The 56,810-nt window shown below is 52.2% G+C and overlaps 4 protein-coding genes across 11 annotated transcripts in view; 1 reads left to right on the forward strand and 3 right to left on the reverse strand.

Annotated features, from left to right (window-relative positions):
* The window catches only part of ACTN3 (actinin alpha 3), a 13,719-nt gene extending 9,440 nt beyond the window's left edge, over positions 1-4,279 (reverse strand). Inside the window, exons 1-2 of the mRNA XM_008146898.3 lie at positions 4,139-4,279; positions 136-250 (exon numbers count right to left, since the gene is read on the reverse strand). Coding sequence (XP_008145120.2) covers positions 136-250; positions 4,139-4,279 — 256 coding nt within the window. The remainder of the gene's footprint in view (positions 1-135; positions 251-4,138) is intronic.
* Positions 4,280-5,163: 884 nt separating this feature from the next.
* Positions 5,164-13,802, forward strand: ZDHHC24 (zinc finger DHHC-type containing 24). Of its 3 annotated transcripts, none has more exons than XM_054724599.1 (3): positions 5,164-5,487; positions 7,346-7,623; positions 13,513-13,802. In XM_054724599.1, exons 1-3 carry the CDS (start codon positions 5,207-5,209, stop codon positions 13,680-13,682), a joined length of 729 nt encoding a protein of 242 aa, XP_054580574.1. In that variant the 5' UTR covers positions 5,164-5,206; the 3' UTR covers positions 13,683-13,802. The 3 variants fall into 3 exon arrangements, with proteins under 3 accessions (XP_054580574.1, XP_054580573.1, XP_008145124.2); XM_054724598.1 differs by lacking the exon at positions 13,513-13,802 and adding an exon at positions 11,867-12,345; XM_008146902.3 differs by lacking the exon at positions 13,513-13,802 and adding an exon at positions 8,757-9,349.
* Positions 13,586-30,435, reverse strand: BBS1 (Bardet-Biedl syndrome 1). Its single transcript, XM_054724597.1, has 18 exons — positions 30,377-30,435; positions 30,024-30,100; positions 29,875-29,909; positions 26,603-26,875; positions 26,441-26,487; positions 26,270-26,308; positions 26,088-26,160; positions 24,370-24,501; positions 23,544-23,650; positions 21,908-22,028; positions 21,584-21,742; positions 20,498-20,567; positions 19,905-20,063; positions 17,124-17,257; positions 16,022-16,156; positions 15,566-15,652; positions 15,053-15,323; positions 13,586-13,608 (listed from the first exon to the last, which is right to left on the reverse strand). The coding sequence occupies exons 1-17, from the start codon at positions 30,421-30,423 to the stop codon at positions 15,237-15,239; spliced, it is 1,782 nt and encodes a 593-aa protein (XP_054580572.1). The 5' UTR covers positions 30,424-30,435; the 3' UTR covers positions 13,586-13,608; positions 15,053-15,236.
* A 653-nt stretch (positions 30,436-31,088) lies between these two features.
* Positions 31,089-53,707, reverse strand: DPP3 (dipeptidyl peptidase 3). Of its 6 annotated transcripts, none has more exons than XM_008146906.3 (18): positions 53,656-53,707; positions 52,249-52,526; positions 48,543-48,632; positions 47,910-48,047; positions 47,304-47,378; positions 46,694-46,787; positions 42,782-42,912; positions 42,546-42,676; positions 42,411-42,469; positions 40,794-40,988; positions 40,515-40,627; positions 40,133-40,225; positions 38,351-38,413; positions 38,128-38,252; positions 37,895-38,015; positions 36,663-36,842; positions 34,317-34,479; positions 31,089-31,648 (listed from the first exon to the last, which is right to left on the reverse strand). In XM_008146906.3, the coding sequence occupies exons 1-18, from the start codon at positions 53,705-53,707 to the stop codon at positions 31,476-31,478; spliced, it is 2,274 nt and encodes a 757-aa protein (XP_008145128.3). In that variant the 3' UTR covers positions 31,089-31,475. The 6 variants fall into 6 exon arrangements, with proteins under 6 accessions (XP_008145128.3, XP_008145127.3, XP_054581318.1 ...); XM_008146905.3 differs by having other exon boundaries at positions 52,249-52,523; positions 53,656-53,696; XM_054725343.1 differs by lacking the exon at positions 53,656-53,707 and adding an exon at positions 53,472-53,484 and having other exon boundaries at positions 52,249-52,523.
* Positions 53,708-56,810: the final 3,103 nt, after the last annotated feature.

Raw genomic sequence — 56,810 nt, forward strand, 5'->3', positions numbered from 1 at the left:
AGAGGAAGTTGGAGACCTTGTCCTCAAACTTTCCCCTCCATCGCCAATCCCCTGTAGTCTCTGCTGCCATTTTCCCACAGCTCTCGGGATTCCCCTAGGTCCTGGGGTCCCTGTGCACGGATTTGCACACCTCACCTGAAATGACCTCCAGGAGCAGCATGAGTTTGAGGCCATTGCGGAAATCCTCCTCGATGTTCTCGATCTGGGTGCCTGCCTTGCGCAGGTGTGAGTTGCACCAGGCAGTGAAAGTCTGGGGGCGGAGAACAGAGCTCAGACCCTAGTGCTGAGGACAGTGCTCAGGCTCCTTGATCGGGGTAGATCTCAGGGCCCAAGGCCCTGGATTCAAGTTCTGGCTCAGTCACTGATTTGCTGTGTATCTGGGCCAGTCCCTTTCCCTCTCTGAGCTTTCATTCTCCTGGCAGAGGAGAAATGGGGTCTGGGTCCCATGCAGATCTCAGTTTGGACTTTGAGCAGTCTCCAGCACTGGAGGGGCATTTAGAAAATCATAAAGCAGACACTCCAAAGTGTGGGGCCCTCGGAGGAACAAGGACCAATGCAGGATGATAAAGCTGTTTTAAAATCTGAAAAATTCTGGGTCAAAGCACATCTGGCTCTGAGGGTTTTGCCCGAGGGTCTGTGCACCTGTGTATTTTTATATGAGTCCCATCGACCTCTGCGGGCTGTTGTGAATTGGCCTCCAGATAGACTATGCGTGTGCAAGAGCTTTGCAGGCTGTGGAGGGTCAGCTGGGCACGCGGGCCCAGCTGATCTAGTTTGTGGAGGTGACTCTCCTCCCCTGGCCCCCAGAGTTAGGGCATCTGAAAAGCTGGTCTGGGATGGGAAGGCTGGCATATGGCTGTGTGTGTACTGGGGATGGGGTGACCTGGAGCCTGGTGCACAAGTTTCTACCAAACTACCAAGCTTTCAGGCCCGGGATGCTCCTGGATCCATCAGCTATAAAGTCCTTGGTCGAATCCATATTTGGGCTCCAGTCCTCGCTTGCCCTCTCGTAGGCTCAGTCTCCCCATTTGTACAGCTAAGGGATCAGACTCCATGTTGTCTCAGGTCCCTCTTCCCCGACCTGGCAGGATTCTAGAATTTAGAGCATTGCCCTCCCACACGGTCAGTTCTCCCGGAAGGTGGCCCTGGAAGTTATTTGGAATTCTTTCCCTCAGCCAGTTTCCCTTCCTCACAAACAGCTTTTCAGATGCCCTAGAAGTCGGACCTGGGAGATGATGCTTTAAGTTCTTGGGGCGCTGTCATTGCTAAGGGAAGGGGGTGAGCTTCCTGTCACTGGAGGTGTTTTGAGTGCTGAGCACTACTTGATGGGGCCCCAAGCACAGGAAGGGCAGTTGACTCTCTGTAGTGCCTTCCAACCCTGCAGTCTGGGATGCCCTGGAAATGGATGGGGCAGGGGGCAGGGGGCAGGCAGGTCTGGGTGGGGCCTCCATGGAAAAGGAGGTGGCATTCTTTCATTCGACAAAAACATGATTTTTAAAAAAATTGTTGTTGTTGTTAATCCTCCCCCGAGGATATTTTTCCGTTGATTTTTAGGGAAAGTCGAAGAGAGGGGGAAAGACAGAGAGAAACACACCGGTTGGTTGCCTCCTGCATGGAGCCCTGATCAGGGCCCCGGCTGGGGAGGAGCCTGGAACCAAGGTACATGTCCTTGACCGGAATCAAACCCGGGATCCTTTGGTCCGCAGGTCGATGCTCTATCCACTGAGCCAAACTGGCTAGGTCCAAACATGATTCTTAATGAGATGTGGTCCCTGCCCTAAAGGAATTCACAGTCAATCAAAGGGTCAGGCTGGTCTGAGAAGAGCCGGGAGAGACTGGTGTCAGGGATTCCAGAGGGGTTTTTTAATTCAGGTGGTGGGGGGGCCTCTTGGGGAAGGCTAATATTTGATGAGAGCTGTGATGGAGGAGCAGAAATCATTCAGGCAGCGAAGGGCAGGCAAGGGCATTCTGGGCAGGGGCAGCCACGTGGGCAAGTGCTTGGCAGGAAGAAACAGTTGCTAGGTTTGCGGGGCTACAGCTATCTGGGCACTGCCGGAGTGAAGCTGGGGGTGTTGGGCTATAAGTGGTGAGAGAGAGGCAGGCCGGAGGGGCAGCAGTGGCCAGGTCATGCACGATCTTGGGTGCTAAGCCAGGGAGTTTGAACTTGACCCTGAGAGCAACAGGGAGTCAGGGAAGCTTTCAGGCAGAGGAGGGGGCCCGGCAGAAAGGCGTTTTTTAAAAAACTCATTCTGGTTGCAGAGTGGAGACAGAAGACTTGGCAGAGCAGAAGGGAAAAGTGAGGAGATGGTGACCAGGACTAGAGTGAGAGAAAAAGGGTGTCCATTGAAGGGAAGGTGGCAGGACGAGGTGGATGAGATAGAAACATTTGTCCTTGCTGGAGTACAAGCTCCCTGAGCTTGTCCCCTGCCCAGTTCCTGGCACCCAAAACCGTGCCTGACATATGGTTGGACCTTCTCAAGAAATTATGCGTGGGTATTTTTGAATGAGGTTGAATGAAGAGGAGGACTCAGGCATCAGGTGGGAGGAGATGGGAGTGTTCCAAGATGCAGAAGAGTAGCAGGGATGAGGCAGGGCTAATGCTGAGCGCAGAGATGTTCGTTACATTGTAATAAACAATGCTGGATGAGAAAGAACGGACCAGAATGTCCAGCATCCCGAGAAGCTGATAAATTTACAGAGCATCTATACTCCTCAGCCACTGAATGAATGGATGAGGTGGGTGGCTGTAAGTTGGATTGAAAGGATATTCCTGATATTTTGTTAAGTGACAAAGGCAAGTTACAGAGAGGCATGTATCTTAAGAAGGGCCCATGGACCCGGATCAGGGAGAGGCCTGGGCGGGTGGGGGTGAGGATAAGAGTTGTTGCATAGCAGATGGCAGCTGGAGTCAGGGGCAGGAGTGACATCGCCGGGAGATTGCTGGACCAGAGGACCACAGCCCGGCTTGGAGACAGGTGCAAGAGGAGCCTGAGGGGAAGCTTGTCACCAGGGGAAACTTGTCAGCTGAGCCTCCTGGTCCCTGGAGTCACCTCCTGTCACCTAGCTCGGTAGAGGTGCTCTGATTCTAAATCCTGGGGTTCTCAGATCTTGCCGAGTTCACTGAGCACCCCTGTTCCTGCCCAGTCCTGGGGTCATACTGTCGGCAAATGTTGAGCAGGGTCCCATAACCTCGTGGTGTCCTCCCTACGCCTGGCCTGGCACTCTCTAAGGTTTTTTTCACTCCAGCCTGGATCACTTCTCTTCTGGGAACCCAGGTGTCCTGCCCCCTCCACTTGATAAAGTCTGGGAGTGAAAATAGCTCAGGGAGAGGGGGCCTGAGCACCCTACAAGGCTGGGCCAAAGCAGCAGCTGCCCATGTGCCCCTCTCTAGCTCCCACAAGCTGCTGCCTCAGCACGAAGTGTCCATCTGGCCGGAGAGTCAGGTTACTGCGTAAGGGGACCCAGGGCTCCCTCCTCCCCAGTCCTGTGGCCTTTTCAGCAGACTCAGGGCCGCTGGGGCAGGGAGGGGTATCTTGGGAAAGAGTAGGAATGCGGCAAGCAAGGGGCAAAGACCCTCAGGGTGGGGGAGGAGGGGTTCCTGTTTTCTGAAGCATATGATTTGGGTCCTACTTCTGCCTCTTTCTAGTCCTCAGTTTCCTCCTTTGACAATCAGAATAGGGTGACACCATGCTGGAGAGAACACAGAGGAGAGGGTGGGAAAGGATCTGGGGTGGCTGTCCCCACCCCAACATGCCCAAGTCTCTCTCTTTACTAGTTGCCTGGCTGCCAGGGTGGGGCCTGGGAATATCTAGCTAGAGAGGTGGGGTAGGTGTGGGAGAGATTCTTCTTCCAGAAACCCCCAAACTTGGATCTCCTGAGCTAAGGCCAACCCGTTCCCGCCAGGAGAAGTAGGGCAGTGGACCCAGGGAAATGAATCCTGGGGGGCACACCAGAAACTCTCCTTGTCATCCTCAACCCCTCCTGAGGGCTCCCAGCCCTCTCTTCCAGCCCTGGGGGACAGCAGAGGGCTGATGGGAAGAGCCTGAGCGAGGGAGTGGCACTCTGCAGGCTCTACAACCCAACACTGACCGGCTTCTCGGGCCTCAGTTTTGCCATCAGGAAATGGGCTAGTACTCACTTTCCGCTGCTGCTTCTCCCAGGCCGGGTCCAGCAGCAGGTCGCGGTCCCAGTCCTCCTCCTGTTCCATGTACTCTCCGCCGCCGCCCGCGAAGGGCCCCTCCCCGGCCCCCAGACCCTCGGGCTGCATAACCATCATCATCTCGCCGGAGCGCCTGGCTTCGCTCAGCTCGGCGCTCTCCAGGACACCGGGGCCGCGTTAAGTAGCGCCGGGCCCAGCCCCGGATCGGATTCGCGCTAAATATGGGGGTGGGGGGGAGGGGCCGAATGGGGCGAGGGCGCTCGGGTCGGGACCGGGCCAGAGGTTGCACTGGGCCTGGGGACTGCAGAATTTGGGGGCATTGGCTTGGATCCCGTGACAGAGATCCGGGGTTCAAGTTCCAGCGCTGCCGCTAGGGCGCTGTGTGAGCTTGGGAAAGCCATGGGAACCTGTTTCCTCGTGTACAACGGAGATGACAATAACAATAGTGGCTGCAGACCGCTCTGGAAGCTGCGCTTTGGGCCTCCTCCTGACCCTCTTCCTGCGCGGCGCTGGTGGGAAACCGGGAGCCCTATCCCCATTTCACAGTCAGGAACACCAAGGCGCAGAGATGTTTTGAATGTTTTCTGGGGTGGCTAAGGGAGATACTCGAGCATGGGGAGCGGCTCCAGGCCAGCTGGATGGGCCGATGCAGGGCTATTAATATCGGGGAGGCTGGGGGGTCATGGGGAATGTGCTGAGCCGGGAAACCCCGACGCCACCAAGGGTGCAACTCAATCCTGCAGGCACACTGGAGAGCCAGACCAGCGAGCCGGGCTTCAGCGGGCGGGGCGGGGCCTCCGCGGGGGGCGGTGCTAAACGTCGCTGCCCCGCCCCAGTTCTAGCGCCAACAGGATTCCAAGCATCGTCTTGGCTCATTGGCCGTCCAATCACATCTTCGCATCCGCGGGCTACTCCACGTGACCCTAACCTCACAGCAACGCCCCTCAGAGCTTCCATTGGTCGGGGTAGACGTCCGTCTGACACTATCCCCGCCCCAATGCGGAAGCGGCGGGGTCCTCGGGATCCAACAGCGGGTGGGTCCAGGCCATGGGGCAGCCCTGGGCGGTGGGGAGCGCGGACGGGCCGCCCACGCGGCTGCCCCTCGTGCTCACCGCGCTGTGGGCGACGGCGGTGGGCCTGGAGCTGGCCTACGTGCTTGTGCTGGGTCCTGGGCCGCCCCCGCTGGGACCCCTGGCCCGGGCCTTCCAGCTGGCGCTGGCCGCCTTCCAGCTGCTTAACCTCCTGGGCAACGTGGGGCTCTTCCTGTGTTCGGACCCCAGCATCCGGGGCGTGATGCTGGCCGGCCACGGTCTAGGCCAGGGCTGGGCGTGAGTGGGGCACGGGATTCGGCGGTGTAGCGGGAGCCTTGGGCAAGGGGAGGGGCCTTGGGACCTGAAGGTGTTAGAACCAGATTCGATGGGATCCGCTTGTTAGAACCAGAGAACTCATTTAGAACCCGGATGGGAGAGCTAGGAGTGCTAGGAGTATTACTTATTCACTTACAAATTTTACTGAGTACCCACTATGTGCAAGGTAGACTATAGGCATAACAAATAAATGATATAGAATGTTAGGAGATGGTGGAATGGAAACAAAATGTAGAGCAGGGTAGAAGGGGTGCAAGTTGCAGTTTTAAATAGGGTGGACAAGGTAGGCCTCGTTGAAAAGGTGGCATTTAAGCAAAGACTTGAAGGAGGTGGGGGAGTTAGCCATACGGGAATCTGGGGGAAGAGTGTTCAGGCAGAGGGAACAGACAACGCAAAGGCTCTGAGGCAGTTATGTGCTTAGCATGTTCCAGGAACAGCAAGAAGGCCAGTGTGGCCAATGTGGAGTGAGAGAAGGGGAGGAGAGAGGTGAGACATGTAAAGACCTAGTAGGACACTGAAGGCTTTGCTTTTTTTTTTTTTTTTTTTAATATATTTTATTGATTTTTTACAGAGAGGAAGAGAGAGGGATAGAGAGTTAGAAACATCGATGAGAGAGAAACATCGATCAGCTGCCTCCCGCACACCCCCCACTGGGGACGCGCCCGCAACCAAGGTACATGCCCTTGACCGGAATCGAACCTGCGACCCTTGAGTCCGCAGGCCGATGCTCCATCCACTGAGCCAAACCGGTTTCGGCAGACTTTGCTTTTTACTAGAGGTGAGATGGAGAGCCATTGGGGGGTTGTTGTTTTTTAAGATTTATTTTTAATTCTCACCTGAGGATATGTGTGTGTTTTTAATTGATTTTAGAGAGACAGGCTGAGAGAGGACGAGAGAGAGAGAGAGAGAGAGAGAGAGAGAGAGAGAGAGAGAGAGAGAGAAAAACATTGATGTGAGACAGAAACATCAATCAGTTGCCTACCATATATGCCCGACTGGGGATTGAAACCACAAGCTGGGTATGTGCCCTGACTGGGAATGGAACCCAAGACCCTTCTGTGCACGGGATGATGCTCCAACCAACTGAGCCACACTGGCCAGGGCGCTATTGGAAGGTTTTGAGCAGAGGAGGGACATGACTTAGATTTTGTTGTTAATCTTCATCCAAGGATATTTTTTTTCCATTGATTTTTTAGAGGGAGTGGAAGGGAAAGGAAGAGACAGAGAAAGGAACATCATTGTGAGAGAGACACATCAATTGGTTGCCTCCCGCACATTCCCTGATGGGGATTGGGGATTGAGCCTGCAACAAAGGTTCTTGCCCTTGACCGTAATCGAACCCCAAGATCCTTCAGTCTGCAGGCTGATGCTCTAACCACTTGAGCAAAACCGTCTAGGGCATGACTTAGATTTTTAAGGATCAGTCTAGCTGCTGGGGTGAGACTACACTAGGATGGGACAAAGGTGGAATCAGGAAGACTAGTCAAGAGGTTGTTGCCATAATCCAGGTGAGAGTTCATGGTGACTTGGGCCAAGTGGTGACTGTGGAGGAAGGCAGAAGTTTGCTCCTGGATGTTAGAGCCAGAGAAAGGCCTTAGGACTAAGGACGTCAGAGCTGGAAGTGACCTCAGACCGGCAGTGCTAGAACCGGCAGTGCTAGAACAGGGAGGGCTGGGAAGTGGTGTTCAGCCTGCATTTACCTATGAATAACCTGAGGCTTAGCAAGGGCAGCCTCTGCTTTCCCAGGATGGGCTCACTGGCATGAGACGGGGCACTCAGAGCTGCTGGGGGAACTGACCCTGTGGTTCCTTCCTTGCAGTTACTGTTACCAATGCCAGAGCCAGGTGCCACCACGCAGTGGACATTGCTCTGCCTGCCGCATCTGCATCCTGCGTCGGGATCACCATTGCCGCCTGCTGGGCCGCTGCGTGGGCTTTCACAACTACCGGCCCTTCCTGTGCCTGCTGCTTCATGGCGCGGGCGTCCTGCTCCACGTCTCTGTGCTGCTGGGCCCTGCCCTGGCAGCTCTGCTGCGAGCCCACACGCCCCTCCACACTGCTGCCCTCCTCCTGCTGCCCTGGCTCATGCTGCTCACAGGTGGGAGCCAGGGAGGCCTCCACAGAGAGGCGGAGGCCCTGGTAGTGGGCCATTCTGGTGGGAGATGGGACTTTGGGCAGGCTCTCCTAGCAGTACCCTGGGGACCCAGTCCCAGTATCATTTATTGGGGTTGGTGGTGAGGACGGCCTGGTATTCTACGGGGAATGGTAAAATACAGTGCCTGAACACAGGTTCAGAGATCTGCCTGGGAGAATCAGGGAAGGATTCTAGGTGTGGGCAGAGGAGGAAAGACTAGTGGAAGGTCACTGGGGGAGTATTCTAAAGGGGACCATTCTAATGAGGCCTTGGATGTTGGGCAGGGAGCAGCAAAGGCAATTTGATGGGATTGTGAGAATTAAGGCTAGGACAGTTGGTTAGGACTGGATGGTGGAGGCCTTGAATGCTGGTGTGAAGAGATGGCCCTCACTTGACTGGGCAGTGGGAGCCAGTGAAAGTTACAGGCAGGGGAAGACGTGGATCAGGAGGTTGATTGAGAGGCCAAGTTCTGGATGATATTTATTCCTCTTTCTTCTGTCACCACCCAAGATAAAAGCCCCACTGGTCTTTTATACTCTTTGTCCCTACCCCGCCCCCCCAAATGCTCTGGGCCTTCTCTCCCCTGCCTCCTGACCTCTACACCCACAGTCCCCTCTGTACCTTTGTCCTGTAGTTCTTAGTTCAGCAGATACTTGTTACCTATTGTGGGCCAGGATGAAGCCTGGGAGGCCTCCACAGAGAGACGCTCTGCTTTTCCAGCGTAGCACACAGTACAGCTGTAATTAACTGAGCAGGGCTCTCATGAATGTCTGAGCTCCCTGAGGTCAGAGGTTCCGTCTACCGTTCATCCTGGTATTTGCGGTGCCTGGCACCATGTCCAGCATATGGGAAGTGCTCAAACATTTGGGATGCATGAATGAAAGTCATACATAAGGTAGAGGACTGTGTCTGCCCGGGTCACTGGTGTGTTCCCATCACCCAGCAGGGGCCGGCTAGGGAACGGAGACTCACTGTTTGCTGGGGGAGGAATGAACTTTGCTTCATGGGGAGGGGAGGGGGTGGCTGGAGGGCAGGAGCTGGGCTTTGGGGGCCTGGGCCTGCTGCTGCCTCCTGATCCTGTCTGCTCTCTCTTGCAGGCAGAGTGTCTCTGGCGCAGTTCGCGCTGGCCTTCGTGACTGACACGTGTGTGGCGGGTGCCCTGTTCTGCGGGGCTGGGCTGCTCTTCCATGGGATGCTGCTGCTTCGGGGCCAGACCACCTGGGAATGGGCTCGGGGCCAGCACTCCTATGACCTGGGCCCCTGCCACAACCTGCAGGCAGCCCTGGGGCCCCACTGGATCCTTGTCTGGCTCTGGCCCTTTCTGGCCTCCCCGTTGCCTGGGGACGGGATCACCTTCCAGACCACAGCTGATGTGGGACTCGTGGCTTCCTGACTCCAGGAGGAGCCAGAGCTGTACAGGGAGGGAGGAGGGGTGAAGGGGCTCATAATTCATTTCAGGCCCACCCCCGGCCTCAGGAGAGGCAGGTTGGTACTTAATGTCTGCTTTCAGCAACTCCAGCCCCATCCTTGGCCTTGCCCCTGCCCAGCTTGGACTCAGTATCCAGGGCTTGGGCCCTGAGTCTGCCTCTTTCAGTGGCTCCCGAGTGCAGTGGAGGGTCTGGCAAGGGGCTGCTTGGCCAACCTAGCTGCCCCTTTGCCAGATTAATAAAGCACCCACTTGACTCTTGGATTCCCTCCAGCTTTGTGGGTTTCTGGTCCCTCACTGTTGCCCGGCTGCTGTTTCAGGTTCCTCTGATTGTCACGTCTGGGAACCACTGAACACCTGAGGAGCCAGGGCTCTGCCTCTGTGGCAGTGGTGGGATGGGGGTGGGAGCACCAGCGGCCAAGGTGGCGTGTATTGATTCAGGGCATGATCAGCACCTAAAATTCTGTTGTTGTTTTTTTCCCTCACCCAAGAATATTTTCCTATTGATTTTTAGAGAGAGTGGGAGACAGAGAGAGAAACATTGATGTGAGAGAGACACATCTATTGGTTGCCTCCTGCACGCACCCCAACCAGGGCCCAGGTCAGGGAGAAGCCTGCAACTGAGGTACGTGCCCTTGGCCAGGATCAAACCCATGACCCTTCAGTCCGAAGGCTGATCCACTGAGCCAAACCGGCTAGGGCCCATCTAAAATTCTTTCCCAGGTTCATTGCTTTAGAGTTAGAAGCATTCCCACATCAACAATTTCATTGAACCTCTCTCTAGCTAACCTGATACACTGAACAGCAATTATGTAGGTAGAAAACTTAAGGCTCTGAGAGTTGATGTGATAAGTTCATGGGGTAGTAAATGGAGGAGTCAGGATTTGAACCCAGGTCTTTGTGCTTTCTCCTTCAAGCATCTGTGACAGGTGGTGCTGACAGGGCTACGCTCTTGGGACTGTTTGGGAGCAACTTACTAATAAGTCTTTTTGTTTGAATCTAGTAACTAGTTAAATGTGGCAGGTTTTAAGCACATAAATGTACCTGTTTCCTCTTAAAATCTGAAATGATGGTAAAGAAATAAAAAATAGCCCTAACTGGTTTGGCTCACTAGATGGAGCATCAGCCTCCTGTGGACTGAGGGGTCCCGGGTTCGATTCCGGTCAAGGGCATGTACCTTGGTTGCGGGCACATCCCCAGTAGGGGTGTGCAGGAGGCGGCTGATCAATGTTTCTCTCTCATTGATATTTCTGACTCTGTCCCTCTCTCTTCCACTCTGTAAAAAAATCAATAAAATATATATTTTTAAAAATAAAGAAATAAAAAATATATGTTTACAAGGAGAAAGAAAATAGGAAGGAGACAGCAGTAGACCAGAGAGCCTGGAGTTTTAAAAGATGGAAAGTGAATGGAGGTTCATTTACTCTCTTAGCAGAGAAGTAGGGGTTGAGATTGTGTTCCCAGAGGGAGGGGCCAAGAGGCAGCCAGATTGCCTCCCAGAACCCTGCCCATGCTCGGAATTCCATGAGCAAAATGGAAGGCAAGGTCTGGGGCTGACCCAGGAGGGGCTGACGTAGTCTTTGTGAGGAGCAGCTAGGATGGCTCTTCCCCCAGTGCCCACGCCCCTCCCCTCCCCCGACAACCAAGCAGCCACCCTTCTGGGGTGGGCGAGGGGGCTGTTGGAAGAAGCTTTATGCCTCAGGGGCACTGGAGCGAATAGGGATGAGAGGCAGGACCAAAAATGGGATTAAGTGAAAGTCTGCAGATGCTGCTTGGGAGGGTGTTCTCCTGTGACATGGGCATTGGCAAACCACCTGTCCCCTCCTTTGTTTACCTCTCCTCAAAAATATCTTTTTTTTGTGTGTTTTTTTTTGTGGGGTTTTTTAGTTAAAAAAGAGATGCAAGAAAATATTTATAAAGAGAAACAACATGCTCCCACCCAACTAAGAAATGGATACCATTTCCTTTGCCGTCCCTCCGGTTCCCTCCCTGGTAGAGGACACACTAGTCTTAATCGCTCTCTGGCTTTGCTTTGTAATTTTATTACATTTGTATTGGTTTTGCATGTTTTGAATTTTATGTAAATGGAACCATACCATGTTTATTCTTCTATGACTTGCTTTTTCACTCAGTGTTTCTGAGATTTGTCTACATGTGCGCAGCTGTAGGGCACTCCTTGCTGTATGGTGACCCTTTGAATATACCAATCTATTTTTCTATTTTGCCCCTCTGTGTATGATCCCCTGTGATCTATTCTTGGTCCTTGTGCTCCCATGTAGATTTTAGAATCAGCTTGTGAAGTTCCAACAGTAAAAACCTCTTTGAGATTGTGAATGGAACCCACGGAATCTATAGATCAGTTTTGGGGAAATCAACATCTACGTGAAATTGAATTTTCCAGTTAATTCCATTTGGTCTGATAGCAGACATTGTATGATTTCTATTCTTTTAAGTTTGTGAATGTGTTTTCTATGGCTCAGAATGTGGTCTCTTCGGTAAATGTCCATGTGAACTTCAGGAAAATGTGTGTTCTGCTCTGTGGAAGCAGTCTAGAGGTGTCAATTATATCCAGTTGATTGATGGTGGTGTTGAGCTCCTTGAAAAGACACCACAATCAAAGATTGAACAGAGAACACAAAGAGTTGAGAAAATAATAGCACTTTAAAAATAATTTCAGAGAAGAGCTGGAAGATACAAATCTCTCAAAAACAGAACAAAAGAACAATAAGAGAAGAGAGAAGAAAATCAGAGGGTCAATCCTGTTCTCTCTGGATTTAACAGATGCTGGGCCTAATCAGAATTTGAGAAAGAACAGAGAAAATGGGAGGAAATTTTCCAGAACTGAAGGATGCACATCTCTACCCACGGCACAACAAATGACACAGAGTAAGGTGTGTCCTGACATTTCAGAGCCTCAGAGAGAGAGGTTAGGGACTTCTCAACAGCATTACAAAAATAAAAATTAATGGGAGCACTGCCTAAAAATGATTTTTATGCGTGAAAATGATTCTCAACTTCAAATTTTATGACCTGAACTATCACATATATGTATGAATTGAATAAATAAAATTTCAGCCTGGCTGGCGTGGCTCAGTGGGTGAGCAATGACCTATGAACCAGGAGGTCACAATTTGATTCCCAGTCAGGGCACATGCCTGGGTTGGCGGCTCAATCCCCAGTGGGGGGTGAGAGGGTGCAGAGGCAGCTGATCAATGATTCTCATCATCGATATTTCTATTTCTCCCTCTCTGAAATCAATAAAAAATATTTTTTAAAAGGAGAAAATTTCCGACAAACAGTGTCTTACAAATGTTAACTCTAGTGGCTTTTTAAAGAAACTACCTGTGGGTATGCTTCACCAGAGGAGGGTACAGAACGATGGAGGGGGAAGACGGCCCAGGAATTGGGTGCTGGCCAGGGCACGGCAAAGGGAGCCGGAGATGTGCTCTGCAGCGCTCCAGCCTCCCTGCCCCCGGGATGGAGGCAAGTGTCCAGTGAAAGAGGGACGGTCAGACCCAGCAGGGGGAGGATTAGCACAGAAAACTAAGCAAATGAAAAAACAGGGTAATTATTAATTCCGTGAAAAACAAAAAGGGACTCAAAAAGTAATTTAATTATAGCCCAATTCTTGGTTCACAGTGAATAACTTCCACATAATAATATAAATTGTAATCCAAACTGATATCGATTTACCTACAAACTGGAAAGACAAGGAAGGGATGGTGTCCCTCATCTGTTAGGACAAGGAGCCAACAGACAGTGTCTGAGATTGACAAATCGAGCAAGACCAGTGTGAGCATGTTACAAATTAAATAGCCAAGGTAACTGCAAATGACTAGCAGGGAGCAGCACCAGGGGCGGGGAGACGCTCTTTTCTTCTCATGGTCTAATCCACAGTACTAAGTAGGCCCATGTTTTTAGATAAATATTTTTAAAGGCACCAACTCTCCTCCTCAATGTACACAATTTCCTGGAGTCCTGACTAGTGAGGCCCTGGGTCCCGGGCACTGCTTCTTGCTTCATGTACACTGTCCACATCACCGCAGTTCATGTGTTTTTAGTGACAGCACATGGTAGTCCATCATATAAACTCACGTTAGTTGCTGGGCATAGGAGCAGTTTCTCCGCTTTCGTCATGAATAGCTATGAAGAGAACCCAGAGCAGACCTTTTTGTTCCGAGTTCACACAGTTCATCACTTGACTGGGGTGAAGGGGACTGTAAGGTCATCTGGTTCAACACAGCCACCTGAGCAGTGACAGCCCAGCCCGAGGACACAGCGCCAGTGACAAGGGGCTGTACCTTCTAGGGCAGGCCCTTCCTTGTCGGACAAGCTCCCTGAGAAAGCTCTTCAGGTTAAGCCGAGTCTCTGACTGACAGTGACCCTGCTGTGCCCCCAACGCCCTCTCCCTGTCTGTCCATTTCCAGGTGAAACCTCCGACTTGTTCTCCCTGCGCATCAGTGGCTTTGATCAGAGCCCTTCACCATCTTCTCCCAATTGGTCCATGTCTGCGAGTGGCCGGACTGTACAGAGAAGAGGGGGATGGGCTCTTTTTTGTCTAGACCCCTTGCTTCTCTTAACCATTTGTACGCCATAAGCATCTATAGATGTAAGCGGCGGACCTTTTAAAATTAAATTCAAAATACCGTGGCAGTTAACTGGTTAATCTGGCCCCAGAATGCATTCCTCAGGGGGCGAGGGGGTGGCTGTGGCTGTCACCCCAGTCCCTCACTGTGTCTTGGGCAGAGGCTGTTGCCTGGCAGTGGCAGTCAGCTTGGGGCCCTTGGCCTCAGGGCAAAGGCTCTGCAGTTATTCCTGCCAAGTATCCCCTTTGCTGGTGCCGACTCCTCACTTCCTCTAGAGGGGCTGCCAAGCTCATAGGATTTTAGAGCAGAATCGGTCAAACTGCCCCATTTTACACAAGGGGAATCTAAGGTCCCCAGGGATTGGGTTACAACCCTGAGCTGTCGCCACACCACACATCGGGCTGCTCCTGCTCAGAGAGGGGAAGATGTAGGTCCTCTGGGAGTGGGGCTCCTGGCTCAGGAGTGGCCCCCAGAATGCTGAGAGGTGGCCAGGCAGGCTGGCCAGGGCTGTGAGGCACCGAGGGCCGAGACTGTGGGTCTCTGGTTCTTGTGGGCTAAACATGTGCCTTTGTTCAGCCTCTGACTCACTCAAGCCTCTTGTCCATACCTTTCCAGCGAATTCCCTCACACAATGGCCGCTGCCAGGTGAACTTTCCACTCACATGGCTGCTCTGGGCTCCAGGGCATAGAAATGCATCTTGATTGGCAGTTCTGGGCTTCTGCCTCCTGCGCCACCTCCCCAGAGCCCCAGAACTGCCCTCTGCTCTGTCCACCTGAGCCTTCCTCTCCTGGGTGTACATTCTGGACCAGGCCTCCCGTCAGGAGCAGGGCCGGTGTGGTCTTCAGGAACGTGGTCGGGCTGGGGCCACGAGCTCCCTGCACGGACACCCTCTGCCCTCTGCATGGAGCATCACAGGCCTGAGACCCTGATGAGCCCAAGATTTCAGAAAAGCCCCCTTTGGGGAGGCAGCTGTACTCTGGGCCCCTGAATAGAAAGAAGGGGCCCCTGCTCAGCTCAGGAGGGGAAATCAGAGCATGTGTTTTGCTTCAAGCTGAAGTGGCAGCAGCCAAGCTTCTGGAACCCCAGGGAGCAACAGGGGGTTCAGTCTCACCCAATAAAGCCTCTTACTGCCCCAGGCCCAGGCCCCAGCCAACTCTGGCTGGGCCAGCAGCAGCAATGAGCGCTGTGCCTAAGGGGAGCGGCAAAGGAGAAGGCGGGCCGTGCCCCTCATCTCACCTTGACTGCTTCAGAGCTTCCTCTGGGCTTGGATGTGATTTCTGGAGGAAACTGGGGAGGACGGAGAAGCAGCAGGAGCCCAGTGAGCCGGTGCCTGCACCTTCCTGAGAAGAACGGCGCTGAACCTCCTGGGTACTCACTGACCTGCTGCTAGAGGCCACCCAGCGGTCGGATGGTGAGCACGGGAGCTTGGGAGGGGAGAGGGAAGCTGTCGCCCAGCACCTGCTGCGCGGGGAGCAGGCTGGCCCACTGCCTCTGCCCAGCTCAGTGAAAGGGGCTGGATCTTCCTGGTCCCAATTCCGCAGGCGCTTTAACACCAGCCCAGGGGTCAGGCAGCTGCCAGCCCCTCGCTCACAGGCATGTTGATATGGGCACTCAGCAGGGGTGCGCTCTGGCCTTCTCGAAGCACTAGTACCTGTGGAGGAGGTGCTCATGGCAGTAGGGTCATGCCCCCTGGAGCCCTTCCCCCCCTCCTCGGCCAAGCCTGGCCTGGTCTGCACTGGCCCTAATGACAGGCCACCAGGGCTCTGTCAAAAGGGCTGGGGAGGCTGGAAGGCCTCTCCTGTGCAGATACCCACCCCCACCCGGCAGCCACCTGGGGACCTTGTCCATACGCACTCCCACTGTCCTCCCCAAGCAGTACCAAAGGTGACCTACCTTGATAATGTCTGAGATGCCCTTGTCACTGAGACTCTCCACCAAGGTCTCCAGGGGGTAGCTGAGCCCTGGCACCAACAAGGGAACCTAAGTTTGGGGACACAGACGTTAGGAAGTCAGCCCTCATGCCAGGGGAAAACCAGGACCTTCACTCCTTGAGGCAGACAGGCTCCCATAGCTGCTGCAGGACCAACAGGCTTCTGGGAGAGGCACAGGAGGGCCCCTGCATGGCTGTTCCCCCAGCACCGGCTGCGTGGCTCTGAGACCTCTCCCAGGCTGGGAGGAGGGCAGCTGAGGCAGGTCTTGGGTGCTCTCCCCAGAGACCCCTGTTGTGCCCTCGCATAACCTGTGGCTGCAGCCCCCTGCCAGCCCTCACCTCCGACCGGGTGGAGGCTCCGTGGGCATTTAATCAGCCCCTCTCCCCACCTTCCCATGTCTCAGGAGGCTGTCAAGTACCTTGAAGAAGGCCCTGGGCAGGGCATAGAGCGCCTCGTTGTACAGGAAGCAGATCAGCAGCCCCAGGATGGGTCGGGCTGTCGAGGTGTTCTGCAGGTGAAGCGTGAGCTTAAAGGTGGGGCCCAGGCCTTGGACCTATGGAGAGGGTGGAGTGGGTAGACCTAGTGGCCTTGTGCGTGGAACACGATGTGCCCTGGCCCTGCTTCCTCATCAGTGTCCTCAAGTCACCTCCTCCGACTGTTCTAGCTCACTGTCCATCTGCCTCTCAAAATGCCCAGAAGGTTGGCCCCAGTGGGTACAGGAATCAGCCAAGGCCCAGGGCCGGGAAGAGTTTGATAGGGGCCACTCGGCAAGTTGGGTCAGAGGCAGAGCTGGCCTCGGGATACAAGTCCCAGCTCCTACCTGTGTCCTCACCACTGCCCCTGCCCCTCTTCCTAGAGCTTGGCCCGCCTCCCCTCTCATCCTGTGGTGGCCGAAATGATTTCATTTTCCTCCCTCTTATCCTCGGTTGCTCTGTAGCTTCTTCCTCTCTCTATCTATCCACTTTCTTTAGGGAAAGAGAAATCAGAAACCCAGTTGGGACAGATGGCACACCTCAGGGACCTATTGAGAGCTGATTGGAGCCCTGATGACCTTAAGGCCACTTGTGTCTGGGTGTGTGGGCTCCTCCTCCTGGGCCTGTGCAAGCCTCAGGCAGTCCTAACACCTGGGGCTGCCGCGGTTGCTGAAATGAACAGCTTTCTTCCCTGTACACAGCGGGAAGAGTCCTCCAGGCTCCTGGGAAGAAACATCCCAAAGCGAGGACTTGTGTGCCCTGCCCCAAGCCTGGGGCTTGTCTGAGCACAACTTGGAATGAGGGAGCTGGAGAGCGTGTCCCTGTGTGGCCAGCCGCGGGGCAGGGGCAGCACAGGAGAGAGCGGTGAGCACGCTCTCACAAAGCAGGACAGGAGACTTGGTCCCTGGGCCTGTGGGAAGGTGAGAAGGGGGGACAGGGCCTAGTTGACTTGGAATTGGCTCTGGAGCTGCAGGGTTCCCACCCACCCCTGATCTCTGCCCCTCTGGCTCTGAAGCTACTGACTTCCCCCGACAGCTGGGCGCTCACCACAGCGTGTAGCTTGAGTGGCTCTCGGGCTGTCGCAGACACGGGGCTCAGGCTGGACTCGAGGGCCTGCACGTAGGCACGGGCGGCCCGGAGGCGCAGCAGGTAGAGGTCGGTCTGGAAGGTCCGGTGCATGGCTGAGGAGAGACACAGAGGGCTGACGCTGGAGGTGGGGAGGGGAGGCAGGGTGGGTGCAGGTGGGGGGAGAGTGCAAGACGAAGGTACAGTGGGCAGGGTCTGCAGAGGCTGGGAATGTGGGGAAAAGGAAGGCCTTCTGATGACACGGGATGCTGGACTACTCCCTGCTTCCTCTTCCTGGTCCTACCACCTTGCTGCCCGCACAGTCTCAGGGCCCTTTGCTGGCTGTTTCTATTCCACCATAAGCTCTGGTGTTCCCTTGAGTCTTGCCCTTGGTCCTCTTCTTCTCCTCTGTCTTTCTCGCGCGGACAATCCATGTCCTGCCCTGGCCATGACCACCCCAAAGAGGAACAACTGTTGGTGAGGGACTCGTGACTGCCGGGTCTTCAGTGCCCACCTCAGGGCCTGGCCCATGTCCACATTTGATAGGGCGTCTCCAGCAGCTCAGCACCTGGGGCAGCCTCCTGCTTCTAACTGCCTAATGGTCACCTGCACCTGGACGTACCATCAACACCTCAAATTCAATGATGCAGACACCAAGCTCGATTCCCTGCCTCCGCCATGGCAGCCCCATCTCTCAAGTCACCTAGGTGCACCCCTCACATCCAGTCATTTGTCAAGACCGATGACTCGGCCTCAAAGCCATCTCCAGAGCCCACCCGCCGCTGCACTCCTGTGGTCTCTCCAGATTTAGCACTTGGTCTGCCAGTCTGTCCTAGACTTTGAGGTGCTTTTTTGCCATTCACAAGTTTTACATCTTTATGTTATCTCATCTATTAATCTTTCCTTTTCCTTCAATACTTTAACAGTTTTATTTTTAATTTACCCAGAATATTGTGTTTGCTATGAGGTAGAGTTCTAAATTTTTTTTTCTAGAAGCAAGTGGTTCCAATGGCGTTTTGTGGACAGTCTCTTCTTTCCCCACTAATCTGAAACAATACCTTTAACATTCACTAACTTTCCACATAAACAGGGAAGGGCCTGTTTCTGGACTTCCTAAATGTGCCATTGATCTGTATCCGTTCCCCTATTGATATCACAGCTGTGAATTCCTACAGCTCCAGTCCATTCCAAGTGATAGGCTAAGTCCCCTCATTCCTATTGCCTCCAAATTCCTCAGATTTACTGTTAGAATCATTTGGTCAGGTCCTCAAAATAAATCCCAGTGGGGTTGCGCTGTTACTTTGCTAGGTTTCTAGATTAATTCTGGAAACTGTTCATTAATCCACAGCATTACCTTAGGTCTTGCCACCCTGAGACTTGGTAAATCTCATCATTTCAGGTGGTCGCTTATGTTCGTAAGAACAGTTTTATAATCTCCTTCATTGGATTTTGTATGTCTTCTTGTTCAGTTTGTTTCTAGAGATTTCCTTGCCATTGTGGATGGAAACTTTCCATCATATTTTCTAACTGGTTATTGTTGGTATACTCAAAAGCTATTGATTTCTGAATATTTTACACTTGGTCACCTTTGAGAACTTCCTAATTATTTCTTTAATATACCAATTGCTTTTCTTGGGCTCTCTAGGCTACAATAGCCTGTTAGTTATTTTCTTTATCCTCTACTTTACCTTTAAACTGCAAGCCAGATCACTTTTTAAGACAGAGCTGGTTGACTTACTGTATTTTTCTGCTTCACATCTTTCCCAGCTCCCACCAACTAATTTAAAACATCTTAGCTTTGCATTCCAGACCCTTTCGAAGCAGGCTCTGACCGCCTTTCCAGCCTCCCCTCTGGCCACTCGGCCTCCCTGCACCACACCCACAGCTCCCTGGCTGATGCTGCTTGAATTCAGGTGGGCCCTGTGCCCCAGCCCAGCCTCTGCCTAAATCGCCCTTCCCTATCCGTCTGGCTGGTGGGTTTGTCATCCTCTTTCAGGATGAAGTCCAACGTCACCTCTCTGAAGGCTGTCCCAGGCTCCCAGGCACTGCATTCTGATCTCTCAGTAGCCCTTTGCAGAGACCGTTTCTGCAGCGGTCGTGCAATAAGAAGTTAGCAGGAGACGGAGCTCCTCAGGTAGGGACTGACTCAAGGCACCCGGCATAACCATAGGTACTGAATGAATGAGGAGGAAAAACTAAATAGGAAAAGGAAGAGCCTTGGTCAAATTCTACTTCTTTCACAAGAATTCCTGCATCTAGCCCTAGCCGGTTTGGCTCAGTGGATAGAGCATCAACCTGCGGGCCAGAGGGTCCCGGGTTCAATTCCGGCCAAGGGCACATACCTCAGTTGCAGGCTCCTCCCCAGCCCGGGCCCTTGTCCGAGCTAGTGCAGGAGGCAACCAATCGATGTGTTCCTCACATCCATATTTCTCTGTCTTTCCCTCTCTCTTCGACGCTCTCTAAAAATCAATGGAAAGATATCCTTGGGTGAGGATTAAAAAAAAAAAAAAAGAATTCCTGCATCTCGTGACCACTCCCTCCTCTGAATGCCAAGGGCTCCTGCCCTCACCCACAGCACCGTCCACCTGAGGTAGTTATTTGTAGGCAGGGTGGCCTCCTAGGCTGTCCCTGGACCACCGGAGGCACAAGCTTGCACAGCCACCCAGGTCTCCTCCCACTGCTCAGGGTCCCCAGGCCGAATCCACCCAGCTCTCACTGCCTCAGAGCAGCAGAGGAAGAGGAAGAGCGTGGCCTGAGTCTCACCGGTGCCGGCCTCCCGCTCTCGCAGCGTCTGGTCCACATAAAGCCGAGTCTTTCGGGGCACGCTGAGTTTTGTGGCCTGGGCTGGTGGGGGGCCCAGCTCACCTCCCCCCTCCACAAACACTGCTGTGCGCTTCAGGATCTTGATAATCAGGCCACCACCTAGGGAAGTGGACAGCCAGAAACAGATGTGACCTTCCCAGTCACACTACATTCCAATCTCTTCCCCAATTTCCCCCCCTCATTTCTGTACATGTCTGCCCTGCTGCTGAGACTCTGAATTTCTGGAAGGAATGAAGTCTATCTAAACTCCTACCATTAGTTATTTCATTCGCTTCAGTTATTTGTGGAGCACTTTGATGTTCCTGGTGTGGTAGGCACTGGGGATGCTGGGTGAACCAGAGACACAATCCAGCCAAGGGTTTGGCCCTGAGGTCACCATATCAAACCGCTGATGAGCTGTCCCCTGTGTCTGCAGCCTTGCTTTCCACACCCACGTCCTCCTGTGCCTCCCATCCACCTTCTCTCTTTCCCAGGATCTGGCCTGTTCCCTTCACTCCCAACTCGACCCCCTTGCCAGGTCCGACGCCCCTCACCTCGCGTAGTCATGATGAGGGTGTTATCTTCCCGCCCGAAGCGGCCAAAGCAAAGGCTGGTCACTGCATCCTACGGTGCAGACACTCGAGTTTATTTAGGAAAATATTGTGGAGAGGAGAGCAAGACTGCGGTAGAGGGGTAAGGTCGGGGGACCCCAGGTGAGATGTGAGGCGAGGCCTGGGGCAGTGCTGCCTCTGAAACAGCGCCTCTGTTCTAATCTCCCTCCCACCGCTCTGCCCTGGCTACAGTTCCAGACTCAACACCCCTGGCTTGTGGGGTCAGCTTCCTAAGAGGCTTCCCAGACCAGTCTTTCTCCTCGTCTGTCCTTCACAGCCGCCTCTCAAAACCAACACGATCACGTGGATTCTCTTCTAGAAAACCTCCAACGGCTCTTGTTCTCTGTCCCCCTTCCACATGTGCCTCTAGCCTACTTTCCTGTCAATTCTTTACCTTCTCCCAACCCACACAACACCTGCCCTCAAGTTTTCTATTGTGGCATAGGACACCTGACACATCCATACACACAAGTTTCACTTGTGATACACACTGAATTTTATGTTGCTGGTTGTGACCCATTAAGTGGATTTAATGACTCACAACTTAGTGTTTGAAAAACTCTGGTCCAAACTACCTGGACTCCCTAATCAAGAGCACTCGCGCCTCTCATCCTTTTTTCATGCTGTTCCATCTGGAATGTTCTTCCATTCACCCACTTGGCAAGCTGCTTTGAAGCCCAGTTGAACTGTCACTTGCTGTACAAAGTGTCCCTGAGTTCCATCCCCATTTATCTACGCCGACACGCAGCCCGCTCTGCTTTTTCAGCACTTGGCTCCTGTCTGCCTTCTATTCGAATCAGCTGTGTCTTTGGCTGGCTGTCACCTTGGATATTAAGCTCCCTGAAGGCAAGGGTTTAGCATTGTTTTATACCCCTCAATACAATGAGTTGTGCATATGAAGTGCTCAACAAAGGTTTTTGAACAAATGTTTTTGAAATGCATTAAAAGCCCAGGGCAGTGGATGGAGTGGAATCAGGAGGCAGCTAAGCTGCCCTAGAGGTGAGAGTGAGGCAAGGAGTCGGGGCTCACCGGGGTGCGGATGACGTTGAGCAGGGTCTTGTCATGGTAAATGCGGACCTCTCCATTGGCTAGCCCGGCCATGACGGCCTGCAGGCCCCGGGAATGCTGCTCCAGGAGGTTCATGGTCAGGATGGCTGCAGGCATCTGCACCGTCCACAGCCTCTTACCCTGGGAGGGAATAGCCAGGTGTCTGCAGGGGTCTTAGGGGTTAGAATGGAAAGAGGGGGTGGCTAGAATTGCAGGGAAGGGGATGCCAAAAGGGCTCACCTGGTAAGGGGGACCTGGGAGACATGTGTGGAGGGGTGGGGTGGGGTGCTTGCCCGGAGGCCATACCTTGTGGGTGAAGCCATGCAGGCTGTCTTGGTTGCTGCCCACCACCAGGACCTTGTGGACCCGGACAAGCCCCACAGGCTGGGCGCTCAGCTCGATGCAGTACTTGGGGCACTTGGAGTCTCTGTGGAGTAAAGAGAGACTCTCCCAGCCCAGAGAAACCCTCTCTCCCTCCCTGGCCTACCCTCCTCTTTTAAGCCCCATAGACTATCCTGAAAGGAACCGTGGCCTCAAAGCAGAGAACCATGGTATTCTTTCCACCTGTACCTCTTAATAGCCATGTGACCTTGAGGAACATGAAGCGTGTTCTCCTTCTTGGCCTCCCTCCTACCTTCACTACAGTGATCTGTGATAACCTGGCAGTTGACCGTTTACAGTGAGTGGAGCCAGATGTAGTGCGAGTGGACTTTGGCACTTTAGTAATTTATCAGAACAGCACCGAGTGGGTGTGTAATTGCACAGCTTCCATGTCCTGGCCTCTGAATCTGTTTCTCTCTCTCTCTCTCTTTAAAATATATTGTTATTGATTCCAGAGAGGAAGAGATAGAAACATCAATGATGAAAGAGAATCATTGATCAGCTGCCTTCCTCATGCCCCTACTGGGGATCAAGCCCACAACCCCAGGCATGTGCCCTTGACCGGAATTGAACCTGGGACCCTTCAGTCCACAGGCTGACACTCTATCCACTGAGCCAACCCAGCTAGGGCTGTTTCTCTTACCCAGAAAGTAGGGGTAGTTCCTGCCTACCAATCACAGGCTATGGCCCATTTTCTTCATCACTGAGTCTGGGCCAACGTCATGTCCAGACCCTCCCACTGGTCCCTGGGCCTCCTGCTAATCTATCCTCCACCCAGTAATCTTTTAAATGTGTAAATGGGTCATGTCATTCTCCTGAGTAAAATCCCATAGCAGCTTTCCACTAGACTTCAGATAAATCCAAAATCTTGACCACATCCTAATGGATCCTGTGTGAGCCAACCTGGTCTTCATGTCGTGTCTGCCCACCCTCCTCCTTGCCCACCACGCTTGAGCAGCACATGCCAGTGTCTTCCCCACCTGAGTTTGCTTAGGTTGTCTCTGCCCACAACACTCTTTCTGAACTTTGGGAAAAACTGGCCCCTTCTTCACCTTCAAGTCATTCCCACAGACAGGCGTTTGCTGATCACCTTGACCCCATTGTTTATCCCATGGTTTGTTGACTTTAATATCTGTCTTCCCATAAAGGCAGGAACTATGTTCATTCTGTTCATCAATACCTTATATAATGCTTAAGTAGGTGCTCAAAAACACCTCTCAATTAAAAAAATGAATGCTGTAAGGAATATCAAACTACCGCACTGAAAGTGTCACATATCTATAAAATAATATAACAAATATGAGAGACCATTTTTATTTCTTCCAATTTCTGATTGCATTGCTTATGTGCTACAGCCACCCAGCTGGTCTCTCACTTCGCCAACCCCCATCACACAAGCCTCCAGATACCCCCTGTGCTCCTGGGTTCAGCCTCCTACGTGCACGTCTCAGCTCTTTCCATTCCCAAATTCCAACCCAAGCCCCCTGCTCATCTTGCAAACCCCAGAAACCGCCAGGTATCTGAGTTGTTCTTTCTGGCCCCAGAGACCACGTGTGGCTACCTTCTCAGGATGTAGATGTTCCCATTGCGGCAGGCAGCGGCAAGCCGGAACTCTACATCGAACTGGCCAGAAACCTCCAGGAAGACGGGAACGCTGGGCAGGTTCATCTGCGAAGAAGAGGCTCAAACATCCCATTTCTCTGGAGCCCCAGTCCTTCCCTACCTTGAAGGGACCAGCTCCCCTCTATCTGAAGTCCCAGCTTCCTCACTCACACCAGCTGGTCAGTTTAAACTCATACAATTTTTCTGGAGGGAAACTGAGCAACATGTAGCACAAGCCTTTGACTAAACTACGCCACTTCTAGGAATGCATCCTACGGAAATATTTAGACAAGCATGCAAAGACATTTGGGCAAGAATGCCTACTGCAGTGGTGTTAATAATAGTGAAAACGGAAAACAATTTAAACCCACAATAGGTGACAGGGTAAATAAATGTTGTAAATCTATAAAATGGGTACTGTGAGGCCTTTGAAAAGGAGAATGTGGTTTTATATAGATGTGGAAAGACATTGATGAGCTACTGCTACGTGAAAAGAGCAAGTTATACGATCCTGTACCACAAGGCCGTTTTTGTAAAAAATATATATATAGTTATATATCTATGTCTAAATATGAAAATGTAGGAAAGACATATGATGAAACTTTAATAGTAAATGTCTGTGAGTGGTGGGATTTCTTTATATATTTTTTTCTTTATGCTTATCTGTATTTTATAATTTTTCTACAATGAACATGCATTACAAGAACTGGGAGCAGGAGAGGTGGGGGGACAGAGGGAGAGAAGGCAGCCGGGCCTCGGTGGGCCGTGCCAGGCCCCACACTGACCGTGGCCAACGTGGTGAAGGCCTCCGGGTCCAGCACCAGGAGCTGCTTGTTCTCAGTGCCCAGCACCAAGCAGGACACAGCATCCTCGTCAGCCAGGTTCTTCTTTAAGGTGGTCATGGTGGTGATGACTGTCTGCAGAAGGACTCCAGGGGTCACCCGGGATCCCCACACACCATCCCCCCATACACCACCAAGACACCACAGGAGGGAAGAAAGAGGGTAAAACAGGAGGGAGAGTATCAGAGAGGCAAAAGAAGATTTATGTACAAAGGTGTTTATTGCAACAAACCTAACTTTCTAACAAAAGAGGATAGTCTAAGTCAATTATGAACTATCCATATGATCCTAAACAATGCAGTCACTTAAGAAATCACATTTTAAAAGAAGATTCAAAGATAGGGAGAATACTTCTAATGTATTAAGAGAAAAAAATTGGTAAAATGTTACATTAGTATAATCCCAGTTTTTAAAAATGTATGAATAGAAAAACATGCTGAAAGGCTAAACCCTTAAATACTAACACTGATTATCTCTGGACAACAAGCTCACGGGTGCTATTTAATTTCTTCAGTGTGCTTTTCTGTAATTTCTGCAGTGGACACATGTTCCTTTTCTAATTGTGATCGGAGAGAAAACAAAAGAGAAGGGGATGACCCCCTTTTTAGGGATTTCTCCTATGGAAATATTTTAGCAGGACCAAATGTTTCTTTGAACAAAGCTGCTCATCGTGTGATTATCTTTAAGATTAAAAGCTGAGTGGAAGGAGAAAGGTTACAGAAGTATGGAACTTAGTGGTTCCCAATCATGTAACCATGACATACTTAGAAAGATTGCCCTCTGCCCCAAAACTGCATCTTTTGAGCAACAATTCACTTCCTGATTTTAGAAGTACTCAAAGATACTGACAACTGTGGATCTGAGCTGCTGATCAGCAGGAGAGAACATGCTTCTCACAGAACTGGTCTAAGACTAGCCAACGGCTGAGGACTGTGTTCATGTGACCTCATGGCTCAAGTGACCTCATGGCTCCCATGAGGCTTTCTGAAATGCAGAGAACAGCTCTGGGAGTCTGTCCCTGGACTAAGGGTCAGCCCCTAGGTCAGGAACCAAAAGAGTTAATCAGTGAATAGGTTCATTAATAAAGCAATTAAAAGTGTAACTAACAAAAAAACTATGAAGTGAATAAAAGGGACACATTTCTTGTCCAATGGCTTGCATGTGTCTAGTTATATAAACACTGAATGACATAATGAGAAATCAATGAAATAATCCAGGGGCCACTAAAACCATAGTTCTTAAATTCTTTAATGCTCAAAATATGTTCTGTTACTCAAGGGAAGCAGGATATAAAAGTGTATTTATGAAGGAAATGTACCAAAACAAGAAGAGCAAGTACCTCAGGTAGTGAGATTGTCATTTCTATTTCTCCTTTATACATTTATTTTCCAAATTTCCTCTAATGAGAATATATTACCTTTACCCTCAAGACAATGAAAGCTCTATAAAGTTGTATAACTATAGATCAAGCCAAAGCTGTCACTTAACTGGAAAAGCGGAAGGCCCTGCAGCTTTGTGACCATATCTATGTGGCAGGATTGGAAGGGAAACCGCAAAGTGAAACTAGTCAGGTCTGGCTGTAGAATTTACCACTGATGTTAGGTGGTTTTAAAAAAAATTATCCATATTTTTAATGGAGAAATGAGGACAAGGGGCATTACCTGACGTTTGATGGCCTTGGACTTGTGCTGGTTCACAAACGCCTCCATTTCGCTCAGCTCCAGCTGCAGAAACCTGGAGAACATGCAGCTGCATGCCCTGGGCCTGGCTATCCTCCACAGGCCACTCAGCCACGCCCTTCCCCCTGGAGCTTCCGGAGCCCAGGCCCTCAGAGGGCCCTTACCTGAGCGACTGTACAGACAAAGGCACCTCTGCCTTCTCCCTGCAAAGAGAAGGGCAATCATGGCAGGTTTAGTTGAGGAACAGAGCCCTGGGGTTAGACCAAGAGCTCTGGGATGAAAGAGTCAGAGAGGAGGGCAGGGTGGGAGGCGAATGAAGGGGAGGGGGCTCTCACCGGATGCCTTCCAGCATCTCCTTCAGGGTCAAGGGGTCGATCCGGTCCTATAACAGCATAGGAAGAAGGTAAAGCCTGTGCACTCCACAGCCAGGCAGAGAAGGAGGATGCCCCAGTGGCTGCCATCTTTGCCTTCTTGTTCCCATCCCACACATCACTTACCTCTTTGGCTTGGTTCCAAAGATCTTCTTCCAGGGGGTTTGCAGGCAACTGGGGCAGGCTGAACTTGAAGTAGGGCCTAAGATTCTTATACACATACACACAAGGGCCTGAAGCAAGTGCCAGAGCTGGTGTTCGGGGCTCATGTTGATCCTTGAGGAAGGTGGCAGCAGCGGCCGGCAGCTCAGATAGTGGGCTTTCAGTCAATACTCTGGGTCCTTTGAGCACCTTCAGGCGGGGCTGCTGCCCACCTGGGCCAAGATCCCCCACCACCAGCTGTAAAGAGAGGCTGGCTTACCCCAGGCTCAGAGTCTAAAGACCTTGCCACTAACCCTCTTCTTGGGCTCAGTCTTTTTGCTGGTACATATTCATTCACTCCCACCCAACAGTAAATGCTTTGCGATAAGGCTTGCAAGCTCTGTGACCTTGGGACCTCACTCTCAGAGACCAGCAGTGCCTAAACTTCCTGTGCCTGTTTTCCCACCAGCAAAATAGGTATATCGATTTCATGACACTTGCAGTGAAAATCAAATGAGATAATGAATTACAGAACATGGTGAGTCCTAGTGAGGAGCAGGTGGCAGCTGATGTTTTCATTATTCATTCAGTAAATATTCCAGGGCCTGCTCCCTGCCAGGCACTATTCTAGACACTGGGACAGTGGCCGAGGTCACTGGGGCACTGGAAACTCATGTCTGGGTTTCTGACGCCTGACTTCCAAATGGGAACAGAGCTAAGGAAGCAGAAGCAAGCATGCAGAGACCAAAACCAAGCTCTTCAGTCTATTTTGTGTTTTGTTAGTCTTTAATTCTCATCCGAGGATGTGTTTAGAGAGGAAGGAAGAGAAGAGAATGAGAGAGAGAAACATTGATGTGAGAGAGAAACACCGATTGGCCATTCCCCCACACGTGCCCCAACCTGGAATCAAACCTGCAACCTGGGTATGTGCCCTGATTGGGAAATTGAACCCACAACCTTTTGGTGTATGGGATGATGCTCCAACCAACTGAGTCAGGGCCAGTCTCTATTTTTCACCCTCTAACCCACACTCCATGCCGCTGCAGCTGCCATGCAAGCCCATTCTCCTGACGAGGCCTTCAAGGCCCCTCTGATCTAGTTCCCAACGTGTTTTCCATCACCTTCCCATCCATGCTATGCTCCAGCCAGAATGGGGACTGCCACAGCACATCTGGATTCCGAGCATGTACGGTGCACTAGGAGCTACGCCAGGAATTTCATTTAATCTTCTCAACGCCATATGAGGTAGGCATTATTATTAGCCTCATGTCACCAATGAGAAAGCTGTGGCTTAGTGATCCTAGGTAAATGTTCACACAGCTAGCATGGGGTAGACCTGGAACTGGAACCTAGGTCTGTCTGAATCCGAAGCCAGAGGCCTTAACTACCATTTCACATTGGCCTCAACTTCTAACTCCAAATTTACTCTTTCCAACTATGCTGTGAACATCCAAGCCTCTGGGCCTCTGCTTGTGATACTGGGTTGCTTTTCCTTCCTCTCTTCTGTGCCTTCTTCATATACTTCATTCATCCTTCAAAACCTAGTTCACATGTTACTGCCTCCTGGTGCCTCCAGGTAGATTTCATTATTCTCTCACTGATGCTCCCACAATACTTTCCATATGTTCTATTTTAGCACCCATCATTTACCCCACAAATATTTATCAAGTACCTAATTTGTGCCAGGCACTGGGCTAGATGTTGGGAATCAACAGTAAGCAAACTGGTCATTAAAAAAGGTATCACACCAAAGCATTTAACATTTTACATTTGTTAGTGGGTCAGATTTCTCTATACTTCACTGCTGTAAACTCAACGCCAAGCACACAGTAGGTGTTCAGTCTATATCTCCTCCAGACTGTATACTGATTCATTTCTGAGTTTAGTGTCTGCACAATGGCTGACACACAGTAGGGGTTCACTGTATGCTTGTTGACTTGCTGAATGCATTACATATAGAAATTTGGGGTCAAAAGGCAACAAATCCTACTGCACTTTCCATGTATTCTTGAGCTGCCCACCTAATACATGGGTTCACTGCCCATGACAAAGGTTGAGCTATACAGTGGAACAAATAAATTACTTGGAATCCGACAGGCCCAGTTCTGCCACTTTCTACAAACTCAGTCAACTTAGCCTCTCTGAATCCATTTTCCCATTAACAAAATGGGGATCAATAATACCTATGTATGTGAAAATGCCTCAAAGAGGGTCTAGTCCAGAAATGGATACTTAATATATGTTAACGTCCTTTCTTTAGCCCAATATATTTTTCAACCTTTAAAACACACACACACACACACACCCGTGCCTAGCCCTGACCAGTGTGGCTCAGTTGGTTGGAGCATTGTCCTGTACACTGAGGTCACAGGATCGAACCTGTGACCTCAGTGGGGCATGTACGGGAGGCAACCAATCAATGTTTCTCTTTCTCTCTCCCTCCCCTCCTCTCTCTAAAAAAAAAAGAAGTCCTGGGGTGAGAACTAAATAAATTAAATTAAATTAAAAACCTGTGCCTTAAAAAAAAAACTAAAAAAAAAACACCTGTGCCTTTAATATTATTTATTTATTTATTTACATTTTATTTACTTTATGTTTATTTATTTTTAAATATATATATATTTAAATTTTATTTCAGAGAAGAAGGGAAAGGGAGATAGAAACATCAATGATGAGAGAGAATCATTGATTGGCTGCCTACTGCACGCTCCCTACTTGGGATCAAGCCCACAACCCAGGCGTCTTGGTTCATGGACCAATGGGCTATTTTTTATGTTTAAAATTAAATTTCAACCTTTTTATTGTGGAAAATTTTAGTCACAGACAAAAGTAGACAGACTCATATAATGAACCCATTATCCAGCTTCAACAATTATCAGCTCATGGCTAATCTTAAAATCTATGTCCTTTTGATAAAATAAAAGTCACTTCAATTCCCTTCTACTTTCCCTCCAGATTCTAACCCCTCACATCCAACCAAGGGAGGTGCCTGCCCTTCCAGCAAAGAATTAACAAAATTAAGAGGCTTTGTCTTAGTAAAATCCCCAGCAGCATTCTGTATTATGAAATCGATGGGATCACTTCACCTTCCACATAAAGATAAAATTTAATACTAAACGTGCTGTTTCAGAGTTCTCATGAATTCCGCCCAGATTATGCTGAGCTTCTTTGGAGCCATCGGGAAATGTCAATTCTGATATTTCCGTTCCCCTCCCCCCCCCTCCCCCAGTTCTCTTTCTGCTGGGGTGATACCTTACCTTGTACTCCCCGTCCCCATGCAAATCTGCCAGCGCTGGAAAACACAAAAGAGCCATAAGCCAGGGTATCCGCCCAGAGGCTTCACTACAGAACCGTTATCTGACAGCTTCATCTCCCCAGAACCCGGGATAGCAGGCCCCAGACTCACCCAGGCAGGCAGAAAAGGTGTGGATGTTGGCCAGGGGGTCGTAGTGCGCATCCAGCCATTTCGAACTGGCCTCATTGCTGGGAGAGGAGGGAAAGAGTTGGAGGGTGAGTACCCAGGGAGGGAGCTGGTCTCTGAGAGTGAGGTGTGTGGGGAGCCCCGAACTGGGGGTCCAAGTCCAGGCTCCACCACTGACCGCGAGAGACACGACACACACACACACACACACACACACACACACGACACACCGCTTGGGCCTCAGTTTCCCTAGCTGTTCAAGAACCTCAGGAGCCAGATCCCGGGGGCACCCTCTTCACATTTGTAGGGAAAGAGGCCGCAAGGACTTTGGCCTTCACCTCTCAGCTTTGCCGCTATTGAAATCCGACGGAGACGCAGCAGCCATCTTCGCAGGCGTCGCCCTGGCAACCGGCTCTGGCCAGCCGCCGTGCAACAGCCCAGCGCTCCGGGTTCCGGAAAGCTCGCGTACAAACGTTCCGGCAGCCCAACTTTCCGGCCCGGGCCTGAGAAGCCATGCGGGACGTGCTGGCTTCTTTGCCGGGCTACTGGCGGCTAAAGCGCGATCCCTCATCCCAGTTCATAGGATTTATCTATCTTTCTTCCCAGCCGCAGCATCTGGGCCCTGTCTTCTCTGGGTGAGCGGCAGGGCGCTTTGGCTTCAAGCCTGGAGGGAAGCCCTTCCAGTGTTTCTGAGCAGCAAAAGTAACCGGGCCCCTCGAGTTGAAAAGGGCCACGTCCTTTCTTCTAAAGGTTCAGGCTCAGAAAACAAAACACAAGGCTCAAGAGATTGAATCCTAAGATTCTGACTGAAGTTGTGGGTTTCTAGTTTTTAGATTCCCAGAATATTTCAAAATACAAGAAACTGTTCTGCCACAAAAGAGGACTGCAGAAATGGTGCTATGTTCAATTTTGTCACTGTGGGCACATCCTCAGGGGATGGAAGCCTGAAAATGACCCTCCTGCCCCCTCCCCGGCCCTTGATCCCACTACCCTGCTAGGAGCAAAAGAAAAGTGAAGCAAAGACAAGGAGAAATTACTCAGACCACAATATTTATTTATTTCTAATATTTATTTTTTCTGGTTATAAAAGTAATACATGAAGAGCACTAGACAGGGAGAGGTTTTGAGTCCTGCAGGCTCTCTAGACAGGTCACTTCTCAGAACTTCCATTTCCTCATGTGGGAAACAGGATAAGGCGCCCTGCCCTGCCTTGCCCGTTCCACAGAGGGCAGCACAGATCTAATGAGATAACACAGGCAAGTAGTTGGTAAAGTGGAAAGTGCTGACAAACGGAAGGGGTTAATGTCACCACCCTCAGCTGAGGTAGCACCAAGGCCTGAGCTCCTGCCCCTCCCTTAGCCCCTGATGCACACATAAAAAAGGGGCCACTTGCAACCTTGGTTTGATGGCGTGGGGGAGGGGCTGTACAAATCTGCTTTACGCCTGGCCAGATGGGGCTTCACAGGGGCCCTTCCAGAACTGGGCATCGGCTGTGGCCAGCTGGGTGAGAACCTCCTCCAACTCAGGCCCATCCTCGGGGAAGCGCTCGGAGAAGGACCGGATGAGACCAGCAGCCGAGGCCTCGTACTCAAGAAGCTGCACTTCTGAGCCTGGGGAGGAGATGGAGAGAAAACAGCAGCAGAGAAAGTCTTAATAGGGAAGCAGAATTGTCATCATCACCATCATCATCATCACCATCATCAGCGGCTAGTTCTTCCTGAGCTCTTACCATGTGCCAAAAATTGTGTCCAGTGTTTTAGGTTTATTATCTATTCATCCTTACAATAACCCTATGAGGAAGGAAATATTAGAGGGGGAGTATTTAATGCAATGCTGTATTCATCCATTCATTTAATAAAAGATGTATGCCAGGTGCCATGCCAGGATAAACAGACACTGTCCTTGGCTTCCAGGAACTTACAGTCCAGCAATTGCTTAACCTCTGTGCACTGTGGAACCTCAGACAAGCTTCTCAACCTCTAAGCCTCAGTTTCCTCATCTGTGAAGTGGGGGTGAGCACAGTACCGCTTCCCTCAAGGAGCTGTAGTGATTAAATATAATAATGCATCAAGTGAGTGCTCCAGAAGCGCTAGCTACCACCAGCAGCGTTATTTCTGACCTATTTACTCATCTGTTAAATGGGGCAGTTCTGAGGGTCCTCTGAATACTCCTGGAGGCATTTCCCTCTAACACACTTCCCCCCACAGTGCCTTGTGCTCTGTGGCAATGTGCCCTGTATAGAGCTAAGAGCACAGGCTCTGAGTTCAGATGGCCCAAGTTCAAATTCTGGTCCTGCCACCCACTAGTTGTGTGGCCTCAGGCAAATACACAGTCCCTCTGTGTCTGTTTCCAGCTGAAAAATGGGGACAATTACTTCCTCATTAGGTTGTTGGGAGTTAATCCATGGGAAGTTTTTACCCAGAGCCTGGCGTATGAAAGTCCTAGGAAGTTAGCTATCATCATCACTACCAACACTACCTTTGAAAATCCAAACAACAACAAAAATAAAAATAAACAAGAAATAAGAGAATCCAACTTGTCCTTCGGCCTCGTGTAATCACCACTTCCTCCCCAGAACCTTCCCTGACTCCCTTGAAGGTGGATGTGGTCTTCTCTCTACCTGTTCAAACCACGGTTTGCACCTCCTGGGTACTAATGCAGGCTTTCCTTATGGGCTGTGAACTACTTGAGGCGAGGGTCTGGGTCCGATTCACCTCTTGATCCCCAATGGCCCTTGCAGGGCAGAACAATCAAAGTGATGATGATATTGTCCATGTAACGAGCCCTTACTGTGTGCCTAGCATGATTCATATTCATTCATTCACTCATTCATTCACTCATTTGACAGGCACTGAGCAGCTCCAGTGTGCCAGGCCCTGTGCTAGGTGCAGGGGATATGCTGCTTCTGCTGTCATGGAGACGAGGCAGACAGGAAAATGGCAGAGTGAGGGGCGCATGAAGAAGAGAAAGCCAAGAGGGACCAAAGGGGTTGCTTTAGATTGAGGGGTCAGAGACAGCCTCTCCCAGGAGGTGCCATTACATAGAGACCCAAATGACAAGAAGAGCCATCCAGACAAAGATCTGGGAGAGGACCACGCCAAGCAGAAGGAACACGTGCAAGCGCTATAGGAGCAGAGCGAGCTCAGGGTGTTGGAGAGACGGAAAGGCCCATGTGCCTGGAGGGCGGTGAACCAGGCAAGAGGGTCGCTGAGGTCGGCAATGGGCCAGGGCCAAAGCTCATGGAGCCTCTGGAGTGTAAAGAGTTTAGGATAAGCCTCTCAAATGCTTCTTCCTCACCAGTAGGCGGTAATTACTGACTTTAATCCTCACTGCTGCCCAGGATGTGGTAGTGAAGAGGAAACACTTCTATATTCACTCTTGGCTCTTCCAATATAGAGCTATAAGCCCCCGAGTAATTTACTCTCTGTGCCTCAATTGCCTTATCTGTAAAATGGGGTAATAAAAATATCTACCTCATTGGATTATTGTGAGGATTTAAAGGGCTGGTCCCTGGAAAGCACTTAGAACTTGAAGGAAGTACTTAATTCAGGCTCACTATAATGTAAGCACACATCAAGGCTGGCTTTATGAATGAAGACACCCAAGCGCAGAGCAGCCAAGTGCTAGGACTACGTCACAGAGCAATTCCGAAGCTCCTGCTCTAACCGCTGACTGGCACCGCCTCCTCATAGGTGCCTCGTGAGCCAGATGTCAGGGTAGACGAGTCAAGGGGTGAGGGAAAGAGAATCAGCAGGTGCTGGGATCCCCAAGGGCTTTGAATACAAGAGATCCAAGTGCAATGCACACAGGGCCAGGGCTTCTGGGAATGGGATCATCACTTGAGAAGGAAGAGGGACCACAGGGCTACTGATCTCTGTCCTGGCTCTGCTGAGTCACATTGTCCCCTGCGTTCCACTCGGCCCGCTGGGTCCCAACTCACTGCCCGATGTGACTCACTTCAGGGCGAGGTCTGATTCTCTGGTACCATGCCTGGCCCCCCTGGGCTCTGTATGTTCCACTAGCCCTGGCTCTGCTGGCCTTTCTCAAACCTTCTGTTGCCATCTTATAATCAGCATGACCGTGGGCAGTGGTAGTGATGGTGGTGATGGTAGATGCCAAGGTTTTGGCCTGAGGTTTGGCATGAGGAGGACTGTGGCAGGGAGATAGGCAGAAGTCACCCAAGATAGCCTTCCCTGAGCCCCTGGTCACTTGCAGGCCTCCTCTGTGCTCCCATAGGGCTGCGTGGCCCCCACCAAAGGAGGCCCAGGGGTCCGTTACCTTCGAGGCGAGTGTTGGGCTGAACGATGAGCTTCCGAGATTCCTTGCGGAGCAGCACCGTGTCCCTGAGGGTGAGGAAGCACTCGGGGGGAGCATCAGTGACCGCCGCGTACCCCTCATACAGGGCCCGGCCTCCGGACACATCCCCTGTGGACTTCAGTACCTGTGGGAAGGCGGAAGGAGTCAGTGCCGGGTGGGCGCCCACCCCGCATCCACAGGGCTCGGCCGGGGCCACAGCTGATGGCGCCCAGCCCTGAACCACATATGCCCTTCCTGCTGCCCTGCTGAAGAGGATAGAAATGCATACTAAGTGCTTAGCACATAGTGAGTGCCTATTAAAATATCTAATACATATGTTATAAAGAACAAGACACCCATACAACCGCCACCCAGCTAAAGAGTTAGTCCAACTGCCTTTCCTTGACTGCACCCTGTGGCCTCCGGGCTGAAGAAACAGCCCCCAGTTCTGTGCTTTTGTTCCCTTGTTTTCCCCTCAACCATACGGTACGTAAATTTTGCCGTGTTCTGTGATTTGCTTTTTCTGCTCAAGTTATGTCTGAGATTCACTTGTGTTCATGCGTGCAGCCCTAGTTCATGCCGCTGTATGGTATTCCCCTAGTAAACACTCACAAGGGAACCTCTTCTGTTGCTGGGTAACCTGGGCTTTTGCCACCCAGTACTGCTGGGGCGGCCTTGTCTGATGAATGTCCAGGAGACTCGATGGTCTGGAGGCCGGGTGACCGTGCAACCTTACAGGCAACACGCAGGTCGTTCTCCAACGTCGCACTAACTCAGTCGGGGAAGCGGGCGGCAGTCATTGCCCCGCATATCGGGCTGCTGCGGGCAGTCTTCATTTTTACCAAGGTTGTAAATCTCACATGGTTTAATTTATGCTTCCCTGATTGCTAATGAGATCGAACATCTTCCCATAAATTGGTGGCTTCTTCTTTTCCTCTCTGGTCATGACTTTTGCTTATTTTTCTGTTGGATTGTCTTTTCTTCCTCCTGCACACCCACAATGGGGATCGAGCCCGCAACCCGGGCATGTGCCCTGACTGGGGAATTGAACTGTGACCTCCTGGTTCATAGGTAGATGCTCAACCTCTGAACCACACCGACTGGGCTCTTCACTTTTTTAAAAATTTAATATGTTTTTATTGATTTTAGAGAGAGGAAGGGAGATGAATAGATAGAAACATCAATGACAAGAGGGAATCAATCGGCTGCCTCCTGCATGCCCCCTACTGGGGATGGAGCCCACAACCCGGGCATGTGCCCTGACCGGGAATCAAACCGTGACCTCCAGGTTCATAGATTAACACTCAACCACTGAACCACACCAGCTGGGCTCTTCACTTTTCCAAAAAAGTTGTTTATATATTTAGATACTAACCTTGGTTAATATATATGCTAACATATAAATACCCTATCCTAGTTTGACTCATCTTCTCACTTGGTGACTTGTAATGAACAAAAGTTATTTCTGATGGAGTTAAAGAGATCAATCTTTTCCTTTTGGCTTATGCTTCTCGTGTTTGGAGAAATTCTTTTATCCTGAGGTCAGTTTAAAACTTTGCCTTTCACATTTAAACCTTGACTCTCTCTGAGACTGATTTTGTGTATGGTATAAGGAAGAAACCCAATTAGTCTCAATAAGGACAGCCTGTAGCCTCAGCACCACTTCCGGAACGGTCCCTCCTTTCCCCAGTCATCGGCAATGCTACGTCTGCCATGTGCCAAACAGTCGATGCCTGGTTCTTGGTTCTGTTCCACTGGTCAGCGTGTCTGTTGCTGCCCCAGTGCAACACTGAACCCAATAATGCTTCAGGAGTGTCTCGGCTCTTATTCATAGTCCTCTGTGCTCCCACTTAAATTTTACTAGCAGCCATAACCAGTTTGGCTCAGTGGATAGAGCATCAGCCCAAGGACTGAAGGGTCCGGGTTTGATTCCAGTCAAGGGCACGTACCTCAGTTGCAGGCTCGATCCCCCGCCCTGACCAGGTGCCTGTGGGAGGCAACCAATTAATGTGTCTCTATCACATCGATGTTTCTCTCTCTGTTTCTCCCACTCTCTTCCATTCTCTCCACAAATCAATGGAAAAATAGCCTCAGGTGAGGATTGATAAATAAATAAGTAAAATTTACAATCAGCTTGTCAAGTTCCATGAAAAATCCTCTTGGGGCTTTATTCAACCTTGCTGAACTCTTTTATTAATTTCTACAATTCGTCCGTAGAGCCTTTTGGCTTGCCTATGAAGCCAGTCCTATCATCTGCAAAACGGGGAAACCGGGTGGAGAAGTAGGGTGAGTCCGGAGGGGCTTCCAAGGCAAGAGGCCTCCGAGTACCTGGAGTCTCCGTAGGAACCGCTCCAGGGCGGGCTTGCCCACTGCCCGGATCTTGCTGCGGTCAAGGCGGACCCGGGCATCGGGACGTCCATCGGAGCCTGTGGTGGGAGTGATGGTAACGAGTCCCTCGCCAGCCTCCAGTAAGACCCTCAGGATCACAAACCGCGCCTGCATGTGGGCCTGCAGGGGCCAGGGAGAGAGGAGTCACTTGTAGCCCTGAGGTAAGATCTATTAAGTGTTTGATCCAAGACCTGATATATATAGTTCTTACTCATTGTCAATTATCCTTACTGTATTCTCTCCTTTTCTGCCTATCCCTCTTCCCTCAGATGCCCCCTCCTTCCTTTGCTCATAAGGGAGGGCAGGCTGCCCTGGGGGACACGGAGGCCATTTCCAGGCAGGACCTGGGCACCCCTGGCCACCAGCATGCCCTCTGCTGCTCCAAACTCGGCCCCTGTGAGAGCAGTTATCCTCAAGTGGCCTCACCGCTCGGACCCCAAGCACTTTCTCCTCCACAACCTAGTTTGCAGTCAACAGCGGGACAGAGAGGGCATCATTATTCCCAGTTTACAGATGACAAAACAGAGGCCCAGAGAGGTAACGTGACTTGCTCAGGGTCACACAGCTGCTGAGGGAGAGCCAGGACTCACTCAGACCTGTTTCCCGACTCTAAAATGCGTATTCTTTTGATGATATAATAGTGCCTCCTGAAAGCATACTTACTTGACTTTTTAAAACATTCTACTGCTTACCCTATTTCCAAAGGACATCTGGTAACCGAGCAGTCTAGCCTGATGGCTCTGGAGGCAGATGCTTGGATTTGAGTCCTGGCTCTGCTACTCACCAGCAAGTTACTTAATCTCTTTGGGCCTCGATTTCCTCATCTCTAAAATGACAGTAATAATAGTACCTACCTCCCGGGGTTGGTACTGGGGACAAATGAGTTAATTCATGTAAAGTGCTTAGAGCTGGGCCTGGCACAGAGTAAGTCTTAAGCTAGTCATCTATTGGGAGTCGTAGTAAAACCATCTCATTTGATTTCCCTCGAAGGTGGGCGGGGAGCTCATTACTCCCATTTCACACGACACTGACGTGACCTGTCCCCATACGCAGTGGAGTCTGAGATGAAACCCAGTTCGTGTGCTCTTAGACTGTCCCATCCCTGCACCCAGAATCCTGATCCTGGCCCCCAGTTCAGGCTCCCCCACTCCTGAGAGCCCCCAGGGCCCCACCTGTCTCCAGTTGGAGGCCTCAGGGGTGTAGAACTCCAGAGCGAGCAGCCCAGCCCGGACCATGTTGAGCCAGTTCACGTAGATCACGTCTTCCGCATCGGCCCCCTCGAAGCCAAAGATCCTGGGGACAGGAAGGGTGGTGGCAGGGGGGTCGGAGGCTGCCTGGACCCTGCCCTCCCTGCTGGGCCCCCTCCGCCCCAAGAGGAGGCAGCCCCCACGCCTGCAGCTCGTACTCCAGCACTTGGGGGTGGAGGCAGAGGTAGAGCCCCACGCTCTCTGCCCGGCACTCTTCGTAGCTGGAGGCGATGGTGCTGAACTTGCTGTCCCAGGTCTCCCCGCTCCGGTACCAGCTCTGAATCTGGGAGGGGAGACCCAGGAAGCAGGTTGAAGGATGGCTGCCACCCCACCTGTGCCCACCCTCCCAGCACCCTGGGGCTCCGCCGAGGCCACCCTCACCTGCTCCCCTGTCTCTGGGTTGATCACTGTCTTCTGGTCAAAGTTGAATGCTCCTTTCTCATCCTGCAAGAGAAGGGTCACTGACACGGGGCGGGTGAGGAAAAGGTGCCCGGGCCCAGGTCCGGGTCTTCAGGCCTGGGCTCCAAGAGCCTGGCAAGTGGCCCAGAAACACGACTGGGGAGCCGTGAGCGGACACATTGCCGCCTCCAAACCTGAGTCCTGTGGCACCCGCTGCGCTCTCACAGCCCCGGGAGGAGGAAGACCCACGGCCACTGCCCCACGGCAGGGAGAGCGAGCTGAAGGCCCATGTCATGTGAAGACCCGGCCCCAGGTCTCCAGACCCCAGCCAAGATGTCCCAGTGGGTGGGCCAGCGAGCCCGCGGCTCCTCCCTCCGGCTCCCCGCCGGCTCCCTGGGCGGGCAGAGCCCAGCTCCTGTTCTTCTACCTCGAACAAGCATCACCCTCACCGTCCTGTCCATGTGCTAAGCATCTTTCATGCATCATCCCTTCAGTCCTCACAACTACCCTCCGAAGAAGGTTCTATTATTACCCCACTTCACAGAGGAGGAAACTGAGGCTCAGAAACTAAGATCCCCGAAACAGAATCAGAGCACACAACCCCTGTGCACACTGTCTCTTAATAATGTGTTCTTGCCCTAACTGGTTTGGCTCAGTGGATAGAGCATCGGCCTGTGGACTCAAGGGTCCCAGGTTCGATTCCGGTCAAGGGCATGTACCTTGGTTGCGGGCACATCCCCAGTAGGGAGTGTGCAGGAGGCAGCTGATCGATGTTTCTCTCTCATCGAGGTTTATAACTCTCTATCCCTCTCCCTTCCTCTCTGTGAAAAATCAATAAAATATATTAAAAAATAATAATAATGTGTTCTTACTAAGGGCCTCTGTGTGGCAGGAAAGCTCAGGGCTTTGCTGTGATTCCTCACAACAGCCCATAGAGTAGGGGTCAGGAATCCCATTTTATAGACATGTCAACTGAGACTCAGTGAGGGGAACAGACTTCACGTGTGTCCCTACTTCCCCGTGACTTCAAAGCCCAGACAAGGCCTGACACCAGACGGCTACTCTCACCAGCTGCTCCTTGAATCCTCCTGACGTCCAGGCCCAGATCCCAAGACCCAGCTCTGGTTCTTCCTTCCCCTTTTGGTGGGCAGCCCCATGCACAGGGAGCAGAGCCCACACTCTCAATGCCCTCACCATCCCCTCCAGCTCTCTCATCTCTGCAGCTCTGTGCTGGGCAGCCACAATGGGCATCTCTCAGCATGCGAGAAAGCCTCTGTCTTTTTTACATTCCCTGAGTGGGCGTCTCGGGGGCTGCAGCCACTCTGAGCAGCTGGCAGGAAGGGGCTGCTCTGGGGAGAAGCGGCTCCCTACAATACCCGAGGGGTACAAGCTCTAGGAACCGCACTACAGAGACGGACCGCGCTATAGCCTCAGGACCAGAAGCAGCAGACTGTCCCCTGCCAGCCTCTTTGTCCCCGGGGTGGCCCGAGTCCCCCCCTCAGGAGCCCAGCAATTCCTCCTGTGGGGGAGATTCTGTGGTGGGGGGACCTCAGCTGTCCTGTCCTGCAGGTCCCATTCAATCCTTGGAGCTTCTGGGACATTTTGGGGGACGGTGAGATAGGGACTTCGCTGCTTAGGAGGTCATATTCGCCACCTGCCCCAAAGCCCCTGGAGGCAAATACTGGAGCAGCTTCACCCGAGAAGGGCTGATCAGGGGCAGGGGAGCTGTAGGCCTGTGTCCGGGCCCACCGGCCAAGTCCTTACCTGCACGAAGAGCTTGCCGCTGCCGTGGCCCAGCAGCTCGTGCAGACCCACCTGCACATCAAAGGAGGGCCCCTTCCAGCGGATGTACAGGTCCTGCCAAGACAATCAGAGGCCCACACTGTCCACGTCCCGCCCCGGCCATGCAGCCTGCCACGCCGAGGGCCCAGCACGATTCACGTTTGGTAAAGGCCTACGACACCTCAGGCTCCACAGTGGACACCGCATGGCCCACCGCATCCTTGCAACAGCCCAGGAGGAAGGGACTGCTTCCCTTTGGCAGGTAAGGAAACAGGCTCTGAAGTCACAGGTCACACGGCTGAGAAGCGGTGCTCTTCCCCAGACCCTGCACTAGGCTGCCTGCCTCTCGGCTGCCAGCGCCCACCTTGTCTTCCTCCTCCAAGAAGGTGAGCTTCTCCCGCTGTGTGGCGTAGGCCACGGCCAGCACATTCCCCAGCGACACATTCTTAAAGCCTTCTGTCTGCCTCAAGTCGTCATCTGGAGAGGGCAGGAGGGAGCCGGAGAGAAGGGTCACAGACAAGGAATCTAGACAAGGGCAACAGGCTGGGATGGTGAACTGAGCAGGGCAATTGTGGCCAGGCGAGTGTGGAGGAGGAGGGGGGAGACCCTAAATGGAGGCTCCTGGGGGCTCGGGGAAGCTCACAGTTGGGGATGTTGATGCCGGCAGGAATGCCGGAGCCAGCAAAGGTGAGGACATCCAGGGAGGTGAAGTCTGGGGTGAGGAACTTGTCCTTCTCGAAGGCCGGGGGCCAGGGCAGCTCCTTCAGCAGCTGCTCCGCACTCGCCACCAGCCGCTCAAACTTGGCACTCATGGCCTTATTCACCATGGCCACGAAGCCTGCAGGGAGGAGGGGGCGAGGGTTGGCAGGGTTTGGGAGGGGCCCTCACCCTCCTCAACCCCTCCACCCGCTGGTCTTCAGCACGGAGCGCCCGTCTGCTGCATGCAAGAACCCTGTGCTGGCCACTGGGGAGAGCAGTGACCCTGCCTGCTCACTGCTTGGGGTGGCTGGAATCGGGGAGAAGGGCTTCGCTGGGTAACAGCTGAGATGAATCTTAGAGGCGTTTGTGGGAGTACATAGGGGGAGGTGGAGAGAGACCGGATTCCCCGTGGAAGGGACTGAAGGAGCAGTGGCGAAGGCCGTAAAGGAGGGATTTCACATTCTGTCCTACAGACTTCTGGATTGTTCTAATTACTTGCAACACGCATGGATTTTTAAGTTACACACACACACACACACACACACACACACACACACGTATGTGTTTAAACATGTACAGCTCTATATAAAAATAAAAGACAAAAAGTATATTCCAAATTTTAACCTTGGCGTGGGTGCAATCAGTTTTTTTCCTGTAGTTTCAAAATTGTTGACCATGAACATGGGCTACCTTTCTAATAACACAATGAGTTACATAAAAGATGGGGGAGGCCTCTGAGCTCGAGGCTGCTGAGGAGGCCCTGGGGTCCTAGCCCTCAGAACAGCCCTGGTGAACCAGGACCCAGGCAGGAAAGCTGTGGCCGTGCACATCTGTCTCCCCCTCGGGCCCCTGGCCTGCCTGTTCCCGCACACCTTGTCCCTGGGCCTGGGTCTATGGGCTCAGATCCAAGCCCCCTGTCGGCTACTGGGGCTTTCCTTTCTCCTCCCAAGTTCATCTTTCTGGCTTTTTGGCAGTTGGATGCTCCAGACTCTACGTCCAGGAGCTTGGCAGAGACGGGTTGCCCTGCCTTGCACAGGTGGGTCCTGTGGAGCATGTGGGCACGGGGGCCGAGGCAGCCTGCCACCTGCCCTGGGACAACAGCAGCCGAGTCCGGTTCAGTTATGCTCGCAATCACCCAGTCCCAGCACTTTCATGTGCCTGGCATGTGCTGAGCACACATCTCCCTCCCCCGACACCCAGAGGGAGTGACTGATGCTCAGAGATGGGGTTAATTGACGAGAAGCAAAGCCAGGCGTGGAAGAGACAGAGCCTGTGTCCAGATCAGACACCAGAGGCAGCACCAAAGTGGCTCAGAGCCAAGGCACCCGGGTTCGGCCACCCACCTACTGTGCTCCAGTTCCCACATCTGTAAAGTGAGGACAGAAATCCTCATAGGATAATGGTGTCTAAATGAGCCAATATAGGTAAGTGCCCTGTACATGGTGCATCATCACGGCTGGCAGTTGTCAGTGTTATGATTACTGCCAAGGGGAAGGGGGAGACCCCTCAGGGGACACAGGGGAAGGGTTTCCAATCTGACCTCCCGCCTCCTAGAAGTTACCTTCGAACTCTCCACGGGAACCAAAGGGGTCTCGGTAGCTCTCGATGAACCCGATGTAACTGGGGGAGAGAAGGGCAGAGATGGAGGAGGGTGGGCAGGAGGGGGGTGGGGCGGGGTGAAGGCTGGGCCCCTCACCTCTCCACGATGGGGCCTTTGTCCTGGATCCAGAAGCGGGAGCCCCTCTTGTGGGCTTCGATGGAGCCCTGGGTGAAGCTCTCTATGTACTGAGCCAGCATCTGCTCCTGGTGGCTGTTGGCTGCATACGTCTGGGGGTGAGAAGAGGTTCATCAGCCGCAGGCCACGCCCCCCCCCATCCCCCTGAGCTGCCCAGAAGGGTCTGGAGCCCGCACACCTCGGCCCGCCAGGCCTACCTTGGCTTTCTCCAGGTGCTCCACCACCTTGTGCAGGATGGGCGCGTAGTCCCCCCGGGTCACCTGGAAACGGCTCCCCCGGAATTCGTGGCTCTTCAACTTGGAAGTCATTTCGGAGTCGAGAGCCGGCTCTGAGGGAAAAGGGGCGTCGCTCAGGGAAAAGGCGAGTGCAGAACACCCCAGCGGGCCTCTTGCCGTGACACACTTATTCGAAGCTTTTCCATGGCTGCCCATTGCCTACAGAAATTAGTGTAAACTCCCATCTTCGAAAATAGACATGCTATGGCCCAAGCCAGTTGGGCTCAGTGGCTAGGTCGGCTTGTGGCCTGAAGGGTCCCAGGTTCAATTCGTCAACGGCATGTACCTCAGTTGCAGGCTCCTCCCTGGTCAGGGCTAGTGCAGGAGGCAACCAATCAATGTGTTTCTCTTACATCGATATTCCTCTTTGTCTTTCCCTCTCCCTTCCACCCTCTCAAAAGAAAAATCAATGGAAAAACATCCTCGAGTGAGGATTAAAAAAAATATATAGACATATTAGGTAACATGAAATATTCTAAGTGCTTTACATGTGGCTACTCATTTAAGCCTCACAGCAATCCTGGGGGGAAAGGGAAATTATTATCTCCATTTTATAGATGGGGAAACTAAGGCACCATTAGGTTAATTAAGTTTTCTAAGGTCACACAGGCCAGCTAGTGGCCGAGCAGGACTCAAACCCAGTGTGGCATATTGTATTTTAAAAATACAGCCATGCCGAAACCGGATAGAGCGTCGGCCTGTGGACTCAAGGGTCCCGGGTTCGATTCTGGTCAAGGGCATGTACCTTGGTTGCGGGCACATCCCCAGTAGGAGGTGTGCAAGAGGCAGCTGATCGATGTTTCTCTCTCATCGATGTTTCTAACTCTCTCTCCCTCTCTATTTCTCTCTGTAAAAAATCAATAAAAAAAAAAAAAAATACAGCCATACCCTAAATGTAATGACAATGGTCCTTATAAGGAGACAAAAGGGCGAATGGGAGGCAGATACGAGAAGAGAAGAAAGAAGTTGGAGAGACTGAGGAAGGGCCATGAGCCAAGGAATGCAGGCAGCCGCTGGAAGCTGAAAGAGGCAAGGAAACACATCTTTCCCACACAGAAGGCTCTAGAAGGAGCTCGAGTCTTATTTTAGACTTCGGACCTCCAGAACTATAACAGAATAAATTTATGTTGTTTTATGCCACTAAATTTGTGATTTATTACAGAAGCAACGGAATCCTGATACACTGTTGTATTTTACTTGTTGCCTATGATCAATAAAATATACTTACAGGTTATACAAAATATAAGTGTGTGTGTGTATGTGTGTGTGTATGATAGCCACAGTATTGCCCATCTCCCAATGTGACTTCTCCCATGAGGACATGGGGGCTATATTCCCTCCTCTTAAAGTAGGCAGGCTTGCGCCTGCAGCAGCAGTGACACATGTGACTGCTGAGGCGAGGTCATAAAAGGAGACACAGCTTCTGTCTCGCTGTCTTAGAGAGCTCACCCTTGGAGCCCAGCCACCGAGAGCAACATGAAGAAGCCATGTGAGGCGTTTGGAGCCCAGCCGACAGACAGCTAGTATCTACCGCTGGACGTGTAAGGAAACCTTCAGATGATTCTAGCCCCAGCTGTCGAGTTACCTCCAGGCTCCAAGTCTTCCCAGCTGAGGCCTCAGTAATTGTCAACCCGAGGCAAGCTGTTCCTACCATACCCCATCCAAATTCCTAACCCACAGAGTCCGTGAGCATGAAAAGGTCATTTATATCACTAAATTTGCGGGATGTTTGTTACACGGCAACAGATAACTGATACACTCAGGCAGCCTGACACCAAAGCCACACTTTTAACCACTGTCCTATGTTGCATCCTATAAGCACAGGCCCAGTTTATATTCTGGTATTCTCTACTCCTACTCCCTTGGACCCAATATCCTCTTCTCTAGTCAAATCACACTACTTGCTAATTCCTAAACTTTCCCAACATTCTGTTCTGGCTCGTGCTGTTTCCTCCATCAGGAACGTAGCTCCCCACCCATCTTCATTTATCCACACACCAAGTATCTGAGTAGCTACCAAGTGCTAGCCAGTGGGGAGACAATGATAAATGAAACACAGTCCCTCTTCTCAAGGGGTTTGCAGTCAAGTAGAGAAAACAGAAAGATAACTGGGACATCACTAGGAGTGTTGATGGGAAAGGAGAAGGTTCAGGGCTCAGTTATGGGAAGACAGAGATACTCCGGAGAGGATGCTGTCCAGGCATGGCCTAAAGGATGAGCAGATGTCATCAGGAGGGGAGGGAGGGCATTCCAGGCAGGATGCGGGGAACAGACTGTGCAAAGCCCTGGAGAGATATGTGAGAACAAGGGGTTTTCAGGGAACTGGAAGCCGCTGAGCATGACTGGGGGCACAGAGTTTAAGGGGGAGACTGGGAGAAAGCAATGAGGCTGGGAGCTGGGAAGTTGTAGGTGGGTAGGAACAGGAGGACCAGATTGCAAATGTCCTCATAGGGGTCTGGACTTTTCTGTCCATATTGCATCTATTCTCCCCTGGAAACAGACCCCAATTTTCCTTTGAGAACCCCCTACCACTGCCACCTCCAGTTCAGGGGGGAGGAGTTGACCTCATTGCCTCGCTCCAAGGTAGGCTTGGCACCAGGTCTACCCAATCAGGGACCTGGCCCTTGGCTACAGGAATTGGTTCACAGATAAATATGGGACCCAAGATAGAGAAATCAGTGTCACTCCCAGATTCTTATGAAGAAATTTCTGAGAGAAAAGAACCCTCCTTCTGCTGAAATGACCAGACTGGTGGCTAGCAGTGAGAGGGAAGGGGCACGTAATAAAAATAGAATCAGTTGTTTAATAGAACAGTTGTTTAACACCTACTCACTGTAAAGCAGATTTTTTTGTTTTTACAGACCCGGGGAAACTGGAGGATGTGTTGCAAGAGGAGGAACAGGCCCTGGAGATAGGCAGCTAGAGCCCAGATCCGGGACAGGACCTGTGTGCCGGAAGACAGCGCTCTGGGCTAACCTTTGCAAGGACGATGGAAGAAGGCAGACCCTGGAAACTCACTAACTTCAGATTTTGTCCCCCACCCCCTAACCCTACATCAGAGCTTGTTTGAAATGAAATGTCAGAGTGGTCTTTTCAGGGTGTTACACCTGCCGCTCTCTCAGGCGGCCGGCTGTCTGACTAACAAAACGCACCATAAAGGTTCAACCTCGTCTCTACTTATTGGACTCTGGTAGCGGCGGGCAGCTCGGACCCTTTTGTGTTCAGTATCAGCAGGACCTATGAGAGCAGCCTGCTGTGGATGAAGTCGAAGAGCCCAGCCAACTAGCTGGTTTGGCTCAGTGGATAGAGCGTCGGCCTGTGGACTGAAGGGTCCCGGGTTTGATTCCGGTCAAGGGCACATGCTGAGTTGCGAGCTCAATCCCTAGTAGGGGGTGTGCAGGAGGCAGCCGATCAATGATTCTCTCTCACCATTGATGTTTCTATCTCTCTCTCCCTCTCCCTTTCTCTCTGAAATCAATATATATATATATATATATATATATATATATATATATATATATTTTTTTTTTTTTTTTTTTTTTTAAAGAGTCCAGCCAAGAGATGAAGAGAGAAATTTTCTGAGATTACTGTCTGAGCAACTGGAGCCAGCTGTGCCTGAAGCCTTCATACTCTGGGCTTCTTCATTATCCCTGTCTGTAAAGTCCCCTTTGGGTTTAGACAAATTTGAAAGATTTCCTCACTTGTAACCAAAGAGTTCTGAATAACAAAGTAGAGGCGGATTTGGGCTTTACCCTGAGGGTACCTTGAGCGGTATTTGGAAGGACAGTGTAGTAAGTTCATCACCCCACGTATGGAATAGAGAGAGGAGCTCACCTGTGCCCAGCACGGAAGCCAGACGCACCTCATAGCAGGGCTTCCCATCCTGGTCAACCTCCTTGAAGAGCCGTGTGTTGTAGGCACTGAGGTTCTGGAAAAGACCAGGGCAGGGGTATGAGGGAGAGTAAGTCCGGAGAGGGCTGTGGGGAGGGGGAGGGAAAGCCAGTCACACCGAGGAGAGAAGATATGGAGCCAAAGGCCGGGGCTCCAGGGGCCCTGGCCAAGCTGGCTGGGAGCGGGGAGAGCCGGGGAAACGCTCCTGCTCCGCTCAGTACACTGAGCACTAACTTTACTAAGTGCTGACTCAACTGTGCCAGGCACCGCATGACAGCTCACCCAGGGCTACGCAAGGCAGGGCCCATTTCACAGACCAAGAAACTGGTCACATAGCTGCTGAGCTGGGAGGTGAACCCCACACGTGACCCCCCAGCAGCTGACGTTCTGCCTCGACCTGTCTGGAGGCTGTCATAAGGCCCTTCAGCCTGGGGTGGAGTGGGGTGGGGTGGGGTGGGGTAGGGTGGGGGCGTCCAGGACCCAAGCCGAGACCCAGGAGTAAGTGCCAGTGGCGAAGGGGCCCCATCAAACCACTACCCCAAGTTCCCCAAACCTGTGAGTCCAGAAAGTCTTGGGCCAGTTTGGCATCCTCCATGGTACAATCCCCAGAGAAATAGGTGGTGATGCCCTGTGGGGGAGGGGGCAGATGGAAAGGATTTGCGGAGGTCGGGGACTGCAGGGGCGGCTGGCGAATCTCTTCCCAGTGCCCCCTCTCCAGCCCCAGGCCTCCTGCATCCCCTCAGCAGCCTCCACCCCGTCCCCTCCATCTCTTTCCAGGAGAAAAACTGTGAATCAAACAGCGGAAACAGAGGCCCAGCTCCAGCATCCCGCAGCTCTGCTCCAGCCTCTCGCAGGCCGGCCCAACTCCAAGGCGCCAGGATGCTCACTCCACGCAGCTCCCAAGAGCCGGGAAGCCTGACCCCCTCCTTTCCTTCCCTCTGCAGCTCCCTCAGCCCTCAGCTCTTCCCTCCTTCCCTCTGTCTGCACACAGCATCCCAGGGTGCCGGGACGCATTCTATCCAAGCTGCTTTCCATTTTGCAGATGGCAGAACTGAGGCCCGAGGTGGGGAGCGCTTAGCCTCATGAGTGCAGGGCAGAGCCCACTGCCTCTCTCTACACCTCACCGGGTAGCCTCAAAGGAAGCCCTCCACTGCCTTACCTCCTTCCCCAGCCCGAGGTGGCGAAGCCTCGGCTCCAGAGAGAACATGAGCTCCCCGCAGGTCTGCCAGAGGCCCCGGACTTCTTCTGGGTGCTGCTGGGCGGCCTTACTCCCCAGGATCACGCGTTCCAGCTTGTCCTGCCGGGGAAGGAGTCCACTGGCCTGGCCGCACTGCCCAAACCACCCCCGGAGCCTCCACATCGCCCCAAGCTCTTATCCCACCATGTAAGACCTCCAGCGACCGATGGACCAGCAGCACTGGCAGTGCCCGGGAAATGTCAAGCCTCGGGCCCTACCCCAGACGTTTCTATCAGAAGCTGCATTTCTACACGATCGCCAGGCAGTTCGTGTACACAGGAAGGGCAGGGAGCCCTGGTGCAACAGCTGCCGCGGCCCCAGTCCCAGGGAGGGACTCCCCATGCCAACAGCTTCATTTTTGCAAGCACCTAAGAGTTTCCAGAGCCCACCCCCTGGGTCAGCACGGCCAGGAGGAGGCTGCAGCACCCAGCGAGGCTGGGTGGCTGATCCGAGGTCATGCAGATGGCAGTGACAGGGTCAATGCTCTGCTCAGGGCCCCAAACCTACCCCACTGGCCCCGAAACCCCGACCTTCCCCAGCCCTCCCTCAGCTCACCTTGGGCAGGTTGGGCACAAACTTGGTGTCGCCAAAGGACTTGTAGTTGCCCATGTTGGAGTAGACCCCCGCGGCATAGACCAGGAACGCCTGGGGGGGGGGAAGTGGGCATCAGACACCTGGAGGCACAGCCTCCCCACCCAGGAGAGTTCGCTCCTGAGATGGTAACACCCAGAGGAACTAGTGTGGGTGAGGCTGGGAAATCTGGGGGCAGGACCCAGATCCTGAGAAGCCCCCACCTACCTTCACAGACCAATCTTCACACACCCACTGTCCCGCCAAACTGGTCTCAGCAGCAGCCAAACATATCCAAGTGCTCCTCCCCTTTGTTCCCACTCTGCCCAGCACCCTCTCAGCCACCTGCGGCCGTCCCACATGACCTCAAGGCCCAGTTTAAACACCGCCTCCTTGTGCAGAAAACCTGCTGTCCTCTGCCCCCAACCTGGCAGGCAGCTAGCTGGCACCGGAAGCATTAACGGTAGGGCTGGGGCGGCACTGGCCATCTACTCTATGGCTTTTGCTGGCCCCAAATCTAGTCTCCCTTCCTCCGGCCACAAAGCCTCACATCTCCCTTCCCCCCCAAATACATTTACAACGAACCCAAGTCCACTTTCAAATAACACTATACACTTGCCTGGGTAGTGGCAGTACCTTATAATTTAAAAAATTATCCTAATTCCCACCTTCCCTCCCTTGTATCATTGCTGTCATTTATTTCACTTATAGGTAACATGCATAAGTTTTATTTACATACGGACAGACACATGTAATTGAATACACTGTTGCCATGATTTTGAACAAATTGCTCTCTCTTAGATCAACTGAGAATCAGAAAAAACAAGCTTTTATTTTACCTTCACTTATTCCTTCTCCAGTGCTCTTCCTACATCACCCATATCGATATGAGTTTCTGACCTATATCCTTTCCTTCTCTCTAAAGAACTTCTTTTAACATTGCCTGCAAAACAGGTCCCCTGGCAACACATTTCTTAGTCATCACTCTTTCAGATTTTCTTCTGTTCCTTCCTCCTTCGGATATTCCCATTACACAAATGTATGCCTCTTATAGGTGTCCCACACTTCTTGCATATTCTGTTCTGATCCCCCATCTTTTTTCTCTTTGCTTTTCCATTTTGGAGGTTTCTATGGAGATATCCCCAAACTCAGAGATTCTTTCCTCTGCAGGGTCCAGTCTCCTAATAAACCCCTCAAAGGCATTCTTCACGTCCGTTACAGTGTTTCTGACCTCCAGCAGGGCCTACCCAGGGTTCTTCCTCAGAATTCCCACCTGTTTGCATTGCTCATCTTCCTTTCAGTGGCCTACTTTATCCATTAGAGCCCTTAACATATTGATCAGAGTTGTGTGAAATCCTGGTCTGAGAAGCCCAACATTCCTGTCATATCTGAGTCTGGTTCTGATGTTTGCTGTCTTTTCCAACCATGTTTTTTGCCTTTGGTATGTTTTGTAAATGTATTCTTGATAACCAGACATGATGCACTGGCTAAAAGGAACTGCTTGCTGTAAAGAGGGCTTCAGGAATGTGGTAGTAGGTTTGGGGGCAGGAAGAGCATTCTATGATCCCACGATAAGGTCTGTCTTTTACTTTTTATTTATTTATTTTAAAGGTCTGACTTGTTTTTCTTGTTTTGCTTCTGCTTTGTTTAAAAAAATATTTTTATTGATTTCAGAGAGGAAGGGAGAGGGAGAAATAGAAACATCAATGATGAGAGAGAATCATTGATCAGCTGCCTCCTGCATGCCTCCTGCTGGGGATCAAGCCTGCAATCCAGGCATGTGCCCTGACCCGGAATCCAGCCGTGACTTTCTGGTCTATCGGTTGACGCCCAGGGCCAGGCAGGTCTGCCTTTCAGTGAGCCCTTGCCTCTGGACTGAGAACTTCCCGTGTGCTCCACAGTTCCCCGCCCCTGACTCCCCTCTTAGGTGGGACAGGATGGCTAGAGTGGGCTGGAGTCGGTTCTTTCCTTCCCCCCAGGTCAGTCATGTTCTGACAAAACCTACCATAAGGTTCTGGCTAAATAGTTTCTCCTGGGGGCAATGTTAAGAGCAGAATGTTGAACACATTTCAAACATGGCTCCTTCTCTCCTCCACCTGCCGGGAGCACAAGGGGCTTTACCTCGGAGGTTCGTTCTGAGAACTAGGTCAAGATTCGGGAAGTAAAATCTTCAAGAGTGTGGGGAACCCGGCCCCCGCCCCTCCCCCCCGCGCCCAGTATGACTGGGTCCCTCTGGAGTTTTTAAAACTCAGAGTTGTCCACACTGAGCAAGTCGCCAATTACAGCTCAGGTTTTTCTCCCCCAGCACTGGTTCCAGTGGAGGTTTCTGCTCATGAAGTTTTGCTCTGATAAGTTGTAATTCTGTCCTGCCTGCCTCTCTCCAATTTGGGGGACAAGAGTTTGCCCTGTGCCTCACTTCTCCCAGCGATCTAAGAAGAGTTGCTGATTTTCAGTTTGTCCAGCTTTTTAACTTGTCATTAGGACAGACTGGAGACTTCTAAGCTCTTTACATGCTGGGCCAGAAACTAGAAGTCATGATTTCCTTTTTTATGTAAGTCAATTTGGGGTGAGTTTCTGCTTCTTACAAACAAAGGAATCCCACCGGAAATAGTAGTACGTGAGTAGCGCTTTTCCATGTATTTGCAGTTCCCCAGCTTTTAGCTCTTTGAATGAGTAAATCAAGGCCTAGAGCTGGGAAGAAGATAGAAGTTTGAAAAAGATAGAAGAAACAGCCTGGCCCTCAGCTCGGAGATAAGCAATCCAACCCCTTCATTTTACATATAGGAAGCAGGCCACAGGCTCATACAGTCTCGGTGAAGCTTTTTTTAGAAGATGACTTACCAGCACCCATCAACGGTAAATGTACAGTCTCTGACGCAGCAATTCTACTCCTAGAAATAGATCCTACTCACCCATGTGCACAGATATGCTCATTGTGGTACTGTTTATAGAACCGGGAACAATGAATGTCCAGCAATAAAGAAAAGATCGTATTGATTATAGTGTATACTGCTGTGGAATGCTTCACAGCCAATAAAAAAGAATGAGGTGGGTTTATATGTATCCCACGAAAAATTTCCAAGACATGGTGTTTGGTGAAAAAAAGCAGGGCTCAGAAGAACATGATCTCATTTATGTAAAAGAGAAAAGAGGGAACTGAGACATGTACACATGTACGTGTGGGAGTCTGTGACACAGAGGGTTGAAAAGGCTGTCTACCCTGCTGTCCTCAGTGGCTACCTCTGGGAAAGGCACTGAGAATGAGTGATCTTTGCAATACATTAAGAATGCATTCATGTGTTTTTTGGCCAACCGACCCACAAACAAAAACCAGGGACAGGAAGAATATTGTGCCCAGGGACACAAATATGGTAAAGGACCTGGTCCAGACACAGACCTGATTGCTACCCTGGCCTCATTCCTCTACCATCTCTGAATCCCCAGCTGTTTTCTTTTCTCACAGTCCTGTTATAATCACTGCAGCCAAACTTTATCTTGGAGGCAGGTCACCACAACTCTAAGAGGTATAGACTACCCTCATGCATATTTTGCAAATGAGAAGACTGAGGCTCCAGTATTTGTAATTTTGGGTCTTAATCCAAAGAGAGAGAAAGACCTTTATACCCCTCCTTCCTGGTCCCTCACACCCACAGACCATTTAAGAAATGCAGGTTGGCCTGAAAGAACTGACCTGATACTCCTCCTCGGTAAGGCCCTCAGCCAGGGCATGCTGGCGGAGCTCATCCGGATCCTGGGCACGGAAGAGGCGGCTGAGCAGGGCATAGATGTAGGGGGCCTCCGGGGAGGTCTGCAGCAGCACAGCCAGGCCTCCATACCAGGCAGCGCGGGACAGGTGGTGGGCATAGAGGCGCTCTGTGGGCGACAGCAGGCGGAAGGCCTCGCGGCAGTCCAGGCTAGACACGCCGATGTCATTGGGCAGGATGTACTGGGTGTCCGCCATGGGTCCTGCTGAGAACCATTACCATCGTCACAGCCATCATTGACACCAAACCAACTGCACACCTGGAGCTGCACTCTCATGACTTCATTTAATCCTCCCAAAAGCCCATGAGGAAGGAAATGTCATTGTACCCATTCACCAGATATGCTAACTGAGGCTCCGAGAAGGTTAGGTGGCTCACCCAAGGAAATTACAAAATACATTGGTGGGCCATATTTGGCCTGTGACCCCTCAACCTTAAATATTGAATCCCACTACCTAGTCTTACAGATGGGGAAACTGAGGCCCAGAGAGGTTAGGAGCTGTGCCTAGTAACACAAGGGAAGAGTCAGAAGCAGAGACCTGCATTTCTAGACTCCCAGCCCACCTCCTTCTCCTGGCTACCCCCTCCTTCTGACCTCCTGGCCTTCAACATTCTCCTGCAGATTCTTCAGTTCCACTCACCCCTCGTTCACAAGGACAGAGTCCCAGGCTACCAGCTGGAAGACCCAGTTCCAATCCTGGCTCAGTCCCAGACTCCTAAAATCAAGTCAACTGTTTCGCTTTTCTGGGCCTCCGTTTCCGCCTCAGTGATACAACCCCAACCTCACCAGGTGGGTGTGCAAATTAGATAAGGTCACCCCTGACGGAACGTACCTACAGCAGTTAAGGATTTTCCTTTTCCTCTCTCAATGCTCCCAGGATCTGTCCCCTGCATCCTGCTGCTCTCTCCCTGGCTCGGCCGGGGGAGCTACAGAGCCACGGAAGTTCGGGGCTGGCAGAAAACTCACTTTTTACAGCGAGGGAGGCTGAGGCTTAGCGAGACCAAGTAACTTAGGAAGGTCTCCCAGCCTGTAGGGACCCAGGGGTCTCCCAGCCCAGGACATTCTCCACCCCGTGCTCCCTCCCTCACCGGTACAGAGTTTCCAGCATCCCCCGCCGCTCCCCATGCTCCGCCCCAAAAGCACAATCACCCAGGTTCTGAAAGGGGCGTTAACCCTTTGCTGCCAGGGGCATTCCTCAGCCTCGGGGCCTCGATGGCTTTAGGAGGGGAACTGGATGGGGGTTAGAAAGGGAATGATCTTGCACCCGGTCCAGATTCGCCCTGTCCCCCGAGGATGACACCTTATGACCCGAAACCCGGGCGCCGCGCCTCACCTGCAGCCGCGGCTCCGATCGCAAACTCACTTCCTGCTTCCGGCTCCCCCATTCATTGGGGCTCCGCGAACTCCTCCCCCACCGGCCAATTGCCGGGCCTCGGGATCCAGATGGGCGTCACCTTCAGCCAATAGGAGCGCGGAAGCGTGCTCCGCCGGCCTGCTCGCTCCCCGCTTCCCGGTGCTTTGGGGTCGCGCGGGGGTTGGGGGGTGGGGACCCTGCGGCCTTGGCCTTTTGTCCGTAGGTGGTGCTCGCGCCGGGGCGGGAACCTGCGTGGCGGGCCTGGCCGCGGCCTAGTGCCGGCAGGCCGGGCTGACAAGGTCCCCTATCCGGGCGGGGCGGCATGGGTGTCACTGACGGAGCACCAGGGATTGCCACTCCCGCCTCCCACACACAGCCTCGACCCCGATCTCCTTTGGGGTTTTCCCGGTTCCTGACCTCAGTGTTTTGCCGGTGGAAGCCTGCACAGTGGGGATGATGTGGCTCCCCCGCCCTCGCTGGATTCGATGGCCAGTGGGTGGAGATTCTTTGGTGTCGGCCAAGCTCTCCAGGCAGAACACACAGGCTGCCGGGGCGAGCGGGCTGCTGCCTGGGTTGAGATGGTCCCACCCGTGCCTGCACCACCACCGACTCACCATGGGCGGGGAGCGTGGGTGGCGGCAGCCGCTGAACATCTCTGAGCCTCATTTTTCTCAGCACAAGGAAGCCAGGGGCCTGGCAATTTCTTGCTGCTTGTGGGGCGCCTGATGGATGAGAAAGCCGCCTGCGACCCAGAAAGGCTGACCAGGGCAGAGCCGGGTCTGAGATCCACCCTTGTGTGTCTGGATGGTCTCACTGGAGGAGGGCCTGGGGCCCAGCTGGGACCTAGTGGGAGAATTGTGAGGATTCCCCCATCAGAGTGGAGGCGGAGTCAGGCCATCTGAAGTCGAATTTGGCCTCCACCGCCTACTGGCTGTGTCCTTGGTTGGGTCACTTTACCTCTCAGAGTCTTGGCTTTCTGGGCAGAAAAACGGAGCTAATAATGGTTTCCACTCTGAGGGATGTCAGCCTCAGTGAAGTGTTGGCTGGTTAGTGCTGCCCCCTAGTGTTGTGCAGAGAGGATGCGGGGAGAAGGGGGTACCGGAAATCCACATCTTGGCTTGGCCACACCTGTCTTGCCCCAAAGCAACATCTGCCCAACAGAGCATCCGCTGCTTGTTCACAAAGGTGCCCACGCTCTGCTGGCGCAACAGCGCAACTGTTCGCTCTGGTGATCGGAGGAGCTCAACACATGGGTCCATGTCCTTAGCAGTGCCACCCTTCTTCCTTGTGCATTTTCATTGTCTTTGAGGATAAAAGCTCTCTTCCTGACGTGGGTGGGGTTGAAATGACACCGGTAAAGGAGGTAGTGGTGCTGTCCACGGCCACCAGTGGGCAATTCGGGCCAACAAAGGACCCCAGGACTCCTGGGAGCCTCAGCAAGCTGCATTTTTCTGATTTTGGCTACTCTGAGCCTTACCGGGGTCCTGTACTAGCTGCTGGACATGGAGGATCTCATTTGATTTTTGCAAAAACCTTGAAATAGGATATCATCATTTTACCTATTGTACAGATGGGGAAACAGGCCAATAGGTTCGTTGACTTCCCTAAGACCACTTAGCATGTCCTCAGGTGTCCCTGAACTGGGATTCGGCCTTCCTCAGATTCCACCTGCCTCAACACACACACACACACACACACACACACACACACACACACACGCACAGCAGTCCACTCACTGGAGTCCGGACTGTCCCAGCCTTGTCTCTTCTCATGGGAATGAAGAAGAGATGGGTGAGGAAAGTAACATTAAGTTCCTACTGTATTACAGGTACCCTCCATAATTCACAACCACCTGGTGACGGCCCCTGTTTATTCCATTTAACAGCTGAGGAAACGGAGACTCCAGGAGTGGAAAAGGGCCGAGCTGGGCCAAGACCAGGGCTGTCTGACCCCCTCCACCACCACTTCTGAGTTCTCCTTGGGCTTGTGCCTGTGCCTGTTGCTCATCTCTCTTCCAGAGTCTGAGATTCCCTGCTAGACCTGGGACCAGAACGTTCCCATCTGGTTCCCAACCGGGTCAAGAGAGAAAACCACTGGGAAGAGTTGGATTCCTAGTGCTGTGTGTGTGTGTGTGTGTGTGTGTGTGTGTCGCCATGCTTCCATACCCCCCCAGCCTCCCCAGCTGGGCTCCCCTCCTCTGGCAGTGTGATGCTCTGGAAGCAAGACTGATCACATCCCCCTCTCACCACTCATGGGGGCCCTCTGTCCTCTCAATAGCCCCAGGTCTGGGCTCTGTGGCTCCAACTGGCTGTGTGGCCTGGGGCAGGTCCCTCCCCTAGGAATCTGCACTCCCTAGGCAGCCATCTTCCACTGGGGATGTTGTCCAGGTCAGGCTTGTATTCAGAGCCTCTTCTTCAGGTTTTTCTATCTCCAGAAACTCTGTCTACCTGTCTTCCTAGCTCACTCCCCCTAGAACAGCGGTCGCCAACCTTTCGGACCTCACGGACCACCAGTGGTCTGCGGACCACCGGTTGGTGACCGCTGCCCTAGCAATAGTCTGGGGGCAACCTGAGCAGCACCCCAAGCTTGTCTTGGCTCTCAGGGAGAGGTGGCTCTCAGGGATCCGATTCAGACTTGGCCTCCATGGCAACCACAGCCCACCAGGCCCCAGTCCAATGTCCCCACCCCTCATTCCTCTTTTCTGCTCCCTCCACGCCCGGCCCATTTTTCCTGCCGCACCTGTGCCCCTGCTGTTCCCCTTACCTGGGCTGCCCTCCCCACGGCTCCCCCCCAGTCCAAGGAAAGCAGCTCAGTGTAATGGGGAAGAGGGCAGGCCTGCGCCCAGGCGGGCAGCCATGGACGGGAATCTGACTTGGCCACTTCCTCGCAGTGGGACTTGGAGCACGTACCTTAATCTGCCCATAAATAGAAACGGTAACACCTCCCTCCCTGGGTTCCTATGAGGATTAAATAACCAAACCTCCGAGAAGCAGAGCCTGATGCCTGGTGAGTGCTCAATGAACATAGTTATTATTATCATTAGCACAGTGCGGGGCACAGGTGGGCATTCGGGAATGGTAGCCCTTATATCACAGCCAAAGCTCTGGAACTGCGAGTCCTCTCTCCTCTCTCGG

The sequence above is a fragment of the Eptesicus fuscus genome, chromosome 13 (assembly GCF_027574615.1).
Source record: "Eptesicus fuscus isolate TK198812 chromosome 13, DD_ASM_mEF_20220401, whole genome shotgun sequence".
In the NCBI taxonomy this organism is placed as follows: domain Eukaryota; kingdom Metazoa; phylum Chordata; class Mammalia; order Chiroptera; family Vespertilionidae; genus Eptesicus; species Eptesicus fuscus.

Coding starts and splice junctions, on each gene's coding strand:
- ZDHHC24 (XM_008146902.3), top strand. CDS start 5,207: ATGGGGCAGCCCTGGGCGGTGGGGAGCGCGGACGGGCCGCCCACGCGG. Junction 5,488..7,345: donor GGTCTAGGCCAGGGCTGGGC/GTGAGTGGGGCA, acceptor CCTTCCTTGCAG/TTACTGTTACCAATGCCAGA. Junction 7,624..8,756: donor CTGGCTCATGCTGCTCACAG/GTGGGAGCCAGG, acceptor TCTCTCTTGCAG/GCAGAGTGTCTCTGGCGCAG.
- BBS1 (XM_054724597.1), bottom strand. CDS start 30,423: ATGGCTGCTGCGTCTCCGTCGGATTTCAATAGCGGCAAAGCTGAGAG. Junction 20,064..20,497: donor CCTCATCATGACTACGCGAG/GTGAGGGGCGTC, acceptor CCACTTCCCTAG/GTGGTGGCCTGATTATCAAG. Junction 15,324..15,565: donor GCATCTCAGACATTATCAAG/GTAGGTCACCTT, acceptor CCTCCTCCACAG/GTACTAGTGCTTCGAGAAGG.
- DPP3 (XM_008146906.3), bottom strand. CDS start 53,707: ATGGGGGAGCCGGAAGCAGGAAGTGAGTTTGCGATCGGAGCCGCGGCT. Junction 42,470..42,545: donor AAAGGCCCCATCGTGGAGAG/GTGAGGGGCCCA, acceptor TCTCTCCCCCAG/TTACATCGGGTTCATCGAGA. Junction 40,989..42,410: donor TTCCCGTGGAGAGTTCGAAG/GTAACTTCTAGG, acceptor TCCTCCCTGCAG/GCTTCGTGGCCATGGTGAAT.